At 43.5% G+C, this 72089-nt stretch overlaps 1 long non-coding RNA gene across 1 annotated transcript; it reads left to right on the top strand.

Annotated features, from left to right (window-relative positions):
• Positions 1 to 4338: 4338 nt before the first annotated feature.
• Positions 4339 to 36838, top strand: LOC136377601 (uncharacterized). Its single transcript, XR_010746333.1, has 2 exons — positions 4339 to 4474; positions 36558 to 36838. It is a non-coding gene; the product is annotated as an uncharacterized lncRNA (long non-coding RNA).
• Positions 36839 to 72089: the final 35251 nt, after the last annotated feature.

A 72089-nucleotide genomic window follows, 5' to 3' on the forward strand; every position in this document is an offset into this window, starting at 1 on the left:
TGGGCACATCCTCTATTCATGCTTTTTAGGCCGTGGGCAGACAGCTCACACTTGCTGCCAATCAGACTTTTGGCTGGGAATTAAACATGGAAACGAGGATGAGCATTGGGAATCAGTCTTTCCTGGTGGTTGGACCAATACCATGCAAACTTGGGTTATCTTGTCTTCCACCAGGCAGACGGAGGGGGAAGAGAAGCAGATGGACAGACAGCAGCCCTCACAAAAGAAAACATGTGCTTCCTTCCTGGCCTGCAGTGTGCTTTTAGCTCCCTTCTGCACTCCTTAGGAGACCCTATTGTGTTCCTGCCCCTGGCTTCCACAAAATGCCCGTGGACCCTTGAAACATACCGCTTATCTTATGTTTCTGATTAAGGTAGCTCTAGTGTGCGTTTCCTGTTAATAAACAGTCTCAGAGAGGATGGATAATCCGCCTCAGTCGCACAGCTAGGGCGTGGCACAGAGTGAGCAAGAACTCGGGCTTCCCAACCACTTTTCTGCAGGTTTGCTGCAGCTGCTGTGCCAGTCCCCAGTCCTCATCCTCCAGTCAGGACCCTGCCAGCCTGTCATGAGGGCGGAGCCCACATCAGGGGCTCAGATCGCAGAGGTTGGCATGGGAGCGTTCTGCTTGGCTTCTGGCACGTACAGATGTTCCCCATCAGGATGCTCCCCGAGTCATTAACATTCTGCAGGATGGAGTGCCTCCAGCTGCCATTCTCCGTGCCCATCATCTCTCCTGGTGTCAGTCGCACCTCGTTGCATTTGGCAACGCTTTTGACGAGAGTGACATTAGCCAGAGCACAAATCAGGTAGCATCTGCTGAGGAGAGGGGGAAATAAAATCACACACACATTTATAAAAGGGAAAACAAAACCAGGGTGACATCCAAGTTGTCTTTCTGATAGTCTGTGTGTCTGGTTTAGTGGTCAGGATAGATGGCTCCAATTTTTAGTGTTCCAGTTTAACTGTTTCAAAGGCTGTCTCTAGTGCTGGTCACAGAGGAAACTCATAACTTTCAACAGCTACAGTAGAACATAGGGTTATAACTAGGATGCCACGTGATCTAATTTGTCCAGGATGATCTCAATTTATAGTTGCTTTCCTAGAAAAGTTTTTAGTAGAGTCCCTTTCCTCTCAAACAGGTCCTGATTTGGATGACAAATCATTTGATTACCCTGGTCACTGTTCTATTAGACAAACTACCCACCAGTAATATTTACTGAGTTCCAACAAGGCATGATTAAAGGTGGTTTGAGTTGTGTGTGTGTGTGTGTGTGTGTAGGTGTAAATGAATTTCATGGCCTCTGCCCTTAATGATCTTTATTCCAGTTTAGAGTTCCTACAATAGCAACATGGAAGTATAGCTCTAGGAGACGAAACCTTCTTTATGGTGGGACTGGGGAGAGTCTGGAGGCAGATAACTTGGGTTCACATCCCAACTCTATTGTTTGCTAGTGCTATGACTGTGAGAAGACTAACTCATCTTCACAAGCCTCCAGTTTCTTGGCTGTCCATGTAGATGGTAACAGAATCTTCCTTTTTAGGGTGTTGTGAGGATTGTCACGTGTGGAAGGTAATTAACCAGTGCCTACTGGAAACTAAGAACTCAGTAAATGAGAGCTAAGGTAGGTTCTGTAGCAGCAGGTCCGTAATGGATAAAACACCTTTGGATTCAGCCTGTGTCTCTGTCGTTTTGACTCTGACGTAGCAGACAGCGCTGAGCAGAGAATCCCAGTGTTGTGAGACGGAACCATTATCCAGTCCTTCCCCGCCACCCAGTGATGGGGGTTTGGTAGCTCAACCGTGGTCCTCAGAATCATTCATCACATTTCTTTACATTTTCAAATAGAGTTGTGACAGCAAAGCCAACTGTGTACCATGGGTTTGGGAGAACAGATGGTGTCAGAAAAAGCGAGTGTGTGATGGAAAACATGGCTCCAAACCAGCCTAAAGAGGGGCAGGGATAGTGCATACTAAATAATTACTAAATAAGCCCCCCTTCCAGGTGGTGGGGGTGGGAAGAAAGGGGAGATAGTGGGGTACTGATATCAACTCCTTCACGGAAAAGGACTAGAATTTCCTCTCGAGATCTAGAAATGTACTAAATAAATTATGTTAAATGCTATTTGAACATGTGTCTTAGAAATGCACAAGGCATTCCTTCTATGAGTCAATTGAGAAGTTTGGGATACCTTAGGACCTTGGCCAAAACACATGGACCCCCTCAAAAAAAAAGATATAAAGCCAAATATGTAATTTTTAAAATTACTATTTATTATTTAAATTATTGACTAACATTTATTAAGCTCTTCACAGGGAAGAGCTTTTACTATATGCCAGATCTGAGCTAAGAGCTTTCCAAGAATTGTTTCATCAAATGGGTACAACCAGACTCTGACACGCGTGCTATGCTGCTTCCCATTTGGCTTATGAGGAAGCTGGCGTGGAGAGGCTCATGGCCCTGCAGTCACTAGGAGGAGAGGCCATTCATCTGAGTCAGTCTGACTCCAATCACTAGGAAGAGAGGCTATTCACCTGAGTCAGTCTGACTCCAATCACTAGGAGGAGAGGCCATTCACCTGAGTCAGTCTGACTCCAATCACTAGGAGGAGAGGCCATTCACCTGAGTCAGTCTGACTCCAATCACTAGGAGGAGAGGCTATTCACCTGAGTCAGTCTGACTCCAATCACTAGGAGGAGAGGCCATTCACCTGAGTCAGTCTGACTCCAATCACTAGGAGGAGAGGCCATTCACCTGAGTCAGTCTGACTCCAATCACTAGGAGGAGAGGCCATTCACCTGAGTCAGTCTGACTCCAATCACTAGGAGGAGAGGCCATTCACCTGAGTCAGTCTGACTCCAAATTTTATGCATCTTATTATTATGCCGTTTGCTATAATGAACTTGTCCTAACAATAATAGGTTATGAACTAGGCAAGCAAAATGTCTTTGATGATCATCGTACTCAAATGTGGGATCATATTGATTGGAAGAAGAGGAATTAAAGTACCGAGGGGTTAAAAAGGCATTTATGGTCGGGTTCAATCTTCCTCCTGTTCCCAGTCTGAGTTACACAAGCTCTGGTGTTACAGTTGGGTGGCTAGTCTTGTTTCATGGGGAAGAGCTTTTACTTTCCCTCTGGAAAAATATTCCAAAGTTTTAGCAATACAGCACTAAAATGCCAGAAAGGTCTTCTGGGTTTTGAACCTAAGGTAGTAGCATTTGGTCGACCTAAATGTTACAAGGCAGGAATTGGAACACAAGCTCTTTTTGCTGTATTGGGTAACACACTGGTTCCTTATCTTTTCTTCATTTTTCTTCCTTAGTTCTATAAATATTTATGACATGATTACTATAGGCCAGGCTCTGTGCAGGCACACAGGAGACACAATAGCCAGGGAAAGAGATACAATGCCTGTCCTCCTTAAGTTTATCTTGTGTTTTCCTAGGAAGCAAACAGGAGATTATGTGAGCCTCCTATATTCAATGGTGAGATGTACAGTGTGTCCGTAAAGTCATGGTGCACTTCTGACCACTCACAGGAAAGCAACAAAAGACGACAGAAATGTGAAATCTGCACCAAATAAAAGGAAAACCCTCCCAGTTTCTGTAGGATGAGGTGGCAGCATGTGTGCATGCGCAGATGATGATGTAACGCCGTGTATACAGCGGAGCAGCCCACGGCCATGCCAGTCGAGATGTGGACGGACGGTACAGAGGAAAGTTCAGTTTGTTCTGTGGCTCACTAAATTCAAATCCGTGACCAAAGTGCAACGTGAATATCAGCACGTTTATAATGAAGCACCACCACATAGGAATAACATTACTCGGTGGGATAAGCAGTTGGAGGAAACCGGCAGTTTGGTGGAGAAACCCCGTTCTGGTAGGCCATCAGTCAGTGACTGTAGAGGCTATACGGGATAGCTACCTAAGGAGCCCTAAAAAATCTGTGCGTGAGCCCACATCGAACTGCACTGAATAGGTATGAAACTGGGAGAGTTTTCCTTTTATTTGGTGCAGATTTCACATTTCTATCTTTGGTTGCTTTCCTGTGACTGGTCAAAAGTGCACCATGACTTTACAGACCACTGTATTAATTGCATTTTGCCAATCATTGCTCTTTAAAATTCTGTGCATGTATCTCTAAATGCACCCCCTGCTGCCTCCTAATGAAGCCACAGAGACGTCAATAATGTAGTGGTTAATGGTTGACTGCTTTGATTCAGAAAGAGAAGAGGGTCCCAGCTCTGCTGTGTAACCCAGAAAAAATTGCTACATTTCTCCAAGCTTATTTACTGATTTAGAAAATGACCCTCTGTCCTCCTTTCTCTGCAGGCAGGCCACCCAAAATCAGATGGTTTTTCACGTGAAGGTGCAACAGCCCCGCCGTGGACCAAGCGCCTGGAAGGAGCCAGAAGACTCCGAAAGGCTTGTCTTAAAGAATAAGCTTCATCTCCTTTTCCTGGTCTACCTCTGGGTGAGTCCTCTCATCTTCTTTTATGTGGGAATGTCATTCCCTGCTCTGCCTACTTTGATGATGGCACAAGGTTAGGATCCAGTGAGATGGATACAATGGTTTCTAGTGCAACGGAGCTTAAATCTGAGCTGCTTGGTAAGTGTGAAATAATTTCAAACTGTGTGCTTGTGCATCTTGCAATATTACACGATTTCTTTGGGGGTTGTGTTGGACAAGAAGAGGGCAAAGTGAATTATTCTCTGAATCCAGATGCCCCTGTCATGGAATGCCTTCTGCAAAGTAACATCTGGTGAGTGGCCAAGTGGAAATGCAGGCAAAGTCTATCAGTGCAGGAAATAGTCCGTGAAATACGAAGAGTTGGTCCTCCAACTTCTTTTCTTCCTCCCTGTTGAGGAGAGATGTCCATAGCTCCTGGGACCAAGTCCCCAAAGCTGCCTCCAGATTATAGACTATGCTCAGCAAGGACTCGTTCCCTTGTCAACAATAAGCCTTAGTGCAGCAGTTGGACTGGAAGGAAAAGCCTTTGTCTGGTAGGAAGCCTGCGGAGCTTGGTTGCTAGGCAACCCCGTCTGGAGGCAGCAACCAGTGTGCAGCACAGGGAATGCAGGGAGGTGGGCCTGGGAAACGGGGAGAAGCGATTCTCTGAGTCGGCTGGGGCAGAGGACGAAAAGACACTGCTTTACCACCCGGGTAAAGCAGTGGTGCACACCCTGAATGAAGTTGTGCACGTTAGCGTCAAAGCGCTAAGTGCCCCCACTCACCGGTAACGGTCTGGTCAGCTGGAAAACTGTGTGACCTTGAGTAGGCGACTTTCTCTAGCCTCAGTTTGTCTGGCAAAAGCAGAAAGCCCAGGAGGCAAGTGTCACTACTTCTCTCCATCCTGACCACTGCAGCCACCACCCACCCCCACACCCTTCTTAGATCACAGAAACATTATTCTGATCTTTTATAAACTGTATTTGCATGCAAGGATGGGAAGAGGGAGATATCTCACTAAAAATGCTGGAGCAAATGGTCTTTGGTATTCCCTAAGCTTGAGGTTGTAAATAAAACGACTTTTTCTTATTCCTAAACACAATTAAATAAATATTTGCACAGGACAGAGTATGCCAAAATACAGATAGGGGGCAAGTTATTGTTCATATAGCCAAACTCTTAACAGCTCCTCTGTCTTAAAATATATTCTCGAGTAGTCAGCCAGTAGATTTGAACAATGCAGGATTAGCTACTTTGTGGGGAGGTAAGGCAGGATCAAAAATCGAGTCGCCTGGGAGGTCTGATGTAGCAAGTAAACATTCACTAATTCTCAGCTGAAGCCTGACAATGAATTATTATTATTTTTTGTATTTTTCTGAAGTTGGAAACGGGGAGGCAGTTAGACAGACTCCCACATGCGCCCAACCGGGATCCACCCGGCATGCCCACCAGGGGGCGATGCTCTGTTGCAACCAGAGCCATTCTAGCGCCTGAGGCAGAGGCCATGGAGCCATCCCCAGCGCCTGGGCCACCTTTGCTCCAATGGAGCCTCGGCTGCGGGAAGGGAAGAGAGAGACAGAGAGGAAGGAGAGGGGGAGGGGTGGAGAAGCAAATGAGTACTTCTCCTGTGTGCCCTGGCTGGGAATTGAACCCGGGACTCCTGCACGCCAGGCTGACGCTCTACCACTGAGCCAGCCGGCCAGGGCCCTGACAATGAATTTGAGCTTAAATGAATAAGGCACCTCCCAGTGGAATTTGCTATAAAGGGTTGGTATTGGGCTGGGGGAGGCACATGCCAGCCCAGGAGGGCCGAGGCCTCACAGAGAGAAGGCAGTAGAGCATATGATTTGCAGACCATAGATGGAGATTTTGAAGCAGGACTTCTTCACCAACTTTTGCTGTTAACCTTGGACAGGTTCCCTAAATTCCGCAAGGCACAGGTACTCACCAGTATGATGGGAACGAGAATACTATTTACCTGGAAGAGACGCTCTGAACTGGAAATGAAGTCATGCCTAGAAACCACTTAGCAGAGGGCCTGCCGTGGAGGCCGGTGAGCTCGAGCTTGTCCAGGGAGGTACCTGAGTCAGTGTCAGAGAGCAGAAGAGGGTGACGTGATGGCTTTTTTTTAGAAAAAGAGAATGTGCTCACAGCTCAGGGGCAGGATGCTGTCATGGGAAAGGACTATAGTAGGACAGGGGGACTGGGCTTCTCTGGAGGTCTATGTCACCACCAGGCAATTAGCATCCAGATGTGCAATTGTGACAGCTCAGACATCGCCCAGAAAGAGCAGGCATGTGCCCAAGACCGCCTTCTGGAGCACCAGAGAGCACTAGTCCAGCCGGAGATGCTTCGCATCTGGAATGTGATTTGCAGATATCTCTGATCTCTGAGTACGATCGGAGCCTTTTGTGTTCTTGAATCTGGGACTCACACTCTACAAATGGCCTGCCCTCCAGACTCACACATTTGTAGGTTCCTCTCTTTTGCATAGGCTTTCCTCTAAACAACGTGTGTCTTCTTCCTCTCTGCCTTGCTATTTCCTTACCAACAACAAGAAAGATCGGCTTAGATGATCTTTGCATCTGCTCCTGTCTTTGTCTTTTATGTAGTTTTCCTAAACTTTTCTTAAGACTCTTGGGGCTTTTTATTCATTCATTCACCATATAAATTGTTCACATCCTCATTCATTCATTAGGGCCCGGGCACTATCAGAGGCACTGAGGGTACTTACAGTGGTAAACAACCTGGCAAAATCTCTGTTGTCACAGGGCTTACGTTGGCAGGACCTGGGCCATAGGTGGAGAGGAATGTCTGGGTTTTTCAGATGGGGATAAATGCTGTGAAGTACATGAAAAGAAAACTGTTTCAGTTATCAATTGCAGTGTGAAAACCACTCTGAAAGTACTGCCTTTAAACAAAAATGATTTATTAATTCTCCCGAATCTTGAGTTGACTGGATCAGCTGAGTGGTCCTCCTCCATGTGCTGTCGCTGAAATTCCTCTTGCAGCTGAGTTCAGCTGGGATGTCAGCTCGGGCTGGAACATCCGAGATAACTTTGTGCCCTTCAAGGCCTCTCCACTTTGTCGTCACCCCGTATTCCTCCCCTAGCTTCTCTACAGAATGACAGCTGGACACGAAGAGCACAAGCCCCACTGTGTAAGTGCGCCCAAAGCATAGTTGTCATGCGTTCTGATATCCCAGTGACCAAATCAGGTCACATGGACAAGTCCAGAGTCAGGGAAGGGGCGGCTGCACAACCACATGGAAACAGGGCCGTGGTTCCTTTGGAGTCACCAAAGATAGGGAACGCCGACTACTTGATATTGGAAAATGGGTGAAATTTCTCAGAAGCAGTACTGTGTGACCCAGGACCTGAGTCTGTGAGAACAGCAGAGAGAAGAGGGTGAGCACAAAGGCACTGAGGTGAGAAAGCTTGGAGCCTGAGGACCGGGGATTAGGCCCATATGATGGGGACTCCGAGAGAAGAGTAGTTAGAAGGTCAAGTTGATGGCGCTGGCCAGAGGCCAGATTGGAAGGCCTTGTAGGCCAGAGTGGAAGTTGGGGTTTTATTCTACATACAGCGAGAGGCCCTTAATATGTTTAAGAAAGAGGGCCAACTAATCCGATTTACATTTACAGAAACACATGTCAGACTTCTCTGTGAGGAGAGGACGTTAAGAAAATTGTCTCGAGCTTTTCGCTAAGTCAAAAACGTAAGAGAGAGACTGTGTTAGGTAAGAGCATGATGAAAGTGTGGTGCCGGAATGGGGGGAAGCAGCTACGGGACATCTCAGAATCACTGGAGACATTTCAGGAATTACTGAAATGCAGAGCTGATAGTATCAACTAGAAAAAAAGGTACAAAACAGTATGGACGCTTTGGTCCCACTTTGCTTAAGAAACCACATGTGTGTATACACACTCAAAGAAAAAGATCCACAAAGATGGATACTGAGGTGTTTAAGCATGGTGGCGATCCTTGAGTATAAGATGATGTTTTCATTTGCCTAAAAAATAATGGATGGCAAGGAGGCTAGAGTAACAACTGGGAGGCCAGGGAAGACGACATCATAGATGAGAGATGATAGCAACTTTGAAAGGCTGATTCAAGTGGAGTTGCTGAGGAGTTGCTATATGAGAGAGAAAATTTGTAGGTCCAGGGATCAGGACATACTGATTTTCTAGGAGAGGCACAAAGTCATCAAGAATGACTCCTAGGTTTTTGGCTTGAGACATGGATAGAAGTGGTGACATGCTCTGCGATGAGATAGACCTTAATGAGTCCGGTTTGGGTGTCTTAGACGGAGGGACAGGAATGATTGGAAACCCTATGGATGGGTCATCTTTAAGAGGGTATGTTATTTTGAATTTCTCATCTGCTTGGATGAGTTCTTGTCCATCCCCAGAGCTGTATTAAGGCCAAACCTTGCAAAGCAATTACAGGAACACTTATTTAAGAAGAGGATAGGCTGACCAGAAGGTGGTGAAGTGGATAGAGTGTCAGACTGGGACATGGAGGCCCCAGGTTCAAAACCCCAAGGTCGCCGGCTTGAGCGTGGGCTTGAGCCCAAGGTCACTGGCTTCAGCAAGGGGTCACTTGCTCTGCTGTAGCCCCCCTTCCCTGGCCAAGGCACATATGAGAAAGCAATCAATGAACAACTATGGTGCCGCAACAAAGAATTGATGATTCTCTCTCCCTGACTGTCTGTCTGTCCCTATCTTTCACTTTCTCTTGCTCCGTCACACACACAAAAAAGGGGCTGGCCCTGGCTGGATAGCTCTTGGTTAGAATATCATCCAGATGTGAAGAGATTCCCAGTTCAATGCCCGGGCAGGACACATAAAGAAACAGATTGTTATTTCTGTTTCTCTCTATAAAGTCAATAAGTTTTTAATTTTTTTAATTTATTCATTTTAGAGAGGAGAGGGAGAGACAGAGAGAGAGAGAGAGAGAGAGGAGAGACAGAGAAAGAGAAGGGGGGAGGAGCTGGAAGCATCAACTCCCATATGTGCCTTGACCAGGCAAGCCCAGGGTTTCGAACCAGTGACCTCAGCATTTCCAGGTCGACGCTTTATCCACTGCGCCACCACAGGTCAGGCAATAAGTTTTTTAAAAAAAGGCTGAATGAATAATTGAGGAGGATGTGTTTTGAAAAGTCACGTGGGGTACGAGGCAGAATATAAATAATATAGCACCAGATACTCTGTGAAATAATGGTTGCCTTCTTAAGCCACTCAATTGTAGGAAGTCAGTGGCCAACACTTGAGATGGTCCAGTTAAATATAACTCAACTGCTAACCATAGATAAACATGAGACTATTGAAGAACAGAAAGAGGAGTAAAGGTTATTACTATGTCCAGAAAGTGAAATCAGACATTTTGGAGAGAGATTATCAATGTCAATAATCCTTGATTAGAAGGAGGTTTTTTTAGCCAGCATGGCTTCCCTGAACTTTCCAGTCAATTCTAACTCCTGTCAACATCTCTGTGATCGTGAGTTTATTGGGATAATCTCACAACTTTGTAGGACTGCCTGGAAGACCTCCTTCTCTATGCTGAAGTTAATGCGATGTGGCTTTTGCGTTAATGGTAGCAAGAAAATGTTTGGGTAGTTATGAAGAAGAGTTTCTCCAACTAGTGACTCATGACTAGAATAGGTGATTTTTTGAAAGGGGTTTCACTATTGAGACTGCTTCCTAATCTCTGAGTCTGTGGCCAAGTCTGTAAAGCAAAATCCACCAAACTCTTGAAAGGCAACCCCATCCAGTGTATTTTTTTTTAAACCTGGCCCCTAACCAATCTATCCAGATGCATCACAGCTGAATCAATCCAGATGGTGCTTTGAAGCAGCCAAACTGATCATTTCCGACGTGCCACACATTTGGATACTGAGGTTTCAGACCCTTCACTAAATAGGAAATCGGAGCTGCCAATTACTGAAGCTGAGGGACAGGAATGGAAAGAGTAGGGGAGTGTCAAGTGGTGAGCGGTGGGGATTTGAAAGGAGGAAAACTTCCTCGGCCTTCAGAAGGGTTTGGGTAGGCAACCTAGTTCTGTCAGCAATGTTTATCTAATTTGTATTAATTAAATATATCTATTTAGACGCTCTGAACAACAGAGTTTCTCGGGATATATGCTGTTAGTGTTCTTGTTTAAGAAGCAATTTCACAGTGGAAAAAAGAGAATTTAAAACACTTGGTTGTCCTAACAGCCTGCACAGAATATTTGGGTGTACAGCCTAAAGGTTGGCTTGCCGTGGCAGAGCTAGACTATTACATTGTAACCATTCTAAACATTGGCTCTAAAAACACACACACACACACAAAAACCAAACAAAAAACAAGAAAACACTCACAGAAAGTAATACTTTTGCTAATTATCTCACTTTGAAAAGACCTATCTAGCCCTGGCCAGTTGGCTCAGCGGTAGAGCGTCGGCCTGGCGTGCAGGAGTCCCGGGTTCGATTCCCGGCCAAGGCACACAGGAGAAGCGCCCATTTGCTTCTCCACCCCTCCCCCTCTCCTTCCTCTCTGTCTCTCTCTTCCCCTCCCGCAGCTGAGGCTCCGTTGGAGCAAAGATGGCCTGGGCGCTGAGAATGGCTCTGTGGCCTCTGCCTCAGGTGCTAGAATGGCTCTGGATGCGACAGAGCGACGCCCCAGAGGGGCAGAGCATCGCCCCCTGGTGGGCGTGCCAGGTGGATCCTGGTCGGGCATATGTGGGAGTCTGTCTGACTGCCTCCCCGTTTCCAGCTTCGGAAAAATGAAAAAAAAAAAAAAGGAAAAAAAAAGGAAAAGACCTATCTAAGACTGCATTTCATTCTGCAGTTCCGAACACAGGATGGGAAAGGGATGTGTAACAATAATTCATGGTATTGCACATGAGCACAAGTCAGATGAAGCAGCAGGGCTCAAGGTGTTTCTAGCAGGTTTGTAAGGTGAGTGGAGGACCGAGAAATATGCAAGAATGAGTTGGAGGTTATAAAGGAGGCAGGTAGGTGCCTTTAGAAGCCACATTGGATGCCCAGTGGTTGGCCCTAGCTGCTGAGCTGAGCTGACCTTGTTGATAGTTCTGTCCTAGAGACAGAGTAACGCAGGTCACAGAAACCAGCTAAGGGCCAGTGAAGAGCCTGTCACATGGCAGAAAGGAAAGGAACTGTCATCAAGTTCTGACTGGAAGTTCAGTGTTATTTCTATCCTGTCCTTCTGCCAGGATGTCTTGACTCAAGGGTTTGGGATAGGAAGACTGTTAAGAGTGTGCTGGGGCTATCGCACAGACTTCTGGGCCGAAACGAGTCTCAGAGGCCACCACTGATGAGGGATGGGCCAGGAGGGCATTTTAAAGTAGGCCAAGCCACACATTTCTCAGTTTGAGGATGAAAACTCACACCTTGCATTCTGGGGAGGAAGATCCTGAGTCTCATTTGAAATTCTTTTTTATCCTGACGACGGTAATGCTCTTGTCTAGCGAGGAGGAATGCTTTCCTGTGCAGTAGGTGGTCTGGCCGCGCTGCCTAATTCAATCTTTCATTGCGTCTAGTCCCTCCCATACAGTATCTTGGTTGACAGTTATTAACCGCCTGGCTGATGCCAGACGTCAAAGGATCGGGGAACAAACAGGAGATGCCGCCTCCGGTTCGTTTAGCAGTCAAAGATAGCTGCTGGGTAAATAACGCCCGGAGCAGATGTGTCTTCGGGATGAACGGCCGGTTGCTCTGTGCGTTGCAATCCCTGAATCTGTTCACTCCATCAGCCTGCCCAGGGCACTCCAGCGGCACTTGTTTGAGGTATCTTGGAGATTGGCTTTTCCATCCTCACTGCTGCTTAAACGATCAGTCCTCTTGGATGCCGAAATGCATTTTCTTGTCTCATGGTTTTCCTCCTCCAGTGTGCACTGGGGATTCCTAGCTGGTGTGGCATCCGTTACTTAGGAATTCCGGGGCACTGAGCATACCTGTGCAAAGGGGATTTGTCAGCGGCAGGATCTCGTTCCCACCTTCTTTCACTCTCAGCAGCAGCATTTAAAGAGCTAGAAGGGTGGCCGCTGCTCTGGAATCTCAGGCAAGGTCTCAGGAAACCACACTCTTTGCTCTGTCGTTCTTCCTGTTCAGAGGAGCAGATGTGGCCGGACATCCGCTTTTTCAAGTCTCCACCTCCTCAGCCCCTGGGGTAGGAGGCCTTCTGCTCCACGAGTATTTCAAAGAAGGCTGAGTCAAACTGATGACGAGGGAAGTTCACTGCCTACTGTCTTGATCATAAAGGATGACAGGTGTGTCGTAGAGGGACAAACACAAGTGCCTGCAAAGGCTGGAGAAATAGAGAGTCTGGGACTGTTGGAACCCATGGAGAGCAGAGGAGCACGTGCCCTGCTAAAACTGACACCATTCTCCATCATCGTCATCATATCGACTCTATTTTTGTTTTTCTGAAGAGTCACTCCTTCAGGCCAAACTTGAAACATCTGTGGACCAGATTAGCCCTGGGCCTTCCTTTTGTAACTTTTTAGTTAGTACTTTCCAGTGTGCAAAATAGTTGTTTTTTTTCTGTGCCTGTGATCTGCAGGACGAGTCCCAGTTAGACAATAATGGCTACTTCTTTTATGCAAATGACAGCACTCAGCTCAGCCACTTAGAGGCCAGGGAAGAGTGAGGGCTCTAACCCAGCCTTCTTCTCTACAGCTCCGGGGCTCTTTCCCTGAGCTCTGCCCCTCCCTCTTTCTCATCTCTGCATGTCTTCCCCTCTCATCCCCCCTTCTTGTCTAGGGAACCAGGGTCCTGTTCTTGCCCCAGTCATGCAAGGATGCACAGAGATTTCAAGTCTGGGAGAGCTTGTTTGGAGTAGCTTCTTTCCATTCTGCTGTGACATTCTAGAATAGCTGTTAATGTGTTTGCCTATCAGTGAGTGAGTCTAGAGAAATAATAAGATATACTAGAAGTTTCAGGCCTCACATTTGCTGGGGATGCTATGTCAACCCTTTGTCTTGCTGTTCTTTGAAAGGAACTGGAAACAGTAAGTATAGAGAAGAAACTCTGTGAATGCATAGACTTTGGATCAAATGATAAGACCACTACTTTCAAGCTATGGGACTTGGTGTAAGTCCTCTCAACTCTGGCTCCGTCTCCTCAGGCATAAACTGGGTAGGAATAGTAGCTGACTTATTGTTCTGAGGCTAAAATGGGATCATGCATCTTTGTAAGGCACTGACGCCAGCAAGCCTTCAGTGATGTTCATAATATAGCCCAGGTGGCAGGGGGACAATTCAAGGCCAGGTCTGTCTGACTCAGACAATTTATTTCCCTGGATTTAGGAGCAAGCTCAACTAAACATTGTAACCAGATTCAAACATCAGAGAAAAGTCTATTTAAATCACAAAAAAGCAAGCTCCCACAAGTCTGTGGGCTATTGATCTTTCTTTTAGATTCTGAACACCCATCAGCACATGCAGGTGTGGCAATAGGAGGGGGCCATCTTTCTTGCCTTCTGTGGCTTCCCTTCAAGCTGAGGTAATTAGGGACAGAAGCACTCTCCTGTCCACCACAGTCCACAGTTAGATCCCAGAGACTCCTTGCTCTCTGACCTGATAATAGGAATGTGACTACAGATATTATGAATATACAATTTATAGGTTTGAGAGAGGCAGGACCAGTTATCGCTTGATATTTCTATCTGAACCCTGGGATTTCAAAGGCTGGAAACCTACATATATATATATATACAGTTAATTATTTCATTGCTCCAGTTCTCTTTCAGGCAAACCACAGTTTCTTTTTAATGTACTATTTAGCTGGTTCAGACTGACTGAAAAGCAAAAATGTTTCCTCTGGTTTGCAATGAGAGAGCAGTTTGTCAATACAAAGCTTGCAAAATTCCAAAGGAAAGAAGGAGTGTGACGGAGCTGTAATGCTCTTGAGAACAGTTAGAGACAATGTAAGCCAGCGAGATGAGGGGAACAGCAGAGAAGACAAGGTGTAGGAGGAGTATTGATCGACGGGCAGTCAATTTCTCACAGCATAATAATAAGGAAGGAAATAAGATGGTGTAATGAGAGGGAGGAAGAGCCCAGATAATGGTATGCCGGTGTGTGATCTCGGGTAGGCAAGGAATACGTATATTCAATCAATACGGTAACAAATAAGTAAGCACGAGGATATGACCCAGGAGTGGGTGACAGTTTACTGGAGCGCTTTGGACAAGTCGTCCTTGCCAAATGTGTCCTGGCTGAAATGGAGCAGAAGGACGCACTGTGTCAAGCAGGACGCTCCCGTGCCCTAGGACCTCCTCTGACCCCCAGCCTCCATCCGGAAACCCACTCCTGGATCAGCCCTGTGTGTGTGCGTCCACACCCTCCCCCCAAGGGGATGTCCATCACACCGGTGCTCTTCTTCAAGCTAATCTCTAAGGCAGCAAGGCCCTCTGGCCATTTCTTCTGAGACGGGTATTCTGCCAGGCGTCAGGGCAGGGTTTTCGCTGCTGTGCTGTTGTCTTTAATTCTTTTCGGTTCCTGAGCCTTTGCTTAGGTAACTCAAATGGACCTACATGCCTTCTGCTGTGACACGGTAGTTGTCACCTAGCAGGCCAGGTGGGTTCCCAACTCGGTTGAGGTTGACCCCAGACGTCTACCTCTAGTTAGAAAAGTCCATATCATTCACATCTGAGATGGGGACCTAACTGTGTCACTGTACCGGGTGTGAGACATTAGGCAAGACCTCTAACTTGTCCAAGCCCCAGTTTCCTGAGCTATGTAATGGGAAACACATAACACTCAAAGACTAGAAAAGTTCTTGTTGGGAAAAGAACATTGGTTAGCCTCCCTCGAGTGTTAAAACTACTTAATTTCTTGCAAACCTAATCATGAAAAATCTTGTAGACATTGGTTGTGACCTTTTCCTGGTATACATAATTTGAAAAGGAAAAATGTATTGAAGTGTAATTCTGAGAAATAACTTAGACCCTGGTGCTCTCTGTGTCCTTGGCATTCTGAGAGGAATGGTGAGCAAGAGAAACATTGAAGTGGTTAACCTGAAGATAAAGGCAACACATGTACCCGAGGACTGTCTCACTAATGAGTAATTTTCTATACTTGCAATTTTAATATTAGAAGCCTAGATAATTTTTAAGGGCTGTGTGATGTGGAGACATTCTTTTCTCCAACTCCCAGAATCGAAAGGAGCTGTATCAAAGATCCCACGTACCCTCAGTTAGGAGAGCTTTCAGAGTCAAGCTTGCGCACTCCACCCAGTGCCGAGGTGTCCCCTCCGCTCACCTTCTGTCTGTCGTTGCTTGAGCACTTCCGACAGTTGGGAACTTGTTGCTTTTCAAAGCTGTTCATTCTCATCTGGAGTTCTATGTGGGACTATCCTATGTAAATCCGGTATCAGAAAGACACGTCTGACTCTTTGCAACTCCCAGATGTTCAATTCTTCTTGTCACAAGTTACACAATGATTCTTTCCTTAACGAGGCAGTCCCCTCCATTGATTCAAAAAGGATATCTTAATCTTCCCAGGTAAATCACCTGAGCTTGTCCAGCTATTCTACCTAGTTTTTTTTTGTATTTTTCTGGAAATGGGGAAAGACAGTCAGACAGACTCCTGCATGCGCCCAACCGGGATCCACCCGGCACGCCCACCAGGGGCGACGCTCTGCCCCTCTGGGGCGTCGCTCTGCCGCGACCAGAGCCACTCTAGCGCCTGGGGCAGAGGCCAAGGAGCCATCCCCAGCGCCCGGGCCATCTTTGCTCCAATGGAGCCTTGGCTGCAGGAGGGGAAGAGAGAGACAGAGAGGAAGGAGGGGGTGTGGGGGGTGGAGAAGCAAATGGGCGCTTCTCCTGTGTGCCCTGGCCGGGAATCGAACCCGGGTCCCCCGCACGCCAGGCCAAGGCTATTCTACCTAGTTTTAAGGTCGTTTTCCCTGTGGCAGTTGCCCTCTAACTCTGACTTGGCAGTCTAGTGTCCTCCCTCCAGGGTGGCACCCAGATTAAATACACACGCTTCTAACCTGAGTTCCACATCTCATGATCTCAGGTGCATGTCCAGTCGTCTCCCCCTCGTCACGGGAGCTCCCACTAGGCCCCATCTTCCTGTTCCCTGGGTCCCTGGTTGGCAAACTGTGGCTCGTGAGCCACATGCGGCCCTTTGGCCCCTTGAGTGTGGCTCTTCCACAAAACACCAGGTGCGGGCGCTACCTCGATAAGGAATGTACCTACCTATATAGTTTAAGTTTAAAAAATTTGGCTCTCAAAAGAAATTTCAATCATTGTACTGTTGATATTTGGCTCTGTTGACTAATGAGTTTGCTGACCACTGCCCTAGGTATATAGCCTTGGTGAAATTATGTCGTTAAGATATACGCGTCTTTCTGTTAGCCGGTCTGGAGGTAATGTTCATCTGGGTGGTGTTTTTCTCCAGCCAGAAAAATACTTGATCATCTCAAAGAATGTTGTGTACAGAAAAGAGTGTGGATTGTATTGTATTGGGCCAGGTCCTTCAACTCCCTGAGCCATTAATAAAATGGGCAAAAAGCTAAGATCTACCAAATGACCAAAAAGGATTGTTGAGAAGATTTAAAGAGTTGTATTCATTCTAGTGCAATGCCAGGCCCATAAGTAAGTACCTAAGAAATGGTCCAAATTATATATCAGTAATGGTAGATAGTGACTCCCAGAGAAGTCAAATCCATAACCCCTCAAGTAAATCATTTTTATTTTTCCATAATTTGCACACACCAGAAGTTATTTGTTTCTAACCATTGGCTTTATTGCCTCTGGTTTCATTACAGAAGGAAAGTGGTTACCAACCTCTGTGAATAACCTCAGTCTAATATTTCAAGCCTTTATTATCCTGCCTAGGTAAAGCAATGACAGCCATTGCCTTGAAATTCATTCTTTGATCTCAATTTTTAAGGCGCATAAACTTCCAAGAGAAAGGAAACATGTCAGAGCCATGGGAATTTTATCTTCAGCCTTTGGAGGTAACAATGTTTCTCAGCGTCTGTGTCTTAAAACTGTAGTGGGAGGATCAACAGGAAATAGAACCATCTCTTTAATTATAGAAGCTTCTGGTTTATCTACAACCATGCTGTGTTCCGGAAAGAGATGATCTTCTAGAAGTGAATACTCTTGACATAAATTGAGATTTAAGAGCCTGTGGGTAGCTTTGCTTTTAAATTACGCAGCCTACTTGTCTACCTGTAGTGAGACTTCTACAAATACCATCTGCTTCAGGCTGGATTATTCCATGGCCCCTTGTAGCAAATGGGGTTTTCTGCATAATTACAAATTATGTTTTTATATATTCACAACGCTTCACTTTAATAAGCAATACTGTATTTTGTAATACAGTGTTTACCTTCCTCTTGGAAGATAAGGAGTTAATTTGCCCATTTTATAGCTGAGCAAACTGGATTATGAAATGAGAGGAGCCTCCGTCTTTAGATGGATTTTATTATTCTCTTCTTCTAAAGAAGAGAGGCAGTGATGATTGTTGATATGAATGAGCTATTAAAATAATAGCAATCTGGTAATATAATTCAAGGGTGAGAGCAACGCTCCAGTGTTCACAGGACATCTGCTGCGGATACTCAGGATTGGTCATCTACGGTGTGAGACCGAGCAGGCAGCTGTTTGGATGTTCGTGGTGCCCTGGTCCTACCCCTTTATCCTACCTGAAATCACGGGTTCTCTCCTCCCCTTCACTAGGCTAGGCTTTCTCTAACCTGTTGCTTCATGAATGGTCTTTACACAAGCAAGAAAACCATGAACAATAGCCACACGGGTGTTCCTTACATAACATGGTGAGTTGCATAAGAAATCTGCCTTGCCCTGGAGGCCATCAGCGTGGGGTGCACAGGAGAAGACTGGAAGCATTCTGAACAGAAAGAGAGGAAGTGGTGCCAGAAGATGGCAGGCCACCAATTGGAGGAGCTCCCATTATTTCAACCAGCTTACATTGGGGAGAGGGTTCTGGACAGGGGCACAGACACTTGGTGTGGTCATCCACATCGAGGTGGTATTTACAAACTAAAAACAGATGAGATCAGCGGGCGTGAGGTAGAGAACGAGGATGGAGGCATGGCCTAGTCCCACAGTAAGAGGAGGGAAGAATCGGAGAAAGCAGCCAGGCGATGAAGGCGGAAGAGGGAAGCAGAACCAGGACCATGTGGTTTCCCGGAAACCAAGTGAGGAGAGTATGCCACACTCAGTGCCATGGTGGGGCAAGAGGAAGTGGGCGGGGCAGGGCAGCTGGGCTCAGCAGTGTGGGAGAGCAGCGGCGATCCTGGGAAGAAAAGTTCTGAGAGAAGGGCGGGTGATGGTTTAAAAGGAGTGCGTTCCAGAGAAAATTGGGGGAGAGGCTCTGGAGGGAAGAAGTGTTCAATCCTTCCAGGAATTACATCATGAAGAGAAGCAGAGACATGGGAGGCAGCTGGAGAGGAAGGGAGGACAAAGTGAGTTGTCTTGGTGTGATCCGACTTTTTAAGATGATAAAAAGTGTCACAGATGACCTGAGGGGAAAGACCCAGGAGAAAGAGAGAATGCATAAAAGGGCAGGAGTAATGCCCTTGAAATGGCCTTCAGAGCCTATGTACAGGGATCGGCTCGAGGACAATTGAGACTAGGTGGGAAGGTTCCCATCCCATGGGTAAGCGAGGGAGAAAAGTAGAGGGACAAAAAATGGCAAATTTAACCAGAAGTAGGAAGACCTCCCTCTTCCTATTTTGTGTTTCAAGATATCACTACTAAATATTTTCAAAGCTATGTTGTGTTTTTTATAACTAAATAGGATTCTAATGTCCTGTTTACTTGTTCCTTAGTCTGAAGAAAATTAAATTTTGAGCCCGGCTTGAATCATGGACTGAATGTCACCCACTTCTATAGCTGACAATAGGAACTTGGGTTCTAGATCTGGCTCTGCCATTCTTAACTGTGTGTCTTTAGACCAGTTATTTACCATCTCAGGGCCTCAGTTTCCCCTTCTTTAAAACATAGGGTTTGGACTAGTTGTTGCCATGGTGGTGGCCCGAGTGCCCGCTGTCTGTCCCTCAGTACTGACTCCATTTGGTTTTAGGAGGACTAACTAAACGTCCATATATAAAACACACAGAACCATGCCTGGAATGTATAAAAAAAGCTCAATAATTAGTAGTCGGTCATCTTCCATCATGAGATAAAAGCCACAGTTTCCAGTGGGATTTAGTGTGAGATGTAGTGTTTTCCGGGCCAGCAGGATCTGCCTGGGTGTCCTCTGGACTCTGTCCCTGGGGAGCACAGGGCTACTCCTCCTCGAAGGGAGAAGCCAGGTGAGGAAGAGGCTGAGGTCTGGAGTCTCATATTCCTACTCATTGTTTACTGGGCTCAGTATTATTTTCTAGCTGTTGTAGATAAGCTATCAGAAAGTCACCGAGACTAAGTCCCTTTACCAAGGCGTGACATAGGTGGTCAGTAGTTCAGTGGCATTGTGAACCCATGAGGTTTGATTTTACGGCCTCCCCAATTAGTTTGTAAGGAGGTGCTTACAAGGTGCATTAGGCTTTCTCGGTCCCAAGTGCCCTTATGTGAATATTCCTGTGCAGAGAAAACCATTAAACTGACCATGCTATGCCTTTAGCGGAGAAGGGAATACACTCATTAGTCATTAGCAAGTGGAAGAAGCTGAAGAAGGTAGCTGGGTAGAAAGGAAAATAGAGTGAGTCATAAAATGTTTCCCCAAAGGATTCAATGTAAAAGAGAGGGACTGAGGAAGAATTTCTGGGCAACAACTTCCAATGCCACGCTAGGGTCTCTCCCAGAAAGGCCTGAAGATTAATGAGTCAATAATTCAGTGACATTTAATCAAGAGCCAGGAATCTAATCAATGGCTGACCCTTAGAAAACATTGGGGTACTGGTCTGGCTGCTTGCCTGGACTGCCCAGCCGTAATTAGCAATTATCTCAGCTGGGTAACCCTGTGCCCCTGGGAAATTTCGACACAAGGAATAGCTATTTCTAAGTGGAAAATTCCCCTCCTGCCTCCATCACTTCGTCTTAGGCGGTATGTTTATTCGGCTTTCAGTGTCTCATGGGGCCCATTTGATGGGAAGAGCTGGCATTAGACCAACAATGGCGGTAATGAAGAGAAATAAAGAAGTCCTCCTACATTTGAGATCTCAAATGTCCTTCACTTCCATCTCTCATAACGTCCTCCCTCTCCGTCACTTTAAATGTGGCCTTAATTATATTCATTGTAGTTCTTTCTAGACTAAGGAGAGAAAGAAACCCAACCCAGCGTGAAGAATTCTTGCCTCCATTGGAATCAGAGTTTTCAGTGGAAATCCTTGTCTCAGGATAAAGAGCAAACTCTACCCTGACCCTTCCAAGGACGACATCTTTTGAGCCCGACTTTGGAAGGTCTAGGTTCTAGTTGTTGCTCTGCCCCTTTGTGTACATGGCCCAGGGATTTAACCCTTTTGAGGATATTGCAACTGGGATGGTCAAGAAAGGCCTGTCTGTAGAGATGCCATCGAGCCAGGAGCAAAAGGATCCCGTTTCCTGGTCATCTGGATTGAGAGTATTCCTAGAAAGAAACAGCAAAGGAAGCACCTTTGGGCTAGTGTGGCTGAGCCCCAGGAAGCGTGGCGCATGCCTGGTCAGAAAGACGGACAGGGACAGACCACACGAGGCCTTGGAGACAGGGAGAGGTATTGAAGGATTGTGTCTATATGCAAGGGTACTCCATGACAGGGTTTATAAGCACTACAGTGACATGATCTAAGGTCCCTTATCAAAAACTCTGATGAGTTTCTGTGTAGATGACTTACCAGGCATAAGTGCAGTAGAGTGCTGGGCACGATGGCTGGCTTAGAGTCTGAGTTGTTCTCAGTGAGAAGCCTAATCCTTAGGAGGGCATGTTGGAATTTTTCAGAAGAGGGTACTTGACCTCAAACCACTAATTCCTTGGCCCCTAGAGCATCCAATCCAGTTCTGTAAGAAGTTGTGCTCTCACATCCTCTGCCCTGACCACCCTCACAGCTTGTGGAGTGGCGCCAATGGCCACGAGTGTGTTGTCCATCTTAGGTGTATCGGGGTAGAAATAATGGTGAGGCTTCTGCATTTCTCTCTAATCTCCTTCTGAAGAATTACACTGCCCCTGGGATCATATCAGATTTGGCTTGGTATGCAGATCGTTAGAGAACCCATTTCTATACCACGTGGGGAACCGATATTAGCAGATAAGGCACTTTGCAGGGAACTCATTATAACTGCTATTGTAAAAACTGCACCATGGAAAGAAAGTTACATTTTCTAACTTGCTTACTCACTGCTGTTATTAAGGCCAAGACGTGGCCTTGGGTGACACTGGATGAGTGGGATAGCCTCTTACACTGTCATCTCATTTGACCTTCTCAGTGCTCTGATGACGTTGGTCAAGTTAGATCAGCGACTTCTGGTTCTGGGGGAAAATCGTGAGAATTGTGTGACATGTCCAGGCACACAGAGAGCTCCTAACAGGGACCCATCCTTGCAAATCAGTCTGGTGTGGTTTTCCTTACCCGCCATGGCTGCTGCTACCCCTTGCCTGTGTTCCCTCCACAGCGCCACGGAGAACAGGGATAGTGTAAGGTGCTGTATGCAGCTGGGATGGTTCAGATGCCATGTGGAATGCATGCCAGCATCAATTTCATGGTATTCCAAGAGGGGGAGAATGCTGCACTTGGGTTCTTAACAGAGAGAAACATGGAAGTCTTTGTAATGTACAAGGAGCCCAGCTTTGATTTAAAAGCCAAATGAGTTTGGAGAGGGCTGGCTCTCCTCCCTGGCACATGAAGGTGTGGAGAATGAGCTGGCCAGAGATACTGTGTGTTCAGACTAAAAAGGTTATCAGTCTTTTCAATGAATATCCCCCCAAATAAAAGCAGAACAGATAGTTCGAGGAGATTTAAGGAATTGACCACAACAGGATTCTGTCTTCTAAAATGGGTCAGTATTCTGTTTGTTTTTTATTTTGTGGGCTATGTATAAAAGTACTCCTATAGGGTAGCCCACACACTGTAAGTCAAATGTTTGAATAATGTTCACCGAGTGAATATAGCCATGTGATTACTACACAGGTGAAGAGGTGGAACATCTCCAGCATCCCCAGGAAGTGTCCTTGAGTCACTGTCATTACCACCTTCTCCAGGAAACCATTACTCTGATTCTCTCACCTTCAATTAATTTTGCAGATTATAAATGGGTGGATATGATGTGGGTTGGGCAACCATTATCTTAATAATTTAGTGTCAGAACTGAGAAATTCCCTCTGCTTGCTTCCAATGAATTACTGCTCCTATTTCCACTCCCGACCCTAGACAACCCCTCATCTGTGTCTATGAATTGACCTCCTCTGAAAATTTTATCATATGCAGGTAGATAATATCTGGTCTCTGTGTCTAGCTGCTCTTGCTCAGCATCATAGTGTTGAGGTTTATCCATATGTAGAATGAGTCAGTAGTTTGTTGTGCTTATTCTAGATTAGTAATATTTCACCGTGTGGATTTCAGGTGTCCCTTTATCAGGATGCACATCTGGGCTATCAGAAATGGTGCTGCAAAGCCCTGGCCAATTGGCTCAGTGGTAGAGCATCAGCCTGGCATGCAGGAGTCCTGGGTTCGATTCCCGGCCAGGGCACACAGGAGAAGAGCCCATCTGCTTCTCTACCCCTCCCCCTCTCCTTTCTCTCTGTCGCTCTCTTCCCCTCCCGCAGCCAAGGCTCCATTGGAGCAAAGTTGGCCCAGGCACTGAGGATGGCTCCATGGCCTCTGCCTCAGGTGCTAAAATGGCTCTGGTTGCAACAGAACAATGCCCCAGATGGGTAGAGCATTGCCCCCTGGTGGGCGTGCCGGGTGGATCCCGGTTGGGTGCTTGCGGGAGTCTGTCTGACTGCCTCCCTGTTTCCAACTTCAGAAAAATACAAAAAAAAAAGAAAAAAAGAAATGGTGCTGCAAGAACACTTGTGTACAAGTCTTGGCAATGGAAATACATGTTGTCATTTATTTGAGTCAGCTACTTAGAAGTTGAATTGCTGGGTCATATGGTAGTATATCTTTAACATTTTTAGAAACTATTTATAACAATGCCTGTCCTGTTTTACAGTCCCACCAGCAATGTATGGGGTTTTAGTTTCTCCACATCCTTGCCACCATTTGGTCATGGTAAGCTCTTTGAGTAGAGCCATACTCGTACAGGTGTAGTGTTGCATTGTAGTGTCATCTTCCTTGTCCTAATGACTGATCATACTGAATATCGTTTTCTGTGCTTATGAGCCATCTGTGTATTGTCTGTAATGAAATTTAGACTAAGCTTTTGCTCATGTGAAAATGCAATCAGGTTCTTCTTGGGTTATAAGGATTCTTTATATAGTCAGGACAGAAGTCATTTATTAGATATCTAATTTGCAAATAGGCTGTGGCCGTTCTCCTACTTGGTGGCTGTTCTCTTTATTTAATGGCATATTTTGAAGAACAAAGATTGTCATTTGGAGAAAATCCAGTTTATCTTTTTTGGCTAAGCTTTCAGTGTCATGTCTAAGAAATCTTTGTCTCATTCTAAGGTCCTAAAGAGTGTGTGCTGTGCTTTGTTTCAGATGTTTTCTATTTGTAGCTGTCACAGTTTGCCCTATGATGCATGTTCAGTTTCATGTGTAATGTAAAGTAAGGATCCATGTTTGCATATGACTATGCAATGGCCCCAGCGTCATCTGGTGGAAAGCCTTCCCTTCCACTTTGAATTGCCTTGGCCTGAGCATAATGCAAGGGTGATTTCTTAACTTTTGGTCTGTCCTTTGGGTCTGCATGTTCATCCCTGTGTCAACACTGTTCTGATTTTTAGTACCTTTATAGGAAATTTAGAAATCAGGTAGTGTTGGCCCTTCAATGTGTTGTTCTCTCCTCAGAATTGTTTTAGCTATTTTGAGTCCTTCCTTTATATTCTCATATGTCTATTAGGGTCAACTTATCAATTCCCCTTCCTCCTCTAAGACAAAAAGCCACCTGGACATGTGATTGGAATTCCATGGAACCTTTGGCTGCATTTGGGTAGGATTGCTATCTGCACCATATTCAGTCTGGCAACCCATGAATGTGGCATGTCTCTCCAGTTACCTGGGTCCCCTGTAACTGTGGTTGGCAACATTCTGTATTCTTAAGGATTTGATTCTCTTAGATGCAACTGTAAAATGGAATAACTTTAATTGTACTTTCCCATGTAATGTTTCGGGAACAGAAATGGAATAGAAGTAACACTAACACCACTTTGAGATGCCATGCGCTGTCTGCCCATTATCTGTAAGCATCTTCATATACGTACATCTACCTGACCGTGAAAACTCCACTTCAGATACAACGTCAGAATTCAGTGACCCCAATGTAATGTTGGTGGATATGAAAATCAACTGCATTTTCATACACAAGCAACAGTTAGCAAATACATACTTGAAACCAGTCACATTAGAATCCTCACAACATTACATATCTAGGGAGGCATCTACCAACAGATGACAAAACCCCTTTTCACAAAGCTATACAACACTTCTGAGAGAAATACAAGAACGCTGACATCAGGGAGAGTACTTCAGACCCATGAATTCAATACCCAGTATTTCACAGATATATCTCTCTATATTTTATCCCACTAAAAATTATTGCAGGCATTTTTCTGTGGAAATTGACACTCTGATTCTAAATACCCACAGTCCCACAGGCTTTGCTTCCAGACATCAAGATGAATTCTCCAGCACTAGAAATTACAAAGAATAGTATAGATGGATAAGCCAACAGAATGGTCTATAGAATCCTCAACCAATGGATGCAAATGCAGTTACCTGATTCATACACAGGTACTTCTGCTGCCTAGTGGCAGAAACATTAGCTCTCGGTACACGGTGCTAGTCCATTTGCCCTAAACAGCACAGCTCACCCCTTACCTTACCCTACACACAGTACTCTGGAGTGACCGGGGAACCTAACTATCAGAAATACAGCATCCAAGTTCCCACACAATAATATATATATATGTGTGTGTGTGTGTGTGTGTGTGTGTGTGTGTGTGTGTGTGTGTATGTGTATATATATATAATATATATATATATATAACAGAACAGCTTCTTTACCTGGAGGTAGGTAGGTTGGTTTAACAAAAAATTCTTACCAGGGCCCAAGCAGCACTAATCATAACAAGAAAGACCAGTACACTGGAGTTCATTAATATTCCATTTCAGGGTGTTTTTGTCCCTTTTTTTTTTTTTGGCCCATATGCTGAGACTCTTTTACTTGAAAGATTCAGGAATCAAACATAAAAGACACTAATTTTCTATCCATCCCAGTATGTTATAAAACTTAAAATGACATTTGTGCTTTAAACAGTCACAAAGCATTGCATATCTTTGCATAAAGCTATTCAAATTTCATTACCATATGAAGGCCCTCTGACCAATTTCATACTACTCTGTATTATGATGGAGAATACTATTACAAATGTATTACTCTAGCTTCCTTTAAACCATTTTCTCCTCTGCTATTGGACAGCTGACCAAATTCAGCTGTAGGTTTTCAAAAATCATCATTTGTAAAAGAGATTAAAATTTGACAATAGATGTTGGAAATAAGACAACAATATACCACCTTCTTTCATCACAACACCCCTGCCACACACATATACTCCCTTTCTCCTTCCTGATTGACTGCCCAGAGTAAAACAAAAAACAATCTTTTCACAACTTTACCTTCCGTTGATAACATGTAGTTTGGTGATCCTGCATAAGCAAAATCATATTCACATCCAGTAAAATCATTGGATGAAAGTTTCCTTGAAGTCATGTACTATCTCAGACAGACGGAGGTGATCAGTCTGACGTGACCAGCAGTGCCATCCATTACAGAGTGAATCTGCAGGACCCCAGCTAAGTGAGAAAGGTCTTGTGAGTACCAGGGGGGCAGACACAAAGCACCACCCAAACCACAGAGTGTTCTTATGGCCATGACTAAGAATAGGTAAGGCAACTGGGACTGGTGACCACAGGACCCAGCCCAGAAAGACTGGCAGAGTATCACATGCTCATGCAGTGTACGAAAAAGGGCACCACACAGCCTAGAATTAGAGAAGGGCATTCATGGCAGAGGAAATGGCACTTCACTGTGGCATAGAGAATGATGGAATGCTCACCTGACCAAGTGGTGGCACAGTGGATAGAGCATCAACCTGGAATGCTGAGGACTCTGGTTCAAAACCCCAAGGTCGCCTGCTTGAATGTGGAATCAGAGACATGATCCCATGGTTCCTGGCTTGAGCAAGGGGTCACTGGCTCAGCTGGAGCCCCCCAGTCAAGGCACATATGAGAAGCAATCAGTGAACAACCAACAGTGACACAACTACAAGTTGATGCTTTTCATCTCTCTACCTTCCTGTCTCTCTCTTGCAAAAATAAAAAAGAATGGTGGAACACTCAAGGGGAGAGATGTCCTGCGTTGCAGGGAGGACAGAGTACGGGCAAAGATTCACCCGGGAGGGACAGTAGCAGTAGAGGAGATTAGCAGAGTAAGTTGAGATGCTGGATTAGCAAGGGTTTTGCCTAAGCCTACTAATGCCTTTGGATTTCATTCTGAAGGCAAAATTTCGAGTAGGGGATTACTACTTCCAAATGTCCACATTTGGGACGTCACAACACAAGCGTAATCTAAATGAATGCTAGAAGGTGATAGTGGCACACTCCCTTTTCTTTAAACAGGCAAACAGGGCACGCCCACTTGGCAACCATCACACAGGATGTGGATGTGTTGGGGGAAGTGGATGAGAGGCACCCTCCCCCAGCTGTACCTCGTAGGTAACTACCGTCGTGTTAACACCAAGGTATTTATCAGCCCATACTTTGACCTACAATCAAAACATATCAAAATATGTACACGCACGCACACAGCTAATTGTATGAAAACTCGGCTTCCTCCAAACTTGCTTTTCATCTTCAACAACTAGTCATTACGAATACCGATCATGGTGACTGCTGTTTTGGAGATGTCACGAGGTACCCGGCACTATATTGTAAGGGCTTCGTTCGCATTCTCTCCTTTAATCCTCACTGCAACCCAGGGGTCAGTGCCATCATTCCCTCCATTTACAGGCACGGAGACTGAGACTCAGAGACGTCACATGACTTTCCGAAGGACAGACCGGCTGGCTGCAAAGCGACGGAGCCAGACTCTGACCCCGTGCCACCTGGCTCACTGCCCGTGCTCTGATTGCTCGGCCAGAGGCACCGGGCAGGTGGGCTGATTGGACGGGATGAGGGCTGCAAGCGATTCTGTAACAATGGAGTCAGAAGAGAAGAAAGGCATAAAAATAATAACCTCTACAGCCCAGTAATTCATTGCCTGTGCCGGGTGGAAGGAGAGGAGAGAGTTGAAGGGGATATTCCAGGGTCTAGCCCTCCATTCTGGGTGATGGTTTTCAGAGAAGAAGTCCATGAATTGGGACCAGGGTGAGGGGCATGTTTGGGAGTTCCATTTGGGGCTGGAAGAGGGGACTGTTTTTTTCCATATCCCTGCAGTCCTGCTGGCTTTCAAAACAGGAACGTAGGGATGTGTTTGGGAGAAAGTTCCTCTGCTTCCCTCCATCCCCCTGGGGATTTCTCCCTTTCAAAAAGCTATCATCTGATCTCTTGTTGCGATTAGACATAGAACTTGGAAAACGCTTAGCTCACCTCCTATCTTGGCGCACCTGTCGGTTCTCAGTGTGATACTCTCCTGTGCCAGGCTGTGCTCCCTGGCCCGGGTTGTGCAGTTCAATGTAATTTCAGGTGTCTGAGGGGGTGAGAAACCCCATTCTTGACCAGGAATATGCTAATATTTTTTGGTCTCCTCTTCCTCTTGTGTTTGTTCTCTACCAGCTCTGACCTTGGTGGGGAGTTAGGGTAGAATGACTGTATTCCAAACCAAACAGTAGCCCCCCATGGAAGAGATATTCACACAGGAACCTTCCCACAGAAGTGCCAGGGATTGGCGCCTGAGGAATTGGAAATATAGGTCTGTGGTTTTCAAGACGTACATGAACAGAGACACTGTGAGGATGGGTGGTAGAGGGTTCTGATTTCCAAGTAAGCTGTCTGGAATAGATCCTCCAGCCTATTGGAAGACAGAGGCTCTAAGTCAATGTAGATTTGGAAATGTACATGCGTGTGTTGATTATTATGTTCAGCTGAGATCTATGGAAACTTGGAGGTAATATAGCCATGGTTGATTTCTCTTCTTCCTCCTATACCATGGGCCTTTCTCGGGGCTCCTATAAACATGTCTCACTGTGGCATTTAGAAAAGTGGAAAGAGAGAGCATTGTGCAGATGTCTGAAAATAAATTGCTATAATACTGCAGCTGTATTAAACTGTCATCAGCTATATTCCCACCAGGCCTGTGGATACAATACTGGCTTCAAACAGCGCTTCCAGACTCTGTCCAGGGTCCTAAATTATGTCTGGCTTTCGCTACTTGTTACAGGGCTCCGATGGATGTCTGGGCAGTAACCATGCCAGCGGAAGCCCTCTGGGATGCTGACAGACATGAAACATGCAGACACCATGCTACACTTTAGGCTGATGTAGTAAAAAATGGATTAGCGGGAGAGGCAGCAATTCCTGGCAGATCTTGGCCTACATTGATTCTCTTGTGGCCTCTGAAAACTAGGCTGACTCCTTGGGTTTTCCCTCTGGTCCACAGAGACGGCCGTGTTGGACTGAGCCAGAGGTCAGAAACACCATTTCTAGGCCCGTGTCTGCAAATGGGAAATCAATAGCTTGTGACATATGTCTTCTCACCAAGAATGAGGATTCTAAAATTACAGGATTTCTGTGGTACCTTAGTGCTAATAGGCTTGGGCCAAATGACTTTTTTTTTTTAATTCAAATGAATAGGGTTTTCTGTTATATTTGGGGCTCTCTTTTCTGTAAGTCTTGGTCTTTTCTCTCTCTCTCAAACATTAGTTAAGTATTGTTAATTCTGTTGACTGTGGTTACAATGGCGTGCTCACATAAGAGAATGTACGTGAGATGATACCTATTTACTTATGCTGTCAATTTATGAGTGAGGAGTTCTGCTGATTGGCAGCATTCAGTGTTCCCGGGTAAAAGGGTCCCTTTTAAGTTTTCATGGAAAACATTATGGAAGTTGTGCAAAGAATGTAACGGTTCACGCTTTATGACTTGCAAAGTAAAACTGTCCCTTTCATACACATCATCCTGTTGGCCCTCGACTTTCTAATGGCCTTAGGATTAGATGGAAAACTCTGACACTCCCTACAGGCTCCTACATCCTCAGACCAATTCTTCAGTGTCCTCCTGTGCCACTCTCCTTGGACTAGGCAACTTCAGCCCCTTGGAGTCTACGACTTCTTGTGTTGTTTACTCTCAGGGTCTTTGAAAACGCCATTCCTTCTAAGCCTCTATTACTTCTCTCTCTGTCTCTCTCTTTTTTTTTTAGATATCTGTGACCCTTTGGAAACCAACTCTTACTCATTACAGTACTACTCAGCTTTGGCTTGGCTATGCCACAGCACAGGATCAAACAAACTCTCAGTCACAGCCGCTTACAAGAATAATGATGAGTTTCTTGATCCTGTTTGGACTATCACAACAGCCTCCTAAGGACCCTGGGGAATGTATTACCTTCTCCGGGCTTTATTCCTCATCTGTAAACTAGCTGAATGGTATATCCATCCTTCCCACTCTATAGACCTTCCCACTCTGTGAAATTAAATAATTCAGAGTCTCTAAGCATGACCTGCGTCATTTGACTCCAGCCCAGACCTCGGGTCTTATGTTGAATCCCTTTCTCACGGCCTCAGTTTACTCCCATGACAATTTCTCCTTTCAGGTCTTTGAAAGCACCTACACTTTCAGGGTCATAAGACATTTCCTGTTTCTAGAAGGCTTTGACCCCTACCCCACAGCTAGCTGGCTTCTCCAGGTCCCAGCCAGAACATCCACCTGTAGACAAGCCTTTTGTGTTTTCCAATTTAAAAGAGCTTTACTGCTCACAGGAGGTAGTTTTCTTCCATCGGAAGAAGCAGTGGGGATTGTGGCTGACAGTGCAGGCTCTGGAGGCAGACTGCCTGGGTTGGGATTGCCAGTCTGATAGTTCCCTACGAAGTGACCTTGCAGAGTTTATTTACTTCCCTTGTCTTTGCAATGGGCATGAGAAAAGTGCCTGCCTTAATAAGGCTGTTGTAAGGCTAATGTTAGTTACCGTAAAGGGCCAGCATAATGCCTGGAAAACAGTGTGTACTTAGTAAATAATTATTATTATAGTTCATTTTGTTTTGAGAAAGAGAAAGAGGACAGACTGGAAGGAAGAGAGATGAGAAGCATTAACTCATAGTTGCAGCACTTATTACTTGTTCATTGATTGCTTTTCATACATGCCTTGACTGGGAAGGTCCCAGCTGAGCCCCTGACCCCTTGCTCAAGTCAGTGACCTTTGGGTTCAAGCCAGCTACCATGGACCCATGTCTATGATCCCACAGTCAAGCTGGTGACCCTGCACAGATTGATGCTGTATGCATTGCACCACCACCTGGTCAGGCAATAACTGTTATTATAATATTCTTAATTTACTATCGTGGCTCTCTGTATCTATTTTCTGAACACTGCCTTTTCCAAATGAAAGGCATTTTAAAGATCTTAACTGATCTCTTCCCCTAACTCAGAAATCCTTTCTCTGACATTCTTGACCATTCCCTAGACCTTCTTTGAACACTTCCTTGATGATGTAATAAGAATACGATTTGTGTTCCTATAAATTTCCTGTCCCATAGCTTCCCTGGCAGCCCGAGGGACAGAACTTCTAGTGCTGTATCCCTGGGCCCCATACCGTTGTTCTTCCTCTCAACTTTCAAATCGGGGATGATCCTGGGTGCCCCCTCCTCCATGACATGCAAGTCTGCAGGTTTGTTTTCTGAAGCTCAGTGATGAAGATGTGGACGTGTTGTGTGTGTGGGTCAAAGCTGGTGCCTGTGAGGGGGTGCTTTGCAGACACAGAGACGTTGCAGTGCAAGCATATTGCACAGTCTGAGGATGTGCCTCCATCCGGTGAGACTGGGCTGGGTCCCTCCACGTGTGTACACTGCTGTCCCACCTGCTCAGTCAGTGCTCACTTGATGTGCGAGGCTGTGTTCTGCGGACAGGGTACAGACACCGTCCTCAGGGAGAGTAGCACCATGGACAGTTCTAGCCTAGGGAGCAGGGAGTGCACATGGGAACGCCGACTGGAGTTGGGGGCTTTTGCAGGTATTGATCTTGTCACAAAATTACTGAGTGTGTGTCAGAGCATTAGCATGCAAGCAGAGCTCATCGAGTACCTCTATGTGCCTGTCGTCATCTGTGCTGAAATAAGAAGCCAGGAGGAAACAGAACAAACTCGAGTCAATAGACAGGGTGAAGGTGTGAGGTCGTGAGGCCCATCTTTCAGGTGATGCTCGGGCTTACAGGGGAGGTGGGGGAGGCATGGTCTCGGAGGCAGGGAATGCCTCGACTGGCAGAGCTGTGGCGCAGAGAATCCTAGACCTGAAGGGAACATACGGCCGTGTGTCTTGTCCACTCCCAGCCTTCAGGAAGGGGGACATCTGCTCCATCTGGGACTGAGGAATGCGTTCTGTCTTAATAAGGATCTGTGGCTGACTTCATGATTTCCTCCCTCCGTCCTCCTTTCTAACTTCAACCTCTGCTATCTCACTTCAGTCCTCTTCCTCCTATTTTGTCTGACAACCAGACAGACGATCCAACCAGCACACGTTTCTGTCCCCTGCAGCCAGGGCCGGGAGAACGGCAGCAACGTGACAGTTTCTGCGAAGCTAGAATGACCACTCCCACACACAAGGCTGACTTAGTTCCCGAGGCTACTTCCCTCTTTCATCAATATTGGTCCAGAAAAGGTTGCCAGTGAGACAGCCACAATGGCCAGCTGCTCCTAAGCGTTAGAGCCCTTAATGAAACCCCCTCCTTTCTCCCCAGAGGGAAAGAATTTTTCCAGTCTATTAAATTGACACGACCCCTGTGCCTCTGTGTGGCAGTGTCCCCTGTAGCTCATCCCTTAGAGACGGGGGCGCAGAGATGGTCTCGGAGTCCACCTCCCACCACCACGCCGAGAAGGTGCTGATAGGAGAGCGGTGACGGGCGGTGTCCTGGGGAGATGGATGAGACAAGCAACCAGCCGGATGGGACATGTGTGCCGTCGGGTTACAGAAAATATGCAATTTTAATCCCTAAGCAGTTTATCTTTCCACGCAGCTTGGTTTGCTGGGATAATTACTTTCCTAAGCAGCCCATGTCACATCCGAGGCAGAGTGTGCGCGAAGTGCACGGATCTGAGTGTGCCGTTGGAGGAATCCAGCAGAGGGAGGCGCGTGTTAGCTCAAGTTTCAGAGAAAACGTGCTGTAGTCAATGAAGCCGGGAAGTCAGCTGAAAGTTTCCCTTTTGCTAAGCTTCATTTTGTCTCATAACAACAGCGAATGGAGCCCCGTGCTGAGTATTTTTTAAGTACCACAGGGGTTCAGAGAGGTTAAATTGTTTCAAGATATCCAGCGAGGGCACCTCTGGGCTAAGATCACACCCAGAAAGTCTGCTCCAGAGCCTGGGTCTCTGTCCCTGAAACGAGACTTCTGTACTTCCACCAGAAACCTACACCTTTACCCATGCGCCTGGCGCACACTCTTCCCAGTCCTCCACTCTCTCCTGAATCAGGCATTTCCTTTTCCCTCCTCTTAACAAACCTCTGCTGCTGTCATTTGTCCTCGCAGGTTTTGCTCTTCTGTATGGCGAAACTACTCAAGAAACTTGTTTATGCCTCTTGTCTCCAATTCCTCTTCTCTCATTCTGTCTTGACCTCATTCTCACAAGGCTGTTATCCCACCACTCCGGACACTGCTCCTCCAGTGGACACCTGTCCACTGCAGCATCCGTCACCAATTACTCCTCTTTCCTGTGCCACGTTTCTATGTTTGGCTGCCAAAAATACATACTCTCTTCATGTTCTTCCTTAGTCACTGCCCATTCCTCCACATGACCCTCTACTGCTTTCTCTTCATCTCCCTGGAACTTTTGTGGAGTAATGGAGAACTTATTCCTAGGATGGTTTGTCTTCTCTATCTACACTCACTTCCTTCTGTAGGTGACGGTAGGATTTGTTTCCTACAGCATGCAACCTCCCAACATGCATCTTCCTTTGAGTGCCCAAGAGCCATCCCAAATGCAGCTGGTCTCAAACTTACCCTGTAACATCTCCCCTTCTCCCCCATTCTTTGCCAGATCTGATCCATCTGTAATTATCCACATCCCAGTTGACGGCAACTCCATTCTCTTTCCGTCACTCAAGACAAAACCATGACATTATCTTTATGCCTTTGCTTCTCCCAGACTCCACATCGACTCTTTGTGGAGTCCTGTTGGCTCCATCTTCAGTATATACCTACACTCTTACCAATACTCATCAATGGTGCCAATCCTGCTGTTAGCCACATCAGTGTCAAATTTTACCTAAAATACTGCAGTTGCCTCCCAGAAGCCTCCCTGTATCCCAGTCACAATATATCCATCATAGGATACTGGAAAATCTGCCAGTCAGATCCTGTCTCTCCTCTGCTTATAACCCTTCACTGGCTCCCTGTGTAACTCAGAAAACACGAAATCCTTCACAGGTCTGCAGGACCCTACATGGCATGGTCTGGCCTCGTCTCGGAATCACCCTGATTGAGACGTAATGGCCTCCTTGCTGTTCTCTCTGCATGCGAGCCTCTTCCTCCGGAGGCCCCATTCCCCCGGTCGGCTCCCATTCCCTCCTTTAGGCATTTGTTCACACGGCTCCTTCCCGAGAGTGATGCCTTCTGTAAGTATCATATTTAAAATTGACCCCCACCCTGCATATACATACAAAATGTGTTCCCTTTCCCTGCATTATTTTCTCCATACCACTGATTGTTCTTTAGTATATAACACATCATTTATTTATGCCTTTGGTGCTCTGTCTGCTCCCTTCAACTAGGATAAGATGCAAATTCCTTGAAAGCAGAGGCTTTGTTTCCTTCACTGTTCTATCCCAGAGCCCAGACCAGTGCCAGAAACAGTACTAAGTGACTATTTGTTGAATGAATGGATAAATCAATGAATAACTGAGTCTGAGTAGCTGTTCCCCAGAGATGACATCACTGTGGCAGATTCATCTTCGAAGAGGGTTGTGCGCTGCCTGGATCAGTGTTAGGTACTGTAGGTGTGACCCCATTAGTTACAATGTTGCTGTTTACTTGTGAGATGCTCTGGAGTACGGGGGTCATGCGATGCTGAAGCCGGAAGAGTTGGGTATGGTATCTACCGCTGGCACTTACTGGCCCTTTGATTGTCTAAAATATGTTGTGCCTTGTTTTCTTCTTCTCAGCTGTACATTGAAAGCAATAAAATTACTATATGAGAGGGTATTTCAACAAGTTAATATACACAAAGTACTTAGACCAGTGCCTGTCACAGGGTTTAGACCAACACCAGATAAGTGATATTAATCATAACAATCACACTTCTGTTTATGAAGAGATCAAAGATGTTGGTCAAAGAGTGAGAGCTTTTGGTTGTAAGATAAATAAGTTCTGGGACGCTAATGGACACCACGGTGTCTTCAGTTACCAATACCACACTGTACACTGAAAGTTGCTATGAGAGCAGAGCATTCATTTTCTCACCCGAACAACAAATGGTAATTATTTTGAAGTATAGGATGTGTTCACTAACCTTATTGTGGTAGACATTTCACAATACATACATGATCAAGTCATCCCATTGCAAATATTAAACTCACACAGTGTTATATGTCATATATCTCAATAATGCTGGGATCAAAGACTATGGATGATTCTGTGAAAACTCTTCCATTCCCAAACAGTGTAAAGCAACTTTAAAAATGTATGCTATACATATGAAATAACATCTTAGTGACATTATGTGGAGAAAGCTGTAATCATAAAAACACCTATGAGTATAATATTTATACCAGCAATGAGATTTATTGCACACTTACCCACTACTAGGCACTGTTCTAAGCACTTGACATGTATTAACTCAATCCTCGCACTGAGCCCATGATGTATATGAATTATTAGGCTCATTTTAAAGAGGTGAAATTGAGGACAGAGAAGTTAACTTGCCAAACTATCATAAAACTGTTAAGAGGTGAAGCCAGATTACAAACCTGATGAATTTGCCTAGCGACTGTAATAGAAGAAAAATCTTCCCAGTATAAAGAAATGTATTCAATTCACTGCTCCAAAACTTCAGGTTACTGATAACAATCAGGACAGGTAGCAAATGCAAACCATCATCCGTAGGCACTCTGATCTATCCCGTCAACCTTCCCACTGCTGGAGCTCGTGATGTGTGGTTATGATACTGATGTTTCAAACAATTGTGAGATGGGCTCTTGAATAATTTTTCCTCACAGCAAAGTATTGAAATTTGAAAGTGATTTAAGCAAGTGATTTCAACATTAGTGAGGATGCAAGGTTGTCACTGAAATCATGGCTCTCTCACTATGATATGCTTTCTAAACAGGACAGGAAAGAAAGGGATTACAGCTAGGATGCTGAGAATCACCCCTAATGGATAGCATCTACGCTACAACCACCTTGGGTGGTGAATGGTTACCAGGGCCCTTACAAGGTGTGATCAGAGAGTAATATCCATTTTTGAGGCTTCATTAACACCTAGGGTACCCATAGGACACTGTCATTCCCTGAAATTGCATAGCTAAGGCTGCCCTCTGCACCCCAGAACTTTGTTTAGTTGAAGAACTCTGGTCTCAGAATCAAAGAGTACACAAAGAGAAGTGCTCACTGTAAGGACAGTTCAGACAAAGGAGAGGTCATAGCAGGGTGGTGGGCAGTGAAGACATTGTCTTTGGGTCTTTTTCTAAATGCAGACACAGGAATAGAAATACAGGGGCAAAGGGAATCCCAGGAGCTCTTGGGAACCCTTTTCCTTCAGCCCCTAATATCCACATGACTGTGTTTATCACTGTTGGTTACCCCAGCTCCTCATATCCTGCCACCATCTAACTACAATCTTTGGGCTTCTTCCACAGGTTCCCCACATCTTCAAAGCCTTCAGGAAATGTGAAGATGGCAGAGTAAGCAAGCACCGTGCTCACCACTTCCCAGAGACACATCAAACATGCTACTAAATTATAGAACAGCCATCACTGAGAGCCCCCTGAAGTCCACCTGAACGCAAGTCCCATGGCTGCAGATAGAAAGCAGCAGGCCTGTCAAGACTTCATAAGTTCTATACACATTTAATCACTATGTTGTACACCAGAAACTAAAACTGTATGTCAACTCTGAAAAAATAAAGAGAAAGAAAGACTGTGCTCATCACCTTCTTTAATTAAAACCTGGATTTAATCCCATGACGGGTCCCTCTGGAGACTTCTCATGGCTGGCCTTCTCTCCCCCATCTCTCCTACCAGAGGCCTGGGGTCAGAAAAGTACCCTCCTGGTTTGGTATTGCTACTTCCAGATCTCTGTTCTTCTCCTTAAAACTCCTCGAGTCTCATATCATTGTGTTCAAAGACCATGTTACTCCACATTTCTTAAACATTTGGCTTCCCTGTCTTTTCCTATTTAACCTCTCTCCTGGATTCATTTTGAGTAGAGTAAAAATTTGCAAGAGGGGAATTTTCACCACCCTGGGCTTTCCCTTCCCTAAGTTTTCTTCCCCCAATCTCTTCCTCCTATTCATTCCTTATAAGGCGCCTATACCACAACTCCTCCAGAATCTCTCTTTCCGACATGTCATTCACCAACCCACCACCTCCTCTCTCTCCAGCTCATTTCATTTCGTAGGCTGACTTCATCCTTCCGTTGCTCCCACGTGGCCTTCCGTCCCTGCTCTTAGTAAAGGAGACTCCATTCTGTAGTATCACCTAACTTCCCCGGTGCCACAGAGGAAGTGCATTGAAAGTGAGACGGAGGGCCTCAGCAGAAATGGCAGAGGAAGGATGTCTGCACATCCTCTCCTATCCAGCAGCAACAGAACACTAGCATCAATAGTCAGAACCCACTTTTCCAGAACTCCGGAAATTCAAGTCGTATAGAAACCCTAGGGATGTTTACTTCAGAGCAACAGCGGAATCTAGGTAAGAACACGGAGGGTTGTGGCATGTGCTCTTGCACTGTTTGCATACTCTCCCCACCACCACAGGAGCCTTGAGAACCCACGGCCCACCAATGTGGTGGAAGTCGGTAGCCTGGCAACCACGAGAGGGAAGAGGATGAGATTGGAGCTCTTTCAAAACCCCATGATTAGAGAATTTATCATTATTTGACCTGTTTGGTGATTTCCTGGAAAAGCCCACTAACAAAGCTATCTTTATTTGATATAAATGGAGCTCAACATTTGAGGCAGTGGAGAAGAATTGGGGCAAAGAAACAGGCTCACCTAAACACTGAAAAGGAAATCTAGGGAATGAGGTGTCCAAAGGGGGCTTTGAAAAGTGCTCACACATTCTGCCGAATCCAGAAAGTCATGCACCTGCGCATAGAGCTGTGCACACGCTCAGGGCTATGTGAGTACTCAAGAAACACCAGAGAGGGCCCTGCGCTCTCGCCTCTGGCCAACATGGAGCTTCAGCAGAAGCAGGAGAAGCCGAGGGCTGAGTCAGGGTTATTTACGCCTAGGCAGAGCGTTAAAGGTGTGCCCTGACATGTGCACAGAGCTCCAAGAACGTAAGGGACTCTCTAGCCAATCATTAGCTGACAACTAATTAGGTGATCAGAGGCTGCAGTGCCCACACAACAAAGACTAACTCAGAAAAGCCACTAAACAAAGAAGCAACAAGCCCTGGGTATGGGGGAGGATCTGATTTCCAGAGTTGCTACATTTATTTTAAATGTCCAACTTAAAAAGAAAACATAAAAGCAGGAGACATTCAGGGACACAAAAGACTATATAGCCTGTGTACTGTGTTGATGACAGTATTCAACAAAGGCCTTCCTTGAGGAAGCCCAGACGTTGGATATATTTGAAGAAATGATGCCTAAAAGTGAATCTAAGAAGTTTAATAAATTCTAAGAGGGATAAACCCAAGAGATGCAAGCTCAGACACATAATAAGCAAATTGTCAAAAATCAAAGAGAGACTCTTCCAAGCAGCAGAAGAGAAAAAACTGGCCGTGTACAAAGGATCTTCAATAACAATTACAGCTGATTTGTCACTAGGAACCATAGAGAAGGCAGTGGGATGACATTTCCAAAGTGCTCAAAGGAAACGGATTCCACATCCAGTGGAACCATCCTTCAAGAATAAGGAGAACTACAGACATGCCCCAAATGGAGAGAATTCATCACCAACTTGACCTGCCCTGCAAGAAACACTACAGGGATCTTTCAGGCTGAATTGAAGGGACACTAAAATGTAACTCTAATCCACATAAGTAAAGTCACTGGTAACTGCACAGATAAATAAAAGGGGAGTATACATATATATTTGATTGCAACTTTTTTTCTGAGTTCTTTTTTACTTTAAAATGCTATATAGAAATGTTTACCTGCCCTGGCCGGTTGGCTCAGTGGTAGAGCATCGGCCTGGTGTGCAGAAGTCCCGGGTTCGATTCCTGGCCAGGGCACACAGGAGAAGCACCCATCTGCTTCTCCACCCCTCCCCCTTTCCTTCCTCTCTGTCTCTCTCTTCCCCTCCCGCAGCCGAGGCTCCATTGGAGCAAAGATGGCCTGGGCGCTGGGGATGGCTCCTTGGCCTCTGCCCCAGGCACTAGAGTGGCTCTGGTCGCAACAGAGCGACCCCCCGGAGGGGCAGAGCATCACCCCCTGGTGGGCGTGCTGGGTGGATCCCGGTCGGGTGCATGCGGGAGTCTGTCTGACTGTCTCTCTCCGTTTCCAGCTTCAGAAAAATACAAAAAAAAAAAAAAAAAAGAAAGAAAAAAAAAAGAAATGTTTACCTGAAACCTATGTACTCTTATGGATCAGTGTCATCCTGTTAAATTTAATTTTCTAAATAAATATTTTAAAAAGGTGAATTTTATTGGTATGTGCATTATATCTCAATAAGCTGTCATTAGAAACACTCAAAGAAGCAATAACTTTCACTAAAAAATAAGAATAAATGCATATTCCTGCCTCTGGGTTCAAGTACAACTGGGTGGAGGTGGATGTCTCCACCTTCTTTTAGGTGGTAGTCTCTGGTTTCCTCGGAGAATTAACTTCCTTCTAGCAGTCCTGTTGGTGGTATTATTCACAGGGCCCCTTACCCCCGCACAAAGGGGGCAAGTGACCCAGGCTGAGCCAGGTCAGTCTCTGGCTTGGACATTTGAACCCTAAGCCGAGTGGGAGCTATTGGGACTGAATCATTCCCAGGACAGCACTTGGGAGGTTCCAGCTGAGATCCCTGGCCCCGGCCCCATCCCTGTGCTTAGTTTTGGGTGCATTCTTCTCATCTATTTCTTCTGTGTGTAGTTAGCAACAATTGGTTAAATGGGAGTTGCTTGGAAAGGGCAACCTCAGCTGATGTGATGACTTAACAGTGGCTTAGCAGGAGCACCTGCAGAACATCTAGGAGTTTTAGTGCCAATGTATCTAATAGTAACTAACCACTATTAAAGCATGTCTGGGGGCTGGCACTGTGCTAAGAACTAACTGCCTATGCTTTTCTCATTCAGTCCAACCCTCGAAGTGACTTTCAGAGGCAGGTACTATCTTGGCTGTACTTTACACACGAGGGAATCCCTTATCTGACTTAAAACACCAAAAAGCGAATTATGAATCCAGGTTGATGGGCCTGTAATGTGTACAGCAATACTCTGTACGGCAACAGCAGTACAAAGAACAGAGCGAAGCTGCATACGAGAAGAAATTTTGTATACTATTGAAATTAAATCTGATGAATATGAACTAGATTATTTTAGAGTGATGTGCTCATTATAATCGCTAAGGCAACCACAAAGAAAATAACTCAGAAACATAGTAAAAGAAACAATAAGGGTATGAGGATGGTTCACAGAAGTACCTAACAGGGAAAGGTAGTAATGGAGGAGGAGGGACACACGAGAGAGGTGATCTACATAAACATAAAAGAGAAAAATGGTATCTGTAAATTCTACCTTATCTGTCATCCTATTCAATTTGAATGTCTTACATTTTCAAGAGGCAGAGGTTAGCAAAATGGACTGAATGGAACCATGATCCAAGTAAATGCTGTTTATCATACATATACTTTACCTTGAAAAACATATAGACCACAAGTGAAAGGACGTAAAAAAACAACAACCCCACTATGAGAACAGTGACTAGAGAGCTAGAGTGATTATTCCAATATCAGACAAAATTGACTTCAAGATAGAAAGTGTAACTAGAGATAAAGAACAATGTTTTATAAAGATATCAGAAAATTTATCAATATACAGCACCTGAACAACAGGGACCCAACATGAAGAAAAATGTATTGATTGATAGAGGACTACAAAATTCAATAGTTATAGACATTAATATCCCTACTTAAGCAAGATAAAACTAGACAGAAGGTCAACAATAGAAAACTTGAACAATATAAACCAACTAGACATACAAGACATCTTTAGAACATTCCAACCAACAACAATTAGAATAAGTTTATGCTCCTCAAATACAACTGTAACATTCTCCAGAATAAACCCTATGTTAGGCCACAAACCTAACATGTTTCAGTAAGTTTGAAATGATTGAAACCACAGGGAAAGTGTGTTTTCTAAGCATAACACGATGAAATTAGTCATCAATAAGAGGAGGGAATCGGGGAAACTTACCAATATGCATAAATGAAATAATGTACTCCTAAATAACCATGAGCCAAGGGAGAAATCACCAGGGAAATTAGAAAACACTTCAAGATAAATGTAAAAAAAATAATAATAACATACACAACTTATGGATGCAAGTAGCGTCGCGCTTACAGGGAAATTTAGAGCTGTAAATGCCTCAATTAAAGAAAGATGTTTCTCTGAAGATATACAGATGGCCAATAAACCATGAAAAGATGCTCATCATCATCGGTCTTTAGGGAAATGCAAATCAAAACCGCGATGGGACATCACTTTGCGCCTAGGAGAATGTATGACAAATGGTGTTGGACAAGACTTGACTTGGGGCGAGCGCGAACACCTCGTATGTCATGCAGAGATGTGCTGTAGAGTTGGGCACCTGGAACCCATACAATGATGTTAACCAGTGTCACTGCAATCAAGTTCCATTAAAAAATAAAAATTTAAAAAGATGGTAAGTATTCCAGACTGTGTTTGGAGAAATTGGGGTGCTCACCCATTGCTGTTGAGACAATAAAATGATCCACCTACTTTGAAGAACAGTTGGGAAGGGCCTCAGTAGGTGTTTCCGTGACGAATGAAAACAAGTGTCCACCCAAACATCAGAACATGTATGTTTACAGTAATGTTGGTCCCGGTGGTCAAAAAGTGGGAATGACTCAGAGGTCCAACTCAAATTTATTATCAACTAATAAATGGATCCCTAAAATATGGTATATTGATATCATGGAATATTAGCCATAGAAAGGATGAGGTCCTGGTTCATCCTACAACATGGGTGACTCTTAAAAACATTATGCTAAAGTGAAGGAAGCCAGAGATAAAAGGCTTCCTTTTACTTGTTTTTATTTATTGGGGTGACTCTGGTTAATAAAATTATATAGGTTTTAAGTGTATAATTCTGTAATACATCATCTGTATATTGTATTGTGTGTTCACCATCCAAAGTCTAGTTTCCTTTTAGGATTTCATTTTTATTAAATCTACCAAATAAGCAAATCCAAAGGAACAGAAAGTAGATTAGTGGCTTTCAGCTGCTGGGGAATAGGTGAAATAGTGGGTGGCTGCTAACAGGTATAAATGTTCTTTTGGGGGGGTGATAAAATATTCTGGAATTAGTGGTGTTAGATGCACAACTTTGTGGATAGTCTAAAAGCCACTAAATGGTACATTTTAAAAGGGTAAATTTTATAGAATGTCAACTCTATAAAAGTAAAAGAGTAGGACAGAAGTAGAAATATGAATCCTGATTGGGAAAATTATGAAAGGCTTCATGACTAGGATACATTTGCACCCCCGAGCGAGGTCATAAGTGCTCTGCAAATAGTGAAACATTGGTTGGGGTTTAGGATGAGACAGCAGAGTCAGGAAAACATGAAGCATGAATCAGAAATTAATGCTTCTCTCTTTGGCTGCAAGGTAATACTGTATGGGGGAATGAGATTAGTAGAGTGATTCGTTGCGCCTGGGTTGGAGAAAAACAACGCTGGATATCCATGTATGGCGCAACTCAACTCTCCATGACCCCGGCTAAGTGAAATTATGCCACACATAAGGCGTGCTTCATGCTGACCTCTAATTCTACATAAAGCATGCTCCATGGTGACCTCTAATTCTGCTTTCATTACTCTTTACTCTGTACCTTGAGTGTTGCCCCACTGTGAGTTTTCCAGGCTAGAGAAGTAAAGGAATCGAAATCCAGATTTGTCCCCAAACCATAGAACCTCTTCTTTTGTCCTATGTAATTATGAGGTTAGGGCTGTGCTTCATACTTCAAAACAGCTTTCCAGAGCTGTAATTAGGCAACTCCAGTGATAAATCTAAGGCACACTCCCTGACACTGGAAGCCCGCAACTTACAGAAGAGCCTATTTCCCCAGAGTAGACCCAAGTCTAATTAATGATTATGCTTGGTTTACAGTTTTGGGAACAAAAGTATTGTTTTCTTTTTTTTTTCTTTCTGTTTTTTGGTTTATTTTTTTTTTCCTATAATAAGAGCCTGTAGCTCCACTGGCTGCCTGGAAGTTCAATGTTTGCTGATATCCACTGAAAGAGATAGACAATGGTAAGAGAAATCTGGAACCCAGGGTATATGGGAGTTTTGTTTGTTTTAGCTTATTTTTCCATCTGCAAATGAATACCTGGATTTGACGTATATCTTTATACTCAGCTCTCACATTCACAACCATTCTTTGGAATAGTAAATCCTGAAGGAAACTCTGATGTCACTGAGTCCGTCCTTCTGCTTTTAGGCAAAGTGATACTTGTGAGTACTTTTCTATTCGAATTCACCTGTCCCTTTAACCACTCTTTGTCTCTCTCCCCAACACCCCATCTTCAAGAAGTAGTCCCCCCCCACACACACACATAACTTTTACCAACTCATTTGTTATCTCCTAAATGACTTTTGGAAGAGAGGATTTGAAGTCCTGGGGCTCATCTCCAGAGAGGATCAGAGAGAGTCCCCTTGAGCCTCCTTTCTGTTATTCCTTTATTGAGACTAAGACAAGGATCTAGGAGTCACTCTTTCCTCTATTCCTCACCTTTCATCCCAGCCCCCACTCTTCCTGCATGGAGCTTTCAGAACACACAGCCAGGACCGCCTCTCCTGCCACCCTTCCCTACGCTTGGGCTGTATGGAAAAACCCAGGCCGATGTGTTCGTGTGTCTCGTAACTCGGCCACCAGCTGCTCTGACCTCACAGTGAAGGTACAACTTCAAAAATTCCTTTTTACCTTTTCTAATTTATCCTCATCTCTCTTCTAGGATGCCTCACCCTTTGATTTACTTATTTATTTTTTTCCCAGTACCTTCCCTCATTCTTTCCCTCTTATTAAAGTATCATCTGGAAAAAAGTAACATAGGACAGACCTTTGATAGGAGCTTAATTAATGGAGACATTCTTAGGGAGGGCGTTATGCTCCGCTAGTCCCAGTGAACTGCCTGATAGATTCACAGAGCACCATAACCAGAAATGAGCCTGGGAACCATCAACCAGTCACTTCTCAGACATACTCCAGCTTCCCTACAAGGACACCTCCTGGGCCACTCTGGGAACCAGAAGGGAAGAAAGAGCAGTCGGGACCGTGTTTCCTCTGACCCTCCTCCTGAACACAGTGGTTTCACCTGCTTGTGCTAGCAGTCAAGACTTGCACGCAATATTCCATTAAAAAAATGCCGCTAAAGAATAAACTAAAAGTGTTTAAAAAAATCATTAATGCTATTACCCAGGCTCACACCCAGAGTGATGGGGAACACCAGCAATTTATAACTTCTCAGAGATGAATGGTTTCACAGTAGGACTAAGAACTGTACATAAACCAAAGCCACTCTTATCTATGCCCTAGTCATATACCTGAAATAGCCACAGAATAATGATGCCTAGAGACCACTGGGGGGAGGGGGGGTTCAAGTGGAGAAAGGGGATTTTTCAAGGTCACGTGATAATGGGGACAAGAATAGAGCCCATGGTTGGGTCTCTTGACTCCTTCTGCAGTGTTCCCTAACTATGCCATGAGCTAGATCAAGACAAGACACAGAAAGCACAGTAGATAATATGGAGAAAGAACTATCAAAGAATCAAAGACCATTAGCATTGACATAATTTTTTCCCCTAAGATATAAAAGAGGTGGTCCATTTCTATAATGGAACACTCCTCAGCCAAAAGAAAAGATGAAATAACTGCCACTTGGGACAGTGTGGATGGAGCTTGAGAACATCCTACTAAGCAAAATAGGACAGGCAAGATCAGAACCATATGATTTCACTCATATGCAAGGTATTAAACTGAAAGCAACACCTGAACAAAAAAGAAAAGCAAACAAACAAAAAGTCATAAATACAGACACCAGTATGATGCTCACCAGAGGGAAGGAGGGTATTAAAGGGTAAAGGAGGTAAAAAATATGGTGATAGAAGAAGACTTGACTTTGGGTAGTAAACACACAATGTAATATATAGATGAATTTTACACTTGAAACCTATATAAATATATTAATCAATGTCACCCTAATAAGTTTAATAGTTTTTTTTTCTCCACCCATGCCCCTTGAGTAGAATCCTTTTTTAACAGGACATCTGTGAGGAGCCGCAATACAGCAAACAATAAAGGTTGAGCTGCTATGATTACAATGGGGGTGGGGCTAGCTGGAGAGACTGCCCATCCTACCTGACCTTTCTCTTTCTTCTCTTCCTGCTGTACAGTGGCCCCTGAATACCTCAGTAGGACTCTTGGCCTCTACGTGACATGACTGACTAAGAAGGAATGTACCAAAACTCAGAATGACACAGCCCCTCCTGGGTTATAAGTGGGTTAGTCATAAAATGAGCGATCTCATTATTTCAACCCACAATGCAGCACTGCCCTTGAAAGCAACTCCTAGTCTTAAAAACCAGAAAGTTCAGAAACAGAAAACTTTGGGCTTAAGAGGTACTCTTTCTTGTGACATAAATTTGAGCCTATGCCGGCTGTTGATTTGAACGTACCGTGGGGTTCAGGCCAAGCTTAGGACATTTATTTCCACACATAAACTAATATGAAAAGGAAACCGCTATCTCTCTGGAGCAGTGGACCATGCAAATCAGACACCAACAAAGCAATTTACATTTGTCGACCCCTTTTCTTCTTCTGGGAGCAGATAATGGGCTGGCTCTCCACTCAGAAAGGTGGCAAGAAGCACCAGGTTTTGGAATGAATTAGATTGCCTGCTGAAATGTATATTACACTTTAGCTCCCCCATCCTCACCGTAGTAAAAGATTTAAATTTCATTCTATCTTACTAACAGGGTCAGCTGCTGACCCTTCTTCCAGAATGAGTCCCTTTGCAGGGATGAGTCTCACACAGCCCAGGAAACTGCAAAAGCAGTCAGCAGGCCATGCGAAGCCTTGCTCCCTGGGTTTCCCACTGATTGCTCTCCCCACTGCCCCACCTGACCACCTCCACCTGCTCTTGCCACCAGGCTGACATTATCTCGTCACTGGCCAATCAGCCGCTCCATAGAGATGCTCAGAAAAATCACATTTGGAGCTGCTCAGTCTTGCAAGTCCGAAAATCTGATTAGATTTCCACGCCTTCAAGTACAATACTGCATGTGGTCTACCAGGCAAATCACTGGTCACTTTTAACCCGTCATTTCATGGCAAAGTTCTGGGGGGCCCTGGACAGTGGCAGCCTTCCAGGAAGGAGGCGTAGGAAATACTCGTGGAGTAGCAGCCACGGCTGTTTGGGCCCAGGCTTAGGGGATGTACGCTTGAGGACAAAGCAAGTGAAGTTCAGAGTCCTTTCCAGTTTACCAAGCACACTCATGCTCACCATTTCATTTCAGGTTCTAAGCAGACCAATGAGGCAACACAAAAGGGAATATTCTTATGAAATCCATTTTTTAGTTTAAAAATAATTACGTTCATGTGGCAAGTCGCTAACCCAATTCCTTGCAGTAACTGACAAGGCTGCAAGCCAAAGCGAGGATTATGTGATCCCGAATCCCACGTTGTCGGCATTTTCCTGCACGAGGCTGACACCCACCACCATCGCGAACGCAGCAGCTAACGCTCAGTGAAGTGCTTTGTGCCAGGCACTCTGCACAATGCTTTTCCTGCACTGTCATCACAGACACCCACGCTATGACATGCGTACAGACAGGTCCTTGTTTATCACAGAGAAGCTCAGAGAGATTGCAACATAACATATCTGAATGTCCCCGTCTCCAAGCTAACCGCAGTTTTACACTATGATGCTAAGCTCTCCTTGCCTATATAACTAAAACGTCCTTAACCACTGGGAAATTAGCCTGACTCACACATGTGATTTTACATGTCTGCCCCTAAACATTACCTAACAGTGTGAGTGTCTCACATACCATACTCTCAGCAGCCCCTAAAGGCTGGAAAGAGATAGATGGCAAAGGGTCCATAACCAAGGAACGATGGTTAGGATTCCACTTCAGTTAACCAGTCAATAAATGTTAGTAATAAGTCAGGAATCTTTCTACATTAAAGAAGAATACTGTTCTTCTCATCTTATTCCTCCTTCCACTCTCCCAGGCCCCATGGTCTACATAGGTGGCAAGGTCACCACCTTGGTTAGGAAGAGAGAGCACAGGGATTATTGTGTTTGTGTGTCCCTTTGGATTGGGTGACACACAGGTAAGTCCTTCGTTATGTCCACTACTTGACATGTTGGAATATAAGGTGGGAGAAGGTGAGGTAGGAAGAGACAGAGGGGCAATCTAGGAAGAGGACCGGGGGAAGATCAATGCTCAGTGCTTCTAGTGCTGTCCCTGTGGGCAGTGTGAGTGAGCTGGGCCCCTGGAAGAAGGGACGGACACCTTACCACTGTGGTGGCATGGACTGAGCAGGCCATGAGAACCGTCATCCTCAGCCTAATCCTGTGCTTTGTTATTTTAGACAGTGGAACAGCAAGTAAATTGGAGAAATGATTGCCATTGTAACTGTTCTGTAAGAAGACATTTCTTTCTTTCTTTCTTTCTTTTTTTTTTTTTTTTGTATTTTTCTGAAGCTGGAAATGGGAGGCAGTCAGACAGACTCCTGCATGTGCCCGACCTGGATCCACCTGGCACACCCACCAGTGGGTGATGCTCTGCCCATCCGGGGTGTCACTCTGTAGCGACCAGAGCTAGTCTAGCACCTGAGGTAGAGGCCATGGAGCCATCCCCAGTGCCCGGGCCATCTTTGCTCCAATGGAGCCTCGGCTGCGGGAGGGGAAGAGAGAGACAGAGAGGAAGGAGAGGGGGAGGGGTGGAGAAGCAGATGGGCGCTTCTCCTATGTGCCCTGGCCGGGAATGAAACCCGGGACTTCCGCACGCCAGGCGGATGCTCTACCGCTGAGCCAACCGGCCAGGGCCAGAAGACATTTCTTTAAAGAGGATAAAGTATGCATTTGAGGATGATGTCCTTCCTTTTCTTTCTTCAACACTATTCCCAGTCTCATGCCTCCATTAAGGTCCCCTGAGATCAAGGAAGCCTTCTAACTCTTCCACCTGTTCACGTAACCCCACGAGCATTTACTGTCAGAACTCAACAAACAAGTACGAGCTATATGTACTTCCATTCTTCCCTAAGTAATCATCTTGTCTTGTAGTCTCCACTAAACCTCCATTGAACTCAGAGGTCAATGATCACGTGGCCATCCTGTAACTTACTGGGACCTGGACATACAGTGATGCATGAAGTTTAACAAATGCCTGTTAGCTGTACTATCAACGCAAAACTTAATCCCACAGTCATACATCTCGTATGTACCCAAGCACACAGCCCACAAACACAAGTTCACATGTGGGCTGTCAACTACTGATGAGGGAAAAGAATGGGCAAGTTCACTATTAATACAATGCTTAACTTTCAACTCCTAACGCTAACGTTTTCAGGCCTAATTTCTTTCTGAACCTAAGATTTCTGAATGCCTATCTCTTTCCATAATATTTGTGGATCACATTTTGTTTTCTATACTGATCAGAAAGCCTGCCTGAGCAAATATTATGACCTAGTCCAAATAAGCTTTAATTAAAGCAGAAGCCCTTATTTAAACAAACTGGAAAACAAGCTCAAAATACTTGAGGTTTGGGTGTGAAATCAACCAAAAACAATATATTGTGGATTATCTTGTGTCTACAACTGAAGGAAAAGGGTTATTGCTGGATTTAACAAGTATTTTATGTTTCTCAATTCCAGGGACCATTTAGGAAAAGAGAACAATGCATGAAGTGTTTGTTTTAAAACATAGCACAGGATAGAACATACCAAGTCTGTTAATTTGTTATTGTCATTCAGAATATCAAGTCTTGGTGCCCTAGCACAGGAAAAAGGGCTAGGTCCCTGATGATGGAATCTTTTTATAAAAACCACCCAGTGCTGGTCAACCTGGTCCTTCCCGCCCACTAGTGGGCGTTCCAGCTTTCATGGTGGGCGGTAGCGAAGCAACCAAAGGGCACCGCGATTGGCCCACCATGAAAGTTGGAACGCCCACTAGTGGGCAGGAGGGACCAGGTTGACCAGCACAGCAAAAGTGGGCGGTTTTTATAAAAAGGTTCGCCATCACGGGGCTAGGTGGTGAACTCTTCCAGTCTCATGTAACAGGTGAGACAACTAAGCCTTGGAAATGTTAAATGACTCACTCAGGGTCACATGATGGCATATTCAACAGATTGCTTCTGGTTTAATCCCAGCTCCAATGAGACAGAAGCACTTTAGGAAGACACAGGTGATGGATATTAATGTAAGGCAGAAGAGTCTCTAAATGCTTGAATAATTTCTTTACTAATATTCATTTAGTATGTTTCTTCAAGGTAGGGCAAATAATGGGTCTTTTCAATTTTTGGAAATTCTCCTGCCCAGGATATTAAAACACTATAGTAAATACATAGTCTGAGTGCTGAAAAGCTAAAGAAGGCTTCATCCGTATTCATCAGTTGTAAATAGAATGATTCGACTCCGGTTGCCATTAAACTGGCTAATAAGTATTTATGACCTCAGGATGCAGTTTCTACCCAGTTAATGGGCAACACAGTAAAACTATGATTTTATCTCTGCCGTTAAAGCCCTCTCTGTCTCAGTTGCTTGCATTAAGGGATGAGCAGGTTCTGCTGATTATCTACATAATAAAAGATCATGTTCCAAGGGTCTTCAGAAAAACTCTCATTAAACAAAATTGGAGTTGTGCCTGAGAACAAGCCTTGCAGAATAACTTGTTGATTGCCCCAAATAACCCTTGCGAATCACACTTACAGGAAATTGATCATACGTTTTCTCAAACTGCATTTTCAAGCAATTGTGAATCACTAAGTGCTGGGGATTGTAGCTGCTGACACTCCTCCAAGATTTTTCCATGCTGCTGCCACTTTGCCTTAGAGATGGCAGCCACTTCTCATAGGCCATTTTAAGGGACATGTAGAGTCAGTTCTGGCTGGGTTAGGCTCAGAGCAGAGGGGCTAGATCTGAATGGTTGACCAGATGGCCTCAAAGGCAGAATAAGGCTTAGCAAAGCTTATGTTTGCTAGCCTTGCTGTCCTACAAGCCAACCTCCATTGTCTCTTCCTCCCCTCTTTATCCCCTCAAGAAACTGTTCTTTTCAAGATATCACTGCTTTATTCAACCCGTATTTAATGATCAGACATAATGTGTCAGGACTGGGGAAGATGCGAGAGGAGTCTAAGATAGGTTTCTTGTTCATTCTGACCTTGCAATTTAGTTTACAAGATGAAAATACACACACTGGCATTTTTTTTCTAGAATCTGACTGCTTCTTGATGCAATTACCATTCCCTTTTACCTGGATGATGGCAACAGCAAGTCCTGACACCCCTTTCTTTGCCTTTCTGTTAAAACAAAAAATTACATCCTATTAATTTCTTCTTAAAAATCCCCAGTGACTTTGTGTCTCGCTCAGAGTACAAGTGCAAGTCCTCACCGTGGCCCTACAGGAAGCCCTCAATGAGCTGGCCCGTTTTCTGTCTGGCATGAAGTTCTGCAACCTGTGCCCCTTTGCTGTTCCTCGGACAATCAGGATTCAAGCACTTTAAGGCCTTTGCCCTCACTGTTTCCTCTGCCTGGAATGTTTTTTCTCTAAGCACACATGGTGTCTGCCTTCATTTTATTCAGTTTGCTAGTCATTGAGGACGTCCCTGACCAAGCTATCTAAAACACGCCTGTCTCTGTCTTCTCTCCTGCTTTATTTCTCTTCTTAGCCTTTGGAACTACTCAACTGATGAGTTTATCTGTCTCCCCAAACCAGGGAAGCTTGATGACAATAGGAAATTTGCACAGTTCCCTAGTATATCCATACAACCTGGGACTATGCCTACCACACGGCCGACTGCTAATACATTGGCTGAACCAGAAAACCTAAATGCCTCAGCGGAGGAAGAGGATGAATCCATGGGTGAATGAATGAATCAAATGCTATGATGAGCTCCTCACTGCCTACCAAATGAGGTCCTCTCTCTTTATTCTGGCCTTCAAAGTCATTCTACTAGGGATACTTCCAAATTCAACTAACAACATACTTAATCAGCAGTGGTTTCAGTAATAAAGACACTCAAGTTATACAATAAGAAGTCTGGACAGAAGCAGTCTTGACTGAGCAGGTGCTAAAAGATGTATCAAAGATGGAACCTCTTCCTCTCTGTATCCTCACTATCCTTACCATGTTGCCTGATGGCCTCATAGTTATAAGGTGGTTATAAGACTGTACAGCTAGACAGTATGCATATATTCAAGGCAGGCAAGGTAGAAGTGGCAGTAATAGTGACATTTAACCTATGTTTTAGGGAAATAGGAGCTTTCACAGAGAGCTTTGCCTGGGAAACTTTTCATTATAATGGTGTCATGTATTCATTTCTTAATGCAGAAACGGTTCCCATTTTTCCAGCCTCCATGGTAAAAGTGGGCAAAGGACACATGGATTGTGAATGGTTTTGGTGTTGCCAACCTCTACTGACTGTCACTTAATGCCATCCGTGAAACGACCCTTGTCTGTTTTCCCACAATTGTACTATACACATTGTCCCTCTTCCAGCACAACTTAAGTACTTCCCATTCCCCAGACACTCTATCCCCTACCATTTTTTTAAAAAAAAATAAGGCAATTTTTAAGAACAATTTTATATTTACAGAAAAATTGAGAAGATAGTACAGGGAGTTCTCACAGTTTCCCATTAACATCCGACATTAATATGGTACATTTGTTACAACTAATGAACCAATATTGCTACATCATTATTAATTAATGTCCATATGCTATTCCCATTTCTTTGGTCTTTACCTAATGTCCCTTCTCAATCCGGGCACCCATCCAGGATATCACAGTACAATTAGGTGTCATGTTCCTTAGGTCCCTCTTGGCTGTGACAATTTCTCAGACTTTCCTTGTTTGTGATGACCTTGACAGTTCTGAGAACTGGCCGGATTTTGTAGAAGATCCCTCTTTTGGAATTTGCCTGGTATTTTTCTCATAGTTAGACTGAAGTTTTTTGGGAAGAAGACCAGAAATAAATTTCTACTTGCACCATATCATTGTGATGGTTCCTTATGTCTTTAAACTGACAGATCTTACTTTTTTCTTTCTTTTTTTTTTTTTTGCACAGTGGATAAAACATCGACTTGAAACACTAAGGTTGCTGGCTTGAATCCCTGGGCTTGTCCGGTCAAGGCACATACAGGGAGCAATTATTATGAGTAGATGCGTCCCCTGTCTCCCACCTCTTTCTCACTCTCCTTCTTTCTCTCTCCCCTCTCTCCAATAATCAATCAATAATATATATATTAATATATATAATATATATATAATAATAATATTATTAATATATATATAAAACAAAATCCTGCTAATTTCTAAGTTATGTATACCCTTTTCAGTGAGGTCGTTTTGTGCATCTATGATATAGTTAGGTTCTCCTGTAAACGTCTTCATTCCTTTCTGGGATCATTCAACCTCCTAAATGATTTTGTTTTTAATTTACATAGATTATGGTTCACTCTTTTATGTTGTAAATTTCTATAGGTTTTGACAAATGCTAATAACATGTTTCTACAATTATGGTACCATATCATTGCCCTGAAATACCCCCTGTGTTTCACCTATTTGACTCTGTCCTCTCTCTCTTAAAACCCGGGAGACCACTGACCATTCACTATGTCTATAGTTCTGCCTTTTCCAGAATGTCATTTAATTAAAATTATACAGTATATAGCCTTTCATATGGCTTATTGTACTCAACAATTTAAGTCGATTTAAGGTTATGCCTTATCTTTTGGGGGTTTAATAGCTCATCTTTTTATTATTAAATAATATTCCACTGTATGAATGTACCACAATTTGTTTACACATTCACTTATTAAAGGACATTGTTGATGGCTTACATTTTTTGGCGACTATGAATAAAGCTGCTTTGGATGTCTAATACCTGGAACTGTGACTATATTTAGCTGTGGCAGAAAATAACAAACTGTCCTTCCCAGTGGCAGTGGAATTTTGCATTCCCACAAGTAATAAGTGAGTTTCTATTGTTCCACATCCTTGTCAGCATTTGGTGTAGCTATGGGGATGGAGGCTAGCCATTTTGATAGGTGTATAGTGGTATTTCATTGTTGATTGAATCTCCTTACATTTTCTGCCCTTCCTCACAATAGGAAAACTCCTTCCCTTACCATATCCTACATTCAAATCCTTCCAAGCCAACTTCAATGCCACTTACTCCAGAATGCACCTCTTAAAACACCTACCTTCTTTACCAAATGAACATCTTCCTTTCTTAAATTTCTCATACCCTTTATCACTAAAATAAATCCTTAACATTTGAAAGAGACCATGACATTTTCAAGAATATCATCATATCACTTTCCACTTAAAAGTCATTTAAAATTAAAATACTTTTCAGCCCTTTAGATGCTTATTGATAGTTGCTACATAGATGGCATGAATTGAAAGCAACAAAGGCATGCTGAGGTGGAGGGAAGTCAGGCTGGTTCATTTACCAGTGATGTGATTCATTCCCACACACCAGTCTTCCCCCACAGCGCAGTCAATCACCTTAGAGTCTACCATGCCATGGGCCATTGCAATAACTTTTGAATTGTTGAAATAATGAACATTAAATTCATGCATGCAGAGTGCCTACAAAACCTTTTCAGGGCACACTTTTTTTTGAATTACAGTAATTTCTCCTCATGTCTTATTTTTCTTCTAGACTGTTAGCTCTTAAGGATAGACTCTCTTATTCATTTTACAGTCATGACATATTTATCAAATAAATAAACAGTAGTTCCATAGAGTTGAAAAAGGAAAAGATTACTTGTTCATACAAAAGAATTAGCTGTAACTTAATTGATCCCTTGATATTTTAAAGAAACCTGATAGAGAAGAAAACTCTGAGATAGGCCCCCTAGTGTAGGCACCTGTAGAGAAGGCAGCCTTGCATTTGTGTCAAAGCCCTCTGGAGGGACAGGTGTGCCCTTTGTCTTCATGAAGGCTCTGACCATGGGAGTGGGTGATGTTGATGGTGCCCAAGTGATCAGCTTGCTTGTTGCCATGGCGATTTAGCTACCCTTGCCAGAGTCAGCTGGTCTCCCTGCTCTGCCCCGGGGAGAAACTGCTCACCTGTTCTTTCTATCTGTTTTCCACACCAAGCAGGGTTGTGAACTTCCTTCCAGGGGTCTCAAACTCGCGGCCCGCCCACCAATTTTGTGCGGCCCGCAGACTAATCAAACTTCGTGGATTAGTCTGCAGGCCAGTCTGCGGGCCGCACAAAATTGGTGGGTGGGCCACATGCGGCCCGCGGGCCGTGAGTTTGAGACCCCTGCTCTACACTGTGGACTAATTCAGTGCCAGGATACGGGTAAGTGTAAAAGGGTGGCCAGGGGTCAGGGAGATTGATAATCTCAGAGGATCTGGGGACATTATCTCTGCCATACAGTTAGGGATCTCATTGCATCTTTCTTTGAAGGAGCAAGGCGTACAAGGAGGCACTGTTCAAGGAAATCCTTCTCTGCCCCCAAAATGTGGCTCTATCACGTGAGCATTTCCAGAAGGCAAATGCAGATCATAGGTGATGCCACAGGCATATAACAGGGTTAAGCGGGAGGTTATTGCCCAGTAAAGAGAGGCTTTGTGGCAGTGAGGTCAGTATTCATGAAAGTCCCTGGTGCTTTGCATAGTCAGGAGGGTCTGGTGATGGGAGAGCAAGTGAAGACATCTCAGGTGGCAGTTGAGGGGTTAGTAAATCATCCACTAGCCATCAAAGAGCTAGCATTTCCTTTTCCTATTTAACAGTATTTTTTAGCATTTACTTCCCATCAGGTACTGGGGACAGAACATAAATCAAGATAGATATGTCCTGTTCTTCATAAATCAAGTAGATCTTTAAATTCCAATTTTCTAAGCTATTCCTTTGGGTTACATTATTATATTTAGACCACATCTATCACAATTCATATATTTCTTGGAAATAACTATTATTAACACTCTTATCAGCAATTCTAGTAATTCTAGAGATTATTGTATATCTGTATATAGTTATAACACTTTATAGCTTTCACAAATTTCACCACATCCTAACCAACCCTGTGAAGTAGGGCAAGCCAGAGTTTTAAGCTCCATTTTGCAGTTGAGGAAACTGAGGCTCAGAGAGCAACCAACTTGTCCAAGTGAACACATCAGTACACTGAGGTGTGGTCTGTGGATTATTTCCATTAGAATGATTAGGAGAGGTGCTTGTTGAAAATGGAATTTTGGGGGATCAACCCAAGAACAAATGGACTGGTCTGTTGAGGTGGGCTCAGGGGCTTTTATTTCTGATAGTACTAACTCTCCACTACCCCACTGCCACATACCTTAATTCATTCAGGAGTCTAACACGTGCTCTGGGATTTTTATACTTTCCACCACATTGTGCTGACCGGAGTGTGACCGGAGAGACCCGCTGCCTCGTGTTCACCTGAGACAGGTCTGCGATTTGATGTATCTATCTCAACCCTTCCTAAACCCTTCTGTGGGCGCGGAAAGGTGGTCTTCCGAACGCCAATTCAGCTTCCTCATCGCCGCCCTCCTTCGCTCTGGAAGGCTGACTCCTCAGAGCCCAGGTGCAGTGAAGTGCTGGCACCACCAAGAGCCTCTTTTGTCTTTGAACTGGTGGCAGCGTTTTGTCCCTGGTGTTTCCTGTTTTGACAGCTCATCAGCAGAGCCACTGGAAGGTGGCAGGAACCTCACTGCTCAATTAAAGCTTAAGTGTCACCAGAGCGTGCGGAGGAGGAGAAAGGGAGACCTGTGCGGAGGCAGCAGATATAAATGAGCTTTAGCAAGACGATGAGCCATCCCCGCGAAGCGAGGCGCCCAGGACTTCAGGCATGGCGCCTGCGTGCGGTGGGGTACGCCGCCTGTTGCCAAGGCCCGTTTCCCGAGTCACACGAATCGCTCTTTGTCAATTATTATGTTCTACAAACGGAAGAAATGATCAATTAACAAATTTGTCTAGAGATCCAGTCTGCTATGGATTATGGGTGAACAGCACAGACAAGGACCTTACCCTAGCAATATCGCACACAGAGTAGCAGGAACTACAGACTTAAAAGAAGTAATTTATAAAAAAAACAATACAGGATTCCATGGGAACTTAAGAAAGGTACATCTCATAGCAAGGGAAGATATGTCACTCAGGGCTTCTCCCAGTGTGGTCTGAGAGCCCCTGGGGATATTTCTTAGTAAAAACGCAAAATGCCTATAGATCAACCCACCTACACTCTGGGGATGGGACTGGCAAAATGCCATTTTTGACAATTCCTTGTTGCGCACTGAAATTGAGAATCTCTGAGGGGTGTGTGTGTGTGATGTGAGTTGAGGAGAAGCTGTCAACAAAGGCCTTTGCGAAGCAATGCTATGCGGGCAAGGCTTAACCTAAGGGGGCTTGAGCAAGGGTTTCCTGGGCAGAATTCACGTCATGTGTAAAGGTCCAAAGTGAGTGGAAGAAGTCAAACTGCCACCCATGGGCTGGAGGAGGAGGAAAGATGGAGAAAGGTAGGCATAAAGCCAGGACTCCAGATGCACGTCAGTTGGCTAAGGATTGTAGATTTTATCTTAAGCCATGGAAGGGTTTAGGCAAAAGAGGATTATAGTCAAATTTTCATTAAAAAAAAATAATATATATATATATATGGCAAGACAGGCCTGGGGTCATTAGAGAGGATACTGGGCTTTGAGGAGGAAGGCATCGTGGCAATGACTGGGTAAGAAGCAATGCTACCTTGGCAGTGAGACCGGGAGAAGTGGACGAATTCAAGAGGCATTGAGGAGGTAAAATGTACAGGACCGAGTGATTCCGCAGGGCACAGTGCCACCATGACCGCTCCAGTCTGAAGGAAGCAATGGACTTGATGTAAAATGTACAGGACCGAGTGATTCCGCAGGGCACAGTGCTATCATGACCGCTCCAGTTTGAAGGGAGCAATGGACTTGATGTAAAACGTACAGGACCGAGTGACTCCGTAGGGCACAGTGCCACCATGACCGCTCCAGTCTGAAGGGAGCAATGGACTTGATGTAAAACGTACAGGACCAAGTGATTCCGCAGGGCACAGTGCCACCATGACCGCTCCAGTCTGAAGGGAGCAATGGACTTGATGTAAAATGTACAGGACCGAGTGATTCCTCAGGGCACAGTGCCACCATGACCGCTCCAGTCTGAAGGGAGCAATGGACTTGACGGTTGCCGCCAAGCTGAGCATGTGTCCTCCCAGGAGATCTCCGGCACCAGTCTCTTTTATGGCCAAGGATATGCTTTGGTCTGGATAAGACCAGGCTGACTGGGCTCAAATTCTCCAATTCAAGAGCTCAGAAGACCTTTGGTTTGTTCCAGACTCTGCCACGAAATGAATCCCTTTGGCCCAGTCAGGCCCTCAATTTTCTAAATTTAAGTCTTGCCATTTTTATACATTCTCATTACATTCTGTATTTTCCCTCCCTAGCTCTTCTAACGACTTACAGTTAAGTGAGAAATACCTCCAGTTACAGGGGGTCCTTGGGTTACAACACAGCTCTGTTCCAATGACAGTGACGTAACCCGGATTTGGGTGTTAGTTGAAACACAGCCTAGCCTAACACAAATGGAATACTTGCGCTTTAACAGTCCAAAATGGCAGAAGTAAGCGTACTGGGGGACACCACTTCCTCACTCATGGGCTGTGTGACTGTGTATTCTTCCCCACGTGCAACCAAATTAGTTTGCCCACATAATCCCTAAGTAAGACACTAACAGCATAAGCTGAAACATGCATGTTTCAATTTTTTTTTGTTTTTTTTTTTTTATGGGAGTGTCATAAACTCAAAAAATCATATGTCTTGAGACTGTTGTAACCCGAGGACCCCCTGTATTCGTTAAAAATCCATCTCACCCATTAAATTGTAAGTCCTGATGGCTAGGAGCCAGAAGGTCCTCGTTGTTATCTCCAGCTCTGAGTATACCCCAAACACCTCGGATTCCTGCCCTCACGGGACTCATTCAGTCAAATATGAATAGATGATGTGATACTCAGGAGACAACCAGTGGCAGAATCCAGTGACTGTTCCGATGTGGAGGGTAAGAATGAGAAGGAAAGAAAAGCCTGGGAGGGTTCCCATGCTTTTAGCTTGGGTACCTGGGTAGATGCCATTAGCATTGACTGAAGTAGAGAAATCTCTAGGAGAAATACAGATCTGAAGTGTAAGACTAGTTGGAGCATCTCGACTATAATGCAAACGAAAACGTCTGGTAGGAAGTCGGCTATAGAATTTTGAGGCTCTGGTAAGTGGTCCAAGTCAGAGGTTTTGCATGTACTTTGGAAAAGTAGCACAAACTTTTTCCCCTTTACATCAATAACATGGCATATGATTTAATAAAACCCAACTAATCATACTTGTTATTTATAGTTAAGGGGAAGCCTCAGTTCTAAATGCTTTGTCTTATTTAATTGTCATACTAATTCTAGAGGGTAGATTATCTTTATTCCCATTTTAAAGGCAAGGACACAAAAGTTTGAGTAGGTTGCCCAAGGTTACACAGGCAGTAAGTGGTGGCGACAGCCTTCCAACCCTAACAGTCAGTATCCACTGCTTTGTTCTCCAAATGCTGCTTCCACCCGTCACTCGCTTGCTCTAATAGCAGTCAGCTAATAACAACTCTTCGCACTCTTTCTCATTCCCAAGCTTGTGAATGTCTTGGCCAATTGGTCTCTTATTTGTTAGTTTACAGATGAGGAAACTGAGGCACAGATTCGTAAAATAACATCCATATGGTTACACCCTCAGGGTATGGGTGGACCAGTATTTGAACTTAGCTCTATCTATATCCAGGACTAATACATCGAACTGCTATATAACCATACCAAACCGCATTTCTGGATTACAGCTTTTTGATTATTAGAGGGGACAACGGCAAGCTGAGCATGGATGTGGAAAGCAGGCAAAGTAAAAGCTAGTCTAGGAATTACCATTAAATTTGTGATGACAAAGAAATGCCACCTGACTCTTCTGAACTTCGAGTAGAACATTTAGATTGGTTAGTCCGTCAGGCTCTAGGACTTAGAATTTTTAAATAAATTATTATAGAAGGAGGGAAAAAAAATTGAAACTCTTTAGAAGCCACCAAAAGTAACTTTAAAATACCAAATTATTATTGCTGTTAGACAGAGACCGCTTTAAATGCAACATCCTATTTGACCCTCCTAATCGGTCCATGAAGTGGCACTATCATTTATTATCCATTGGTAACAATAAGACAAAAGGCCCCAAATGGAGTCACTTATGCTAAGCCCCGCACACCAAGTAGAGACTCATCTTAATTACAGTTTCAGCTCTCCCAGAAATGGACTCTTAAATCAGCAAAACAGGAATCGCTTGATCAGCATCAGTTAGGTAATCTGCCCAATTAACCCCTGTTATCCCCCAAAGGAAAGTGACCTTGCAGTAACTAATCTGCTTTTCTGCCTGGTGTGACTTTTTGTTCCTGTCCCCTTCTGTGTATAAAAGCATTCCATTTTGCACAGCTCCACGAGGCTCCTTTCTATCTGCGAGACCGCATGCTGCCTGATTTCATGAATTGTTGAATGGAGACCTTTAAAGTTGACTTAGTTGAATTTTGTGTGTGTTTTTTTAAACACCATCCTGCCTCCATTGTTCTACAGAGAAGGGAATTGCAAAATAAATTGAACAAACATCTCAAGGACGTACGACTAGCAAAGGGTAGTCCAATTTCAAATCCAAGCTTAAGGTCTTAAAGACTAGATATTATTTCTCTTTTGACTTCCCATAGAAATGATCGTGATTAAACCTGGGCTTTAATCAAGAGACAAATGGAGCAGGTAAATTTCCCCTAGCAAGCTGTTTTGTGAAAGAGCAATGAATTAGGGATACACTGAAATAAAAGCATTTTTTTCTTTATGTCTTAGAGAGAACAGGGTTATGCACAACTAACTATTGAACTGCTTGCTCTATCCAGTCTGCTGCTGCTGCTGCTGAAACATACCACAATAGGTTCTACTATATTGACTGTGTACTTGGCAGTAGTACAAACTCAGCCATTTCCAGTGTCACCGGGACATTGGAATGAAAACAGACGCTAAGAAATGAGTAATACTGTGATTGGTGGTGATTAATTTACTCAAATATATCTCTTCAGGTGGACTCACAGCAATGTCTTCTCCCCTATTCCTTCACTAGGTTTGTTTTTAATTTTGGCATTTTGGATTCTTACATTTTAAAATGATCATATGTATCTCTTGGACTTTAGCATATGGTTGGTAGACTCTTTAGCTGCACAATAAATAAGATGAACACATGAAAAAGAAAAGCTATGCCAAAGAGCAAGAAAGGCAGGACAGGCACTATATGCAAAACAAGTGCTGGCCTAATTTCTAGTTGCCTGAAGTCTTTTGTTGCCTCCATCAGTGAGTACTTGGCTATTTGGTTAAGTTTGTTTTTTTTTTTTGAAAATGCAAATGCTTCTGAAAGGCTAAGGGATGGTCATTTATAGCCTAGTATGACTTAGTTTATGCAGTTTGCTTTCTAATTGTTAGGTCATTTTCTGAATTAGAAGAATCTGAAAGATCATCTGAGTTAATCCATCTCAACAGAGCTAAGTCACTAAGGCTAAAAGAAATGAATGATTTGACCAGGAGTCTACAACTAGTTTCAAAAGTAGCCTTGGATTCTACATAGGAGGAGTATCAGTACAGTGCTCTGTTTTTCGATCTCATGGTGCTACAGATGTTAAAACATGGAAATCATGTTACAGGCACAGTATAATGTATAGTATAATTAGGTGTGGCACATGGCAACAAGGAGACCTGGCTATTCCACTCATTAGCTTTGAGAACCTGGGAATGTTTCTTATCTTTTCTAAACCTCAATTGCTTCTTTAGTGAAATGCAGACTAAATATTATCTATCCCATTATGATATTATAAAAATCAATAGAATTATGCCTGAAATTTTCTTAGCAGAGTGAGTGCCTGGTGTCCAGTAACTAGTTAATACATGCTAACTCTTAAAAATTTACTACTTAGAATTAAATTATTCAATCCATGGAAAATAATTACAATACATGCAGATTAAGATCTTAGATAAAGATTTTGTTCAAAGTGACTTCAAACTTGTTTTCTGGGTCTAAGTCAATCTTATGTTAGATGTGGCTAAGAGGTACTACTATAAAATGCCAAGAATATATACAGTGAACAAGTTACATCTTCGAACATTTCCCTTGCCAACATCTCCCTAAGTGAGCCAAGCAAAACCATTATTTATAATTGGTGATTTCTTGAGATAGATGTCCGAGCTCATCACGTGAGAGGTCTGATCCTTTTAATTAATCCCTGTGAATTTCTACTTTGCATGAAACAGCTTTGGTCTTGAAAAAGCTAAAGATGAGTGAGAATTTTTAAAAATAGAATTACCCTAGAATATTTTAAAAGGTTGGCAGGACATTATGAGCAGAGAAAATGAAAACAGCAGCTGAAGACACAATTTCTCCAGATCTAAAATGCTGTTGTTATTTGTCAAAGTCCTGAACATCAGATAAGCAACAGATAGAATCTTAGTTTTTAAATACAATGTCCAGTGAAGATGAAAATAAAATCAATCATTTTTGGAGGCCTCAGTAATCAGACAACGGCAAAATAAGGACACATTCTGGTTGCTTCAACTGAGAAGAGTGGATGCTACTGCTACAGAGGAATTTCAACTAGTGGTCGGCAAACTCATTAGTCAGCAGAGCCAAATATCAACAGTACAACGATTGAAATTTCTTTTGAGAGCATATTTTTTAAACTTAAATTATACAGGTAGGTACATTCCTTATCGAGGTAGTGCCTGCACATGGTGTTTTGTGGAAGATCCACACTCAAGGGGCCAAAGAGCTGCATGTGGCTCGCGAGCTGCAGTTTGCCAACCACTGAACTAGGACATAATTAACTGTAGTTAATGGATTGATAATGTTTCAGATTAAGATTTTGTTACCGAAAATAGCTCTAAGCATATGTTTAAGAACTTAAAGTGGATTTCTGGCTTCCACTCAAGATGTCAAAAGCTAGAAAGTGTTGCTCTCACCTTGACAGTAAGAAAAAATGGCATAACTTATGAAAGCATAACTTTCACGAACCCATCAGAAAACCAAGGTTGCAGGGCAACCAATTAGTCTGAAATCTAAGAAAAGAACAGGCACCTCCAAAGAGATGTAGGCGCTCCGAGGTGTTTCTGGAGAAAAACACAGAAAGAAGTCAGAGCCACCGTACAAGAGGGCAAAGGACAAGGGAGTGATGTCTTTCAAGTGCCAATGTAAGATAAAGTGCAACAGAGCACCATTCAGATTGATAATCAATATTCACGTGACAAGAATGGTGAACTGATATTGGTCAATTATAGCATTATTAAAGGATTTTGCAGTTTTTTGTAGAGGACATGTTTAATATCTAGAAAGCAAAAACAGAAAAGTAGTACTGATAATTGCCAGTATTTTCTGAGCAGTTATGTACAAGGCACTAGGATAATGTTTCTACATGTATTATCTCATATAATTAAATGTTACTGGCCCTGGCCAGTTGGCTCAGTGGTAGAGTATTGGCCTATCATGTAGAAGTCCTTGGATTAATTACCAGTCAGAACACAGAGGAGAAGCAACCATCTGCTTCTCTACCCCCACTTCTCTCTCTCTTACTCTCCCCCTCCTGCAGCCATGGCTCGAGTGGCCTGAGTGAGTTGGCCCTGGGTGCTGAGGATGGCTCCATGGCCTCACTTCAGGTGCTAGAATAGCTTGGTTGCCGAGCAACAGAACAACAACCCCAGATGGGCAGAGCATTGCCCCCAGTGGGCCTGCCAGGTAGATCCCAGTCAGAGTGCATGCAGGAGTCTGTCACTCTGCCTCCCTGCCTCTTACTCTCTCACTTAATAAAAAAAAAAAACTAAATATTACGACAATAATTTAGAGGAGAAATTTAAAGGAGGAGTTCACTGGTGAAAAGAGAACTCAGGATAATTCCATAGACATAATGAGCATAGAATCTGTCTTTTGTTTGGCTCTCTTGTCCAGAACTGGAGAGCAGGTATGACCCTGGGGAAAAATGACCTGCCTCCCACCTCCCCAGCAATGGAAAATTTGTAGTGAGATAAGCAACACAGACAGACCCCAGTAATCTGTATCACTTCTCTCATTTCTCGTGACTTTTGTTATTCTCTAATGCTACCCAAATTATGAAAAAGAATTTTTCAACTCACTCTATCTGTGAGTGTATAGCCATAGCCACTAGGAGGAGCAATCACTATTTCTCACATTATTCATATAAGAACTTTGTTCCCCAAGGTGTCATTGCTTTCTTCTTGACAATACCTTGACAATACCTTCTAGGCATATACCTTGGCAGGTTTTATCTTATCATTGTTTTTTAATTTGAGGACTAAAAAAAATAAGTCTTTTTTTTTAGTCTCCGTTCAATGCTTACAGTATCCCAAGAACTGCCTAACCACTTTATAAACATTTTCTCATCTGAACGTCAGGTAATCCTAGAATGGTGTTGACACTGTCATTCCCATTTCAAGGATGAGGAAGCTGAGGCTAAGAAGTGAAGTGACTTTTACAAAGGTCCACAGATGGTCTACAAGACAGGGATGGTGAAGACCTGAGTCTGAAGCCCATGCTGTGTGTGCATCATGTCATTGTGTCCCAGATCCAGCGGCCCAACATCGAACCTACAGCTATGTATGAGACAGCAGTACCAACCCTGTTTTCCTGAAACAGTGGATCACCATCAGAGCCTGATGGTGCTCATTTAGCTAAAACAACACCTCTTTATATTTGCATTAAAATGCACTTTGAGAGCTATTAACCACCAGCAAGTATATACTGATATCAATGTTGTGCCTGACATTTAGTTTTATTGTCATAGTAGTTATGCTAAAGTGAGGTTTCAAGAGTTTCTAGGCATATACGTTGGTAGGTTTTATCTTATCATTGTTTTTTAAATTGTGGCTTATGGAACTTGAGTGCTGTAACTACCCAAATGCTTAGCGAAGAGTATGGATTTTGGTAATACAAGTTTATCGTAATCAACACAGCATGGTGGTACTGGCATAAAAAGACACAAAGTCAATGGAAACTGAATAGAAGGCCCAGAAATAAACCCACAACCTATAAGATCAATTAATCGATGGCAAAGGAGGCAAGAATATATAATGGGGTCAAGGCAGTCTCTTTAATAAATGGTGTTGGGGAAAGTGGACAGATGCATGCAAAAGAATAAAACTCAGAATGGATTAAAGACTCAAATGCAAGCCAAAATTATAAAACTCCTAGGAGAAAACATAAGCAGTGAACTCTGACTTCACTCTTAACGATATTGCTAAGATAGCCTAAGATATGATGCCTAGGACATGTCTCTTCAGGCAAGAAAAACAAACAAAAAAAATGAACAGATGGGACTCTATCAAACTACGGTTTCCTTTGCAGTGCAAAATTTTTTTATATAAAATGAAGACAACTTACTGAATGGGAGAAGATATTCACCAATGACACATCTATCTGATTGATGAGGGGTTAATATTCAAAATATATAAGGAACTCATACAACTTAACACCAAAACAAAACAGAACTCAAGTGAATTTAAAAAGGGTAGAGGACCTGAATAGACATTTCTCCAAAGAAAAGATACAGTCGGCCAATAGACACATGAAAAGATGCTTAACATCACTATTCATCAGGGAAATGCAGATTAAAATGACAGTGAGATATCACCTCCCATCTGTCAGAATGAGTCTCATCAATAAATTTACAAATAAGAGTTGGGGAAGATGTGGAGAAAAGGAACCCTTGTGCACTGCTAATAAGACTGATAAGTGGTGAGGTGCTATAGAAAAGAGTATGGGGGTTCCTCAAAAAATAGAACTACCAAATCACTCAGCAATTTCACTTTTGGGTACTTAAACAAAGAAACCCAAAACATTAATTCAAAAAGACACAGGCAGCCCCATGTTCACTGCAGCATTACTTGCAATAGCCAAGAGATGAAAGCAATCTAAGAGGTGGTACATATACACAACAGAATATTACTCAGCCGTAAAAAAGAAGGAAATGTTACCATTTGCAAAAACATGGATGACCCTAGAGTCTGTCATGTGAAGTGAAATAAGTCAGACATAGAAAGACAAATACCATATTGTTTTATTTACATTTGGAATCTAAAAACAACAAATAAATGAAACAGAAGCAAACTCACAGATATAGCAACAAACTGATGACTACCAAAGAAGAAAGGGTGTGGGGAATAGGCGAAGAAGGGAGGAGATTAAGAAGTACAGATTACCAGTTAGGAAAATGTATGGCAGTGTCAAGTACAGCACAGGGAATGTCATCAGTTATATTGTAATAACTATGTATGCTGTCAGATGAGCACTAAACTTATTGGGGTAATCACTTTGTAAGTTATCTAAATGTCTAATCAGTATGTTGTAAACTTGAAACTAATAAAATGCTGTATTTCAATTGTAATTAAAAAAAGAAAACAAAAACAAAAGAAAAATATACATATAGATGCTGGGATTCATTCTGGACCTTCTGAATCAGACAGATCCACTAGGAAAGAGAATCTGCATGTTTAAAAAGTTCCTCTGGATAAACTTTGCCTATACTGAAGTCTCAGAACCACTGTAACAAACCATACTCATAAGATGATGAAGCTTGGGGGAAAACTACTGAGTTTAAATAAAAAGGGGGGTAGAAGTGGTCTGGAAGACTGGCATAAAGTCTTAGTCTTTTCATCTATCAACAGCTTCTTAGGACATCTTACTTCTAAACTGTTAAAGCTTTTCTTCCACAATATCATTAGGTAACTTTTCGAGCGAATGCCATAAATGCTGCATCTTGCCTCTGGTAGAACTCCCTCTGTGAGTGACCCATTTTAGAAAGAATTAAAAATGTTTATAAGTGTCTTTATGGCTTCCCAAGATTTTCACCTTGTTCCACACCATCATTCCAGAGCAGAGTGGATCTCTTGGGTGCACATTGCTCCACTTAAAGCAAAAGAATAAAAATGCCCCTCTTTCTCAATTCAAACTCATCTGCCTTCATTTCTAGGGCATGCTTTCTTTCCAAGTATCAACCATGGAAGATTAACTGCTCCTACTTGCTGTAGCTGACAATTTGGTTTCCTCTGTGAATGAGGAATTGCATCTCAGCAGGTAATGGGCTTATGTTTTGCAAAAGAAGAAAACATAATATAATTAAGAAGATAGAAAGTGGCGTGTATTCGTTATTTCTATAATTAGGAACATTCTGTGCTCTGAATTCTGAGTTTTTGAGGAGGCCATATTTCTTATGCTCCGGTTAATAAACGAACATTGCAGAGCCTTCCAGAAAAGAGAGAAGAGTCACTGGGGTCCACAGTTCAGCACTTGTTGGTCTATGGGGTTTCTTATACCTGTCAGGATCATAAAACATATCAATTTAGATGTCACTTCACCCTACAGAAAATTATAGCCATCTCTGGATTCGGTTATTGGTAACTTTGTAGAAGTTCATAGTCATAGTGCAATAAATAAGTAATGGTCTCTTTATCTTACAGCCTGAAGCAGAGACTGACAGAGGGAATTACATCTCACTTTCTCTCCTCCACTTAGAATCAGGTCTACCCTTAGGACCAGAAAGAGACATAGATAATAACATTAGGAAGCTCATTATTTCTCATTTTTATATCATAAAGGGTAAAAATCAGAGAAAACGCCAGCCTTTTTCAATGCAGAATAAGCATTTTTTTCTCTTTTATGCTTATTGAAACTTGAGCTCTTTTTTTTTTATCCCCAATGTGAACATTTCTTGCTTCTTATTTCCTGAACATTTTACCCCCACAGGTAGAATAAAACACTCAGCAAATATTTATAGAGTGACAAAGACTAGCTCCTTGACCAGACTCTAGACCCACTCTACTAGTTAGGCCTCCAGTAGAACACACAGGTTCACTTGTTTCCTTTTGCCTTAGATTTTTAGCATTGCTTCTGACTGGCTTTGATGTTTATTACTATATGACTATATGTAACCAAGTCAAATTTACATACACCTCCGCCGTTTCCTCTCTTCCCCTGTGGTTAATGATTTCTCTTTATCTGATATGAAATTTTCCATTTTTGTAAGTATCAGCCGCCAATACACAATTGTATTTCTATCTCTCTTTTCCCTTGGATAAGCGGGAACAGACTTTTCTTGCCTTTAACAGCTAATAGATTCTAGAGATCAAAGTGCAGTTGTTTACAAAGATATAGCTCATTTCTTCTTACCATACTGCAAAGGGCAAATGCATCAGAGATTATTCCAACAGTCTCCCACTGATGGACATGAAGGTGGTTTCCAGTCTTGCAACTGCAAAGGGCTGCCACTGATACCATCATACATGCCTCGTTCACAGTTTTGTCTAGAATACCTTTAGAATAGATTCCCAGAGGACTGGCGGGTGAAATGTACATATTGTATAGTAACACATGTCCCTAGGTAATGCCAATAACCTCTCCATAGGGATCGCAATGGTTTGCATTTCTACTAACAGTTTACGAGAGGGACTTAAAAAAAAAAGCCCCACACAGCCACACTGATGGAGTATGCTTGTGAAACTTTCAGATCTTTGCCAATCTGAAAGGTTAAGTGTTGGTATCTCGACAGCGTGGAGAGAGGTAGAGTGGGACTGTCAGAAAGATATGGGCGAAGTCCAGGTGATATTGGACTTTGAAGTGAAATTGGAGTCGTGATATATTTGGGAGAGGAAAATGACAGGGCTTGGTGTAAGCTCAAATTTAGAGAGAAAAGGACGGGAATACCAGAACAGCAACAAAATAGAAATATATAGTTTTCTACTTGTCCTTTTCTCCCCATCTCTGCCCTTCAAATATAATTTTTATGTATTTCCCTCTCCTACATGGAACACATTTTTCTTTTATTTGTGAAACTGTTTTGAATAAAATGTTTTTTGAAATTCATGAAAATATATTCACTAAAGCAAATTGTACTAAAGAGATTTGAATAGGTCAAGATGAACGCGTGGCATTTGCAAAGTATTTAATGCAAATTCCCTGCCTTCTCATCTGGACGTCTTGCCATCTCTCCAAATCCTAACGGAGCTCAACAGGAAGCGAAAATCCGCCCTTCAAGTCCACATAGATCGCTGGGGGCAGGGTTCCATGAATTAACACCGATTCTTTGGGTAGAATACTCAATGTGGGTTAATTTCCTGCAATTGTTGCCAATATCATCTCTTTTCTTCCCACTCTCACACCATCTGCCGGGCTGGCTGCAGGTGCTCTATCTGCTGGGACCTTCCTCCATCTCTACGGTGCTTCTCTCTGCTCAACACTAACTCGAAGCCCACTTGCACCTTAAAGTTCATATTTTAAAGATTCACCTACATTCTTAGATACATCTCTATATATTCTTAATACCCACCTGAGGCTTCCTTACGTTAAGTATAAGGAGCGGACAAAGCAGTAAGAGACGATGGGAGGACACGGGGAGAGAGACTGAGTACCAAGACCAGGAGAAGAACGGCCCTCATCAGAAGAAAGAAGACCTGTGCTTTTGCTGTTGTTGTTGTTTTTCTTTGCATCTGAAACTAATGTAACATAATGACCTTGAGACAAGCTAACTTTTCAGAACGCAACTTTCTTGGTGTGTGAAATGTGGAGACCGATATCTTTCCTGGCTCCTCTTTGCTAAAGAGTGAAGTGTTAACGATAAATGTATGAATATATGGTAAGACGGTGCAAGTAGTAACTGTGAAGGATTGCTAGCCACCTTTCACAAGTCTGTATTAAACTTAATTTGGATATAGATTCAGAAGTTTCAGACAGCTCATTTTCAGTCCATATTTTGGACGCCTTTAGAATATTTCCCAATGAATATAATTTTAGAAGTTAGATTCTGATCAAAGCCTCTTTAATCTGAACTGTATTAGAAATACTACACACATATACACATGGTAATGGGTACTGGACGTATGTATAGTACAATACATTACATGACAACGTTGTAGAAAAAACTAGTAGAAACTAGAAATGAAAGTTAGTAAAAACAATCGCATTTAATCAAAATGACTTTTTTTTTTTTCAAAATTAACAATTACTGATGCTTGCAGAGAAGTGGATTTAATTCGAGGAAGTGTAGGAAGTAGATACCTTTGGCGAGGATTCTGAAGGAGATTTCTGAACGCTTGCAGGCGCACATTCATAATTATGCATCATTTGATATAAGAACCTTCTTGAGGCAGAAGAATAATCATTCACACTAGTCATTTTCATGTTGTTGTGATGAAAGGGGGAGAAGTAAAATGAGAGAGGGAGGTTAATTCCTCACCCATTAGCAAGAACTAAAAGAAGAAAAGAAGGTTTTAAAGAATTTATTTAATAAGTACCACTTACTGAGGAATTACTGTGAGCCAGATAAGTGGTCTTACTCTCTCTCAGTACTGATATTCATATTTGTTTGCTTTTGTTTATGGTCAGGTTTTCAGTCGAAGGATAACATACATATTTTCAGAAATGCACAAATTCTGAATTGAGTGTCTGAATTGAAATCGAAAGCAACTAGTGTGTAACTAGCATCCAGATTAAAAAAAAATGAAAAATTAGCCTGACCAGCGGTGGCAAAGTGGATAGAGAATCGGACTGGGATGTGGAGGACCCAGGTTTGAGACCCCCAGGGTTGCCAGCTTGAGCACAGGCTCATCTGGTTTGAGCAAAGCTCACCAGCTTGGACCTAAGGTCGCTGGCTCGAGCAAGGGGTTAATGGGTCTGCTGTAGCCCCAAGGTTAAGGCACATATGAGAGAACAATCAATGAACAGCTAAGGTGTCACAACAAAAAACTGATGATTGATGCTTCTCATCTCTCTCTCCATTCCTGTCTGTCTGTCCCTATCTATCCCTCTCTGACTCTCTGTCTCTGTCAAAAAAAAAAAAAAAAAGGAAAATTACTCAGAGATGCCTGAGTTATTCGCCTGTCTCAGGCACAAAACCCTGCTGTGAATAATTGTTGTCTCGACTTATAAACTGTAGGGTCATCTGGCTTGCCTCCGCACATTGTATACATGGAGGCACCCAGTGAGTACACTTTCCTGTCTGGCTTCTTTTCTAGCGGAAGTCTGATAGTCATCCATGCTTTTGTATGTAGCTGCCATCTGTTCATTTTTACTGCTGGCTAGAGATAGCTTCTTTGATGAAGTGTCTTCTCAAGCCTTTTTGATTATTTTTATTGGGATGTCTGTTTTTATACTTATCAATTTATAGAGTTCTTTGTATCTGGTGTGAGTGCTTCCTCATATTAAGTCATGTGACTATACATGACTACAGATACAGATGATTATTTTTTCCAACTCCATGTCTTATCTTTCCACTTTGCTCCTGGTGGCTATGACCATGTAGAAAATAGAACTTTTATTATGCTTTTGTTTTCGAGAATGCATTATAACATTAAAAAGTAAAACATTGCTTTTATTTAGTTTATTTTGTTTTTTTTTTTTTCTTTGCTTTGTATAGTTCTTCCACTATTAAGAAATTTTGTCGCCTGACCTGTGGTGGCACAGTGGATAACACATCAACCTGGAATGCTGAGGTCTCTGGTTTGAAACCCTGGGCTTGCCCGGTCAAGGCACATACAAGAAGCAACTACTAGGAGTTGATGCTTTCTGTTCCCCTCCTCCCCTTCTCTCTTTCTATCTCTCCCTCTCCCCTCTCTCTAAAATCAATATATAAAATCTAAAAAAAAGTAATGTTTCTTAAAAAACATTTGTCCACCCCAATATTATGAAAATATTTTGCTGTATTTCCTGTAGATGCTTGCTTACTTCATTATTTATTTATTTATTTATTTATTTATTTATTTGCCTTTTCTCATTTAAATGTGCAATTATCTGGGATTGATTTTGGAGCACAGTTTCCAGGCTAAGGTTCACACTGTCCTATATTGGAGCTTGAGTTAATTTATATTGCTGCTTTAACACATTCCCGCAAACATGGTGACCTAAAACAGCACACATTTATTATTTCAGGATTCTCTAGGTCAGAAAGCTGGCATGAGTCTCACCAGCTAAAATCAAGTTGTTGCAGGGCTATTTCCGTGTGGACACTCCATGTCAGCAGACTGAGAAACTCCTTGCTCAAGCCAGCGACCTTGGGTCCAAGCTGGTGAGCTTTTTGCTCAAGCCAGATAAGCCAGCGCTCAAGCTGGCAACCTCAGGGTCTTGAACCTGGGTCTTCCTCCTCCCAGTCCGACACTCTATCCACTGCACCACTGCCCGGTCAGGCACTTTTTCTTTTTTAAAGTGAGTGAGAGACAGACAAGAAGGGAGAGAGATGAGAAGCATCGACTCATTCTCATGGGACCTTAGTTGATTGATTGCTTTCTCATATGTGCCTTGACCAAGGGGCTGCAGCTGTGACAGTGACCCCTTGCTCAAGCCAGCAACTTTGGGCTTCAAGCCAGTGACCTTTGGGCTCAGGCAAGCAACCAGGGAGTCATGTCTATGATTCCACGCTCAAGGGGTGAGGCCACACTCATTGACTTTGGAGTTTTGAACCTGACGTCCTCAGTGTCCCAGGTCAACGCTCTATCCACTGCACCACCATCTGGTGAAGTTCTTTCTTCCACTTTTAAGTGCTCTTGTAATTAGGTTGGGTCTACCTAGATAATTCAGGAAAATTTCCCTCTTAAGATTAGCTAATTAGCAAATGAATTTAATGTGCCGTCTTAATTCCTCTTTGCCCTGTAACATAACCTATTCACAAATTCTGAAGATCAGAAAATGAACA

The sequence above is a fragment of the Saccopteryx leptura genome, chromosome 6 (assembly GCF_036850995.1).
Source record: "Saccopteryx leptura isolate mSacLep1 chromosome 6, mSacLep1_pri_phased_curated, whole genome shotgun sequence".
In the NCBI taxonomy this organism is placed as follows: Eukaryota; Metazoa; Chordata; class Mammalia; order Chiroptera; family Emballonuridae; genus Saccopteryx; species Saccopteryx leptura.